Source organism: Heptranchias perlo, chromosome 7 (genome assembly GCF_035084215.1).
Source record: "Heptranchias perlo isolate sHepPer1 chromosome 7, sHepPer1.hap1, whole genome shotgun sequence".
Taxonomy (NCBI): domain Eukaryota; kingdom Metazoa; phylum Chordata; class Chondrichthyes; order Hexanchiformes; family Hexanchidae; genus Heptranchias; species Heptranchias perlo.
The window spans coordinates 59,793,200-59,865,288 of record NC_090331.1 but is presented as its reverse complement, the minus strand read 5'-3'; the positions used below and the strand labels follow the sequence as shown (position 1 = coordinate 59,865,288).

General features: G+C 41.3%; 1 protein-coding gene across 4 annotated transcripts; it reads right to left on the bottom strand.

The window, feature by feature from the left end:
• Positions 1-44,955: 44,955 nt before the first annotated feature.
• On the bottom strand, positions 44,956-64,187 carry nup35 (nucleoporin 35). Of its 4 annotated transcripts, XM_067987693.1 has the most exons (10): positions 63,804-63,927; positions 61,949-62,080; positions 60,690-60,857; positions 59,890-60,017; positions 58,368-58,428; positions 57,056-57,197; positions 54,862-54,931; positions 49,965-50,093; positions 48,954-49,115; positions 44,956-48,857 (listed from the first exon to the last, which is right to left on the bottom strand). In XM_067987693.1, the coding sequence occupies exons 3-10, from the start codon at positions 60,844-60,846 to the stop codon at positions 48,780-48,782; spliced, it is 927 nt and encodes a 308-aa protein (XP_067843794.1). In that variant the 5' UTR covers positions 60,847-60,857; positions 61,949-62,080; positions 63,804-63,927; the 3' UTR covers positions 44,956-48,779. The 4 variants fall into 4 exon arrangements, with proteins under 4 accessions (XP_067843794.1, XP_067843795.1, XP_067843791.1 ...); XM_067987694.1 differs by lacking the exons at positions 61,949-62,080; positions 63,804-63,927 and adding an exon at positions 63,973-64,187; XM_067987690.1 differs by lacking the exon at positions 61,949-62,080 and having other exon boundaries at positions 63,804-63,936.
• Between the last annotated feature and the right edge of the window lie 7,902 nt (positions 64,188-72,089).

The window sequence follows — 72,089 nt, the reverse complement described above, 5'->3', positions numbered from 1 at the left end:
GCGGATCCGTGTTGGCCTGTGGCCTGACCCTAATTTTGCTTTGGGCTTCTTTTAAATGCCACCAGCGAGCTGAGGGCACCAAACAGGCAACCCGCTGCAACTCGCCGGTTAGGGTGGGGTGGGGAGATCGGCCAGCTCCTACGCTGAGCTGGGCAGTAGGTTGGGCCTGGGTGGTGAGGGGGGAAAGGCCATCCCGGGGGGTATCCAATGCACTGACAGTGGGCTGGAGTTTTTTTTGTGGGCCCAGGAGGAGCACACCTGTTTCTCCTAGGCCTACAAAAGTAAAAATTGAAAATTTCCTGGTCCTTTTCCTGAGCGGCCTCCAGTGTTCTTTTTAATGGTCACTGGTAGAACTAGGCAGAAAATGCGTGGTGTAAGCTCCACCCATTTGTACCTGAATTTCGCATTTAGGGTCCTACAACCAGCATAAGACCCCGATATGCATATTCTGCCAATGCAGCATCCAGTGCACTTCCGGGACAGTCCGGGCACGGCAGATCATAACTCAAAATTTGGAGGTCTCGCAAATAGTTTCTGTCCCTTTCTCTCTGTATGACTATCTCTCTTTTTCTGTATGTCTCATTTCCTTTCACCTGTCATAGAGATCTGGGGAAAATTTGGAACCCTAAACCCATGATAGCTACAGAAACTGGACGATTTTTCACCAGAAAAATGGGCAGCCATGAGTTGAATTTCTCCCCAAAAGAAAGTGACGTGAATTATTTGCATTTCCAGTTTAATTCCTACAGGGGTTATGACTTTGATTGTTTCTTGTAGTTACCAGTGGCATTTGTTGAAATCTAACTACCTTGAGATCTGAAATCTGAGGAGGTCCTAATTTCTGATGATATAATCTGCTTTTGGCAAATTTGAAGTTAATGGAAAAATTGTGCAAATGGGGAACAGTGAAACTATAAAATAACAATTCTTTCACCCGTAAAAGATGGCTTGGCTTTAGAATTCAGTAACTGTATTTTATTCATCTCTTTATGTTTTTTTAAGCTTATCAAATATTGAAAATTGTGCTGCTACAATTTTAATTGTTGAGTTATATGCTTATTATAAAAATGCTATTATCTTTCTGTTATATTCAATACTGGTTTACTGCAGTAATTTATATAATCTACTTACCATGCATTTGCAATGTTGTGAATCATCGGAACTTACATAAAAATTTTAATAAGCCACAAAATATAATTACATTATAAATAAGTCAATACATTAGCAATGGAAGCTTCAGCCTATATAAACAGCTATGAATATATTAATTATCTATTTTTTTAACATGCATGGCTAAATCAGAAGAGGACTTCTCCTGACATAAGGAACACAGTCTGAAATAGAAAGAGCAGATGGTCAACTGCATGAAGAAAATGTGCATCAAATGCTGGCAGACCTGCTTCAGGATGGTTTTCCAACATAAATATGGGATCATCTGCCTCCAGCAACATCACCCTTCTGGCAAACACCAAGATGCCATCTGTATTCTGGTTTGCTCAAACAGTCAGCATTTCAGGATTATTTTTCTCCGAGGTAGACACCATTTTAGTACAATAATTTGGGAAAATTACATATCATACTAGCTGATTTCCAATGACATTGCTTAGTATGCCTCTCATATAGTTGCTGTCCCTTTCTCTCTGTATGTCTATCTCTCTTTTTCTGTATATCTCATTTCTTTTCACCTGTCACAGAGATCTGGAGGCAGATTTGGAAGCCCAAACCCAAGATAGCTGCAGAAACTGGGGGAGAACTTCCACGTGGTTCTCCTAATCTCCCACCATAACTTCGGCCGTTTTTAGCCATTAACGCTTTTTCTCTGGATGGGGGGTTGGGGAGAGGTTCTACCAATCTTCTGAAATTTCAGACAATCGTTTCTCTTTGGGAGGATGGACAGTTCAACATTTGTCATCATGTTGCCTTTGCGCAACAGAATTGGGGACCAGGGAATGAGATTGTTAGGGAGTAGGGAGCAAAAGGCTGAAGCTGATAGGGAGGGGGGAGGTTGGAGCCTGGAGTTCGGGAATGGAGAGAGGCTGGAGCTAGGTCCGAGAGAATGGAGATGGGAAAGTTTTGCTGCAGTGATAGGCTGGGAATTTCCTTAGAGCTGGTCTTGCTCAGCTGCCATATCTTCACCGGAAGTGCGGCAGAACCCCCACTTCCGGCAAAGTTACAGTGGTGAAGTGGGACCAGCACCGTGGAAATTCCTCGCCATAGTCAAGCTGGAAGAATGAGGTCTGGTCACTGGTAACCAAGTGCATTAAGAGTTACATGGCCAATAAGATCTGCGGAACACTATGGACAAAATCTTTTTGTTTATATTGATTCTATTAAATCTACCGTGGCATTGCTCACAGATGATCTGAAATATGGAATACAGTTTCTAATGCTTACCACAGTCTCAGAGCAGCCTAAATGCCACATTGCTGTAATATAGCAACTTTACTGAAGTAACATAATCGCATGATTGATTTAAGAAAAATATATTACACACATTAATGTTACAGGACCCCACCTAACACTGTACAGGTAATTTGGTTCTTCCATCTCCAAAACTATTATTCTCAGTTATTTACATTATGCAGCATCTTTTTTATTATTCTACTTCCCCAGGGTGGATTTTCAATATTTAAAATGAAAGTACTTCCCTCCTCCTTCTCCTTCATCATTTTTTGTCAGTTATTTACATGATTATAAACCAGATTATTTTCTCCTCTTTGCTTCACACAGTGGTTTTGAAGTTCTTGCTGGAGCTGTCACTGGTGTAGCACTGCACCAGGTTTTTCTCAATGACGAGTCTCGAGTGACCAAGAACTCGAACAGGTGGTCCCTTGCCATGTGTCCAGGCGTGGCTGATTGATTGCAATCTCCAAACTATAAGTCAGGGCTATCCCTTCCTGGACTTGTCAGCCCAAGAATGTCCACCCAGATACTTAATGGGTAAAAAATCACAGGCTGGCAAGCTTTGAAAATGCTGTGTTTCTCCAACATTTTCTGTTTTTATTTCAGAAATGGAAAATCCCAGCTGTAATGTCTGGACTCAGCATGAAACCACTCCAGCTCCAACTATGCCCAGTGTGGTACTGAGCTCTCTTCCCTTACCCCAATTCCTATTATTACACATGTTTTCAGAGAGCAAAATTGAGCGCAGGTAGTAATTCAGCTTATCAAAATGTGCCTGGCGTATTCTGCCCCTACATAGTAAGCCATTATGAGTGCACAGTGCAAACCCAATTACAAAACATTACATTGTTGTACCTGCGCACTGACTGAATCGCTAAGTTACACTTTTAAAAGTGTTTATTCTGGTTCAAATTTTCATTGAAACAGCTGTCAGTTTCCTGAAATTGGATATGTAATTTATCAAAAGGTTGGATCCCAACTTAAACATGTTTAGTGTAATTTAACTTGGCATCACTGTTTTCTGCACTTCATTAAATGTGCAGTCAGCATTATTCAATCAGGCAGTGCTTATTATAGTGGAATGGTGCCACAGAACAGAAGAACAGAAGACTTCAGTATAGCAGAGCTCCATTGCTAGTTATAGTTCCTAGAAATAAGAGCTACTAAGCAGAATTTTTAAAAATGTACCAAATTGGATTATTTTGAGTTAATTTGTAAATAACCAGTTAGATCCAATTTGGGTGTAATTTTTTTTTTGCTCAGTTTTGCCTGTGTCTTTACAAAGTGCCAGACTGGATGCACAGAGTGCTAAAATGCCCCCTATCTGCACGATCCTTGAGAGTGTCCCATCGTTAGTTTCCAGTCATCCTAGTGGATGGTAGTGAATTGCAGCTGTGAATGTTGCAGTTAATAGGAGCAACAACAATTAAAATATTTTAGTGATTATTGGGGAGAAATTGCTCCATGTCACGCTTGTTTTTTCAGGTGCAAATTCACAGCACGGGTGAACTGGAGCAGTTGCTATTCACACAAGTAAAAGACATTGCTGGCCGGAGAGTCAGGATGCATCACCTCTCAGGTGAAGAGCTTTAGAATCTGGATCTCAGAAACCTGCTTTGAAAAGAATGATCTCACAGATCATCAGTCATTGATGGCTTTATCAGATAACGTGCTGGAGATGACTGCTTATGTAAAGGGGTCCACTATCAGCATGCACAGTACATTGGAGGATGATTTTGCAGCCATGCAATCCACTATGGAGCACGTGACAGCTCTAAGGACATCTTCAGAGGAAGTCTCAATGACAGAGGCTCTAATCACAGCCTATACAGCCTATACTTCTTCCATAGATGTTCAAACTGCTACCATGGAGGCCTCAGTGCCTGGTTGAAGAAGGCTATCTCTTCCAGCTTTGAAAGCCTTGGTGATCCATTATGGACAACTATGAGACAAGGCTTTGCTGATCTTGCAGATCAGTGGCCAAAGCAAATCCATGCCCAGTACCAATGGCATGATAGGAATCGACACAGATGATGTTGCTGTCTCAAGAAAGCAGCATGAATGCCGTCCTGTCTCCTGTACTCTGAAGCAGGTTGATCTCAGGACATAGCTGTTATGTAAGGGGAGGCTATTTCTGTCCCAGAGGGCTCCCACTGAAACACATCAGCCAGCCACTTCATGCATTCTTCCTATTGAGTTAACACCTAGGATGAGCACAAGGCTGGGTTTCAGAGCACGTTCTTCATACAGTTGTCAGCCTTGGCTCGGTGGTAGAACTCTTACCCCTCCAGGGACACCAACACATAATATAGGTGGGCACTCCAGTGCAGTACTGAGGGAATGCTGCACTTTCAACGGTGTCAACCTTCAGATGGAACCTTAAACCAAGTCCCCATCAGGTGGACAGAAAAGAGCCCATGCCATTACTTGAAAAAGAGCAAGGGTGTTCTCTTGATGTCCTGACCAATATTTATCCTTCAACAAACACCAAAAACAGATAATCTGGTCATTTATTTCATTGCTGTTTGTGGGACCTTGCTGTGCGCAAATTGGCTGTCGCTTTTCCTACATTATAACAATGGTTACACTTCAAAAGTACTTCTTTGGCTGTAAAGTACTTTGGGATGTTCTGAGGTTGTGAAAGGTTCTATATAAATGCAAGTTCTTGTTTGCTTTGATGCTGGCACCAAAGAGTGGTGAGACTCACTAGGATGACACACAATATGGCTTCACATTAAAATTATGGTTGCACTAAAGTTGAGTATGCAGATATTGGGCCCGATGTTACCAGGGCTGCGGGTTCTCGGCAGGGGGGCTATCGGGCGCATGGGTAACGCGCCCGGCGAAATCAGTCAGCCACCCGCGCGATCGTAGCCCAATTGGATCCACTTACCTTCTCCACCGGGTTCCCCACTGCTGATCTGCGCGTCGGGTGGGCTGCGCATGCGCAGTAAGATCTGTCAGCTGGAGGAGCTATATTTAAAGGGGCAGTCCTCCACTGACAGATGCTGCAACAAACAGAAAAAATTACAGCATGGAGCAGCCCAGGGGGAAGGCTGCTCCCAGTTTAATGATGCCTCACTCCAGATATCAATACATGGGGTGAGGAGGAGGGGGAGGACAGAGATCTTCCCCCCGGTGGGCGGGAGGAAGCGGCCTGCCTCTGCCACCAGGAAGGCCTGGCTCGAGGTGGCAGAGGAGGTCGCCAGCACCACCAACATATCGCCCACCTGCATACAGTGCAGGAGGCGCTCCAATGACCTCAGTAGGTCAGCCAAAGTGAGTACACTTACTCTTTCCCCTACACTCCGTCTGCCACATCACCGCCCCCACCCCACATCTCCTTCTGCACTGCCAATACTACTCTATCACATCACCCCTCATACCCACTCAAACCTCATCCTCATCTTACCTGCACCTACTCACCTCGCCAGTACTCATCCCGCCACTACCACTCAACCCAATCCTCATACAATCTCATGGCTCTATCTCATACTCACCCTCTCGTGCATCTCTTTCACGGCCAGCCTCACTCAACCTGCCACTACCTGTGCTGCAGCCACAGGGCATGCTTCACATATGTGCAGTAGGCAGCGTAAGGCAAGGGTGTTTGAGGGTTTGTCATGGTTGTTATTTATATTGAATTTCTGACCAACTCACATTACATATTATATTGGCACCACTACTGCCATGTCTTTGCGAATCTTGTCTGGTTTGTGCAATAATGCCCTTTCCTGAGGATCACTATGAAGACCCACAACTGATGCCACCCATTGTGTCACTGCAGAGTGGGTGTAGGTGTATTTGCAGGGCTCTTTTGTGCAGACGGCTGAGAGACGTCGGCGATGTCCCCGGTTGCACCCTGGAAGGATGCGGAGGAGAAGTTGTTGAGGGCAGTGGTGACTTTGACAGCGACAGGTAAGAAGATGGTGCTCGGGCCAGCCAGGAGCAGCTTGGCATGAAGAAGGCTGCAGATGTCCACGACTACATGTAGAGTGACTCTAAGCCTCCGTGTGCACTGCTGCTCAGAGAGGTGCAGGAAGCTGAGTCTCGGTCTGTGGACCCTGTGGCGAGGGTAGTGCCCTCTGCGATGCATCTCTCTCTGCGGTAGCCCTCCCTCCTGCTGTACAGGTGGAAGTGTCACAGCACTCTGTTGTGGATCTCCACGTGTCAGAGGTGGACGGCGTGGATGGCGAGGCTGGTGAGGCTGGTGATGCTGTTCGCCCTCCGAGGAGGTCATGACTGCAGCTACGGCGGCCCCCATCCGGAAGATGTACATCTGAGGGGGTCCGCAAGGTAGGTACATGTGTCTGGACCCTGGGGTAAGTGTGCAAGTTGGTGACTTTGATTGTCAGGAGGAGGATGGTGGAGGCTAAACTTTGTCCCAAGTGACAGAGTGGCCTCCTGCAATGAGTGAGGGTCTCCCCCCACCCCCACCTGTCAAATGGACCTTTGCAGCTGCCACAGGCTGACAGCTGCAACAGGTCCATTTGAACTGGGAGTGTTTCCCCCAGTATGGGAAACAGTCCCAGTTTGCTCTAAAATCCCATCCCTCCTCACATAATCCCTTAATCAGGTCAGTTAATGACCTGAACAAGCAAAATAAATAGCTTCAAGTGGAACCCCGCTGGCTTTAATTGCCTGCGGGATTCCCACCAGCGGGGGCTACGCGCGCACACCGGCGCGTCAGTGGGGAACCCGGAAGTGGGCGGGTTGGAGTCGGGCTCCCGACCCACTCCGGGATTCTCCGATTTTCGGAGCCCCCCTGCCAGGAACGCACCCGATAGCGGGTGCTAAAATGACGCCCATTATTCCTGAAAAGGTGTCAAAGTTGCTTTGATATGTTGACATGAATGGGAGATTTGTGAGCTGTTGAGCGTAGAGATGAGTCTGTAGATGATAGAAAATTTGAGGAGGTAGGGAGAATGATGTAAACAGGACTAATAAGACTGTTGCCAGATAAGGTAGTCAAGAGAGGCCCCCTGTACAAGAGTGGCACTTATATCTCTTGTAACTGGCAATGTATTGTCCTCCACATCATCAGTGGCTGCTGCTCCTCTTTCTGTTCCCCTTGCTATCCATGGGAGTCTCTATGCTAAGAGTTCTTTGTAAGGCAAAGATGTTCAGCAGCAGCACACAGCTAGAATTCTTGAAGCCTAAACTGCACTCAATTACAGGAGTGGCCCAGATTGATCCAATCACCTAAAGTGCATCTTTAGCATGCCAATGGTTGCTCAATTATTATTCAGGTGCATGAATGAACCTCATTATAGCAGTGCTCAGCTTTTATCCTGGGAAACCGCAGAGGTGTCATGAGCCGTGGTATCAGACGACAGCCTGCATCAAAGAGTGCTGGCATGGTTAACTGCCTTAAAATGAAGGCAATGTGGCTTTTGCCCAGATGGCAAGCATTCACTTGCATGATGTAGTGCTGCTGGCCACTAATGAGCTGCACATTGAGAGAGTGGAACCCTTTTCTGTTAAGATAGGGTGTGACATTGGGAAGGAAAAGATGTAAGGCCACATGGTAGCAATCTATGACCTTTGGACCTTAGACACCTAGCAACCCATAACACACATTTTATATGGACAAGAAGTGCAATCAGTGCAAATAAGGTGGAAGTTACAGAAAATGGAGTGCCTGACGTCACAACATCAGTGTTGTCTCTTTTGTATGCAACCACCCAAAAAATAGGTGAGTGAAAAATTGGGCAGGGATCCAGTGTAATTGAACTCCACCCAATGCTCCAGAAGGAAGATCTAGGCTTTGGTGTCATATTTTATGCTGTTACATAATCACAATTTGTCTCACCTGTAAAAAAAAAGTGGAACAGAGCTGGAGAATGGAATATTAGGTCAAAATGTGTTTGCTTAACTTAACAAGTTTTTAAAAATAAAAGGAAAGTCTACTTTTAGTAAAGTAAGTGTATGTATTTACAATGTTTCTAAAACTACTATCCTGTTGGATGAATAGGGTAAAATAATCTGGGACAACAGAAACTCATCCCTGTACATTTACCATAGAAAAGCTTCAAACCTTTTGGGGAGCAGCGTTTTCTGTCCTGAGGTAGGCATTCAGAACGTTTGTTACTCACCAACATGTACCCTGAATACATATTTATATGGCCTTATGTATACTGGGGTTCCAGGTGTGACATTTACACCTGATTCTCAAATTAGTTCAGTGTGGCCTGCACTTTTGTAATAAAGTTGTTCTGCCCCTGAAAGAGCACAGTATCTACCATGGAGAAATGGCTCAGCAAATTGTCACCACTTCTGAGGAAAAAAACATATATAGAGAGAGAGCAGAGAAAGAGAAAGGGAGGAAAGGTGTCAGTTGACCTAATTAGAAATTGCTGGTGATGGCCTAACTGAAACAAACTGCTACATGGCTCCACAGAAAATCCTTCTATGGCGTGAATAAGGATTAGAAAGTTTTGCAATCATCTGGGTGAGGAAGCTTAATACCCTAGCCTGACTTACAAAAAATAAATATTACAAAAAATGGTTCAATTTGGCATTCAAAGTCAATTAATAAAAGATGCTCTCCACAGGTGATTCTTGCCCATCCACATCCTTAGATTTGCTCAGAGGCTCATCTTTATCTCAAGGAGAATTGCCGGGATTACAATGAGACAACTTGGGAGGACAAAGCAAAATTGTAAATTTTATAAATAAAAAGTATGTACATAATTGCAAAAAAAATGTTTCTGTGAAGACTTTACGTTGTTCAAACATCCATTGTATTTTTCTTAATTATGTACATATTTATTCTATGGGCACACAGAACTACTTCTTAAACCTTATGGCAGATCAAATGAGGTAACTTATTTCAGTAGTAATCACTACTCAGTTTAATGATAAAATAACTCATCGGACATTTGGAGCTTCTATGTAAAGTTAGAAAAAATCATAAGTTAGACATAGTCACTTTAAGCATGTGATCAGCTCAAACTTGGTATCTTGGTCACACTATTAAGGATCAGGGGGCAGAGAAGGTACTCAACCAAAAGCATCTCCGCCAATGATGCAATAAACGAAGCACAGAGGAGCTGGACAAGTATTGGCTCCTGATCAAAAGCAATACCTTAAACATTAATGCAGCCAGAGATCAATGAAACTTAGATAGGCGGAAAGTGTAAGAATTCTGGGAATTCCACCTTTTCCCGGAGTATGGAAAACTTTGGCCATTGGCTAAAATCCTAAGATGGAAGGATAGGTGAGAGGTCACCAGACGAATCAACAACACACACAGTGGAATGTGGGAGAATTACTGCTTCAGACATGTCTCTGTTTTAATGCAAAACCTACAGCAGGTGGTCGACGATCAGAAAGACTGTAGGCCATTGAAAGAGGCAACTGCTCCAGACATGGTAGAGCCATGTCTTTGTTTTAAAGCAAAACCGATCAACACCTAGGACGTTGGATACAAAAGGAGCCCCGTATACCAGGTGATCAACAATCGGAATGAATCGTAGAAGAACAATGGCCCATCGAGAAAAGCAATTGCAACATGATGAGAGAACATCAAAAGCCATCAAAGATTCTTAAGGACTTTGTAAGAACTGTTTAAACAGACATGAAGTGCCTCATTTAAGTGACGAAGACCATTGTAAGAGGAGGGGTATATAAGTGGAAACTCGAAACCCCTCTCTCTCTCTGGCTCTTGCTTGTTCTTGTGTTCTGCTCCTCTTGTTCTGCCTGTCTCTTGGAGGAGAGCAGCTTCCAGCGAAACCAACGAACCCTACGTGAGAGAACCGGTCAGCCAGACCTGCAAGGGCAACGGATTGGTGAGCCTCGACCATACGTGTGTGTGTGTGATAGGTGTCTCCAGGGTCCCCACCAACCTCTTAGTTTAGCGGGATAAAGTACTGTAGTGGCTGTGTGTAACTCAATGTACTGTGTAGGACCATTTTTATTGTTATTTTCTTCGTGTTGGCGGTTTAATAAAACCAACATTCCAATTCAATTCAAACTCCGAGTTTGTGTGTTCTCTGTGCTATTCGACTGCGTGATCCATCACCGGGTGCATTAGCGTAAGTCCCGTTTTCCTGAACCCCCGATCTGTGAGGTATAAGTGTTCCTTGGCTAGATCGGGGACCAGATATCGGCACCGTTCAGTGGGGTGAGAACAACCCCAAAACACCCTACAAAAGTAATACAATGTGAGGCAGAGGAAATATAGACGAAACAGTTAACTAAAAAATGAGGATGAGTGAAAGTAACTCAAAGAAAGGAATAAGAAAAAAGATTGAAATGATATGGGATAGGCCCCAAAGTTTCTGGGTCGGCAGAGGGTGTAAGTCTGGAGGGGGGTGGGGGGGTTTCAGAACAAGGGCCAGAACCTAACTCCACTTTGCTTATACTGGATCTTTAAAATCCATTTGGGAGGAGGGGCTGTGAATGGATCTTCCACCAGCCCACTACGTCAAGGGGGCGTGTCAGGGGAAGTTCCCAGCTTCCTCAAGAAATTACTCCCTTTATGCCCTTGCAAGACTTCAGTAAAACTCATGCAAGTTCAAACTTCTGAAGGCCTCAAAACCTGACTAACAGTCCATAAATGGTAGGAGACCAGTTCTTATATATGGTGCACAGCACAAGGTGGGCTGTCCACTGGATTGAGGAGTTGCCATGACAGCAAGACCTGGCCCAGCGCCACTGCTATCACAGCAAGACCTGGACCAGCCCCATTGCAATTACAGGAGACCAAATCCAGCCCAGTTCCACAACCAACTACAGGGAGGCCAACCCAGCCTAGTGCAGCACCATCTCACCAAATCCCAAAGCAGCCCCACTGCGTATGCATGTCAACCATCTGCATTTGACAAGGGCAGTTAGCACTTTGGAGGTCCAATCCATGTGCCCACATTTATGGATGAAAGACAGCATGGACCAGACCCTCCCCCCTTAGTGCCTCTCTGGGGCTCTGACCAGAGTCCTATTGAGAAGACTTCAAAGTGATCTAACTGAAGTTTTCAAGATGATGAAAGAATTGACAAAAACAATCTGAGCACTCTATGGTGAAAGGTTCAAATACTAGAGAACACAAATTACAATTAGAAAGTTAGGAATAAGATAAACCAGGTGGAATATTTTCATCCAAAACATAATAGAGTTTTTCAATAAGTTACCAAGAAAGATACATCATAAATGGATTCAAGAGATAATTGGATACATTTTTGGAGAGAGACATGATTGAAGAATATAGAGAGAAGGCAGGTACCTGGTAATCAATGCAAAGGGAAAAGTTTTGTTCAGCCTATTTGCCTTTTACTATTCCTAAAAATGCTAATGCCCTTTACCAATAAAGCATAGTTCAAAACTAAGTATACTTGAGAGCACATAAGCTTTAATTGACTTGAGGTATGCAAATTAAAAAAGACTGGTTTGCAAATGTTATATATTGTATAGATGTTATTAAGACTTTCATGAATTACAATGCTTTTGAAAAATTACAAACTCAACTACAGTAATTGTCTTTTAATGTGTATGTTCGTTATAAGGTGACATGAACATATCACTTTGTCTGTCATTTCCTTGAAAAGAGAGGCTGTTAGATTATGTAAGTAGCCATTAGTAATACTGTATTTTTTTATTGATTTCTTACCGGTTTTATCTATTTGGACATTTAATTAGGCACAATGCGATATGGCATCCTCATACATCATTCCATCTATCATGCAGAGATTTCTTCAGTTCATTACCCTGTCTCGAAAGAGTATTCCAATTTCTGTAAGTGCCTCTGAAGTTTTGTTTTATACTCAGGGCACCACATATAATAGTTTACATTTTCAGTATCCAAGAAGATTCCAATTAATTGTTTTTTCCCACTACGCTGAATTTTACAGAATAAACTATATGGGCTTCCAAACACTGTTCTACAGCAAATTCTTAGGTATCTAAAAGAAAATGGTGGAAATGCACAGTGGGTCAATCAGCACCTGTAAAGAAAAAAGACAAGTTAACATTTCAAGTGTATACCTTCATGAGAACCGTCTGTTTTTATTTCAGATTTTCTGCAGTTACAGTTTCTATTTTTGTTAGTTGTTTAGTTTACTTAACATGTATTTATTCTAAATAGCTAGCTTTTGAGCCATGAAAACATACTTCCACCATGTATATTAAAATATACATCAGTTCAAATGAATGTCAGATGTTATGTATATAAGAAAATAACTATGTAAGTGTACACTTTCTATCTGCCACAATTCGGACATCACACACTGTCTAATACAGATTTATGTGTCTCCCCAAAAAAAGAAACAAAGGCAGTTATTTTAATATGCAGAAAAGCTCTCCAGGATCACAAAAATACTAGAGCAACAATATCTGCAAGTTCTCAATTGACCTGCCCACAAATAAATAATTTTTTTGCAACTATTTGGCCCAAATTTCATATTGATAAAACAGCAACAAATCACAACTAAAGAGGCAAGGAATGTACAAATTAAACAAGGAAAACAGGTAGATGAAATTACAATAAAGAACTACTAAGGGAATATGAAAACAATTAATTAAGCATGAACAGTCAACAATAGGTCAAGTCACAGCCTTGCATCAAGGATTCCACAAAGGCCTGTTGGGAGTAAAGCCTTCACCTGCCCCAAACAGGCCATCATGCAAGAGGAGGCATCGCTGAGGTCGGGGACTCCCTACATCAAGAATGCCCATTTCCCAATTCTCTGAGTGACTAAAACTAGGATTGGTGGAGGTATGGATAGTGAGACCAAGGGGGTGATTTTAACCCCCAAGAACGGGTGGGTTGAGGGCAGGTGGGAGTTGAAAATAGTTGGTTTTTGTGTCACAACCGCAACCCGGCTTCACTTTCGGGTTTAATGTGGGTGTGTAAAAGTACAGGCTTCCCACTGGGAATCAAAGTCCGAAAATTTCGCGGTTGCAACCCAAAAAAACAACTATTTTCAACTCCCACCCACCATCAATTCACCCGTTCTTGGGGGTTAAAATTATCCCCAAGTGTATCGATCTGTCAAATGGTGAAAATGAGACCAACCTGAGGTCCAGGCTTGGATCATGGCCTGGAACCTGAAAAGGAAGTGCATTTTTTTTTATATATTGTCATTCGCTTCAGTCAAGTATGTTTGTGAGTTTTAGAGATTTTCGTTGCGAAGATGAAATTTCTCGAACCGACAGAGAGGAGAGGTTGGAGATGGAGAATTAGTTTGCAAGGACCGAGGGGTCGTGAGTCGGGTTTTTGAAAAGGGAGGCAATGACAGAAGTTTTGAAAGGGAGGGGGACAGTACCTGAGAAGAGGAAAGCATTTGCAATGTCAACTGTATGGGGGCCAGGAAAAGACGTTGGGTGGTTAGCAGTTTAGTTGAGCAGATGGAAAAGAAGCTATAGAGGGACGTAGGTTAAGGCCTAGAGTTGGGGGGAGGCTGGGGAGAGACTGGGCTTGGTGGGCAAGTGGAAAATGGGGAAGCAGCAGAGGCAGCTAAATAGATGGTCTCAATCTTGATGACAAATAAGTCCATGAGCTCCTTACACTTGTTTTTGGAGGTGAGAGTGGAGGGGACAGGGGAGAGAAAGACAGAAAGAAATTGCGTTTATATAGTATCTTTGAAGAGAAGAAGGGTTGCTTGTGGGGAAAAGAAGCCAGGGGTTATCTTTGCTTTCCAGGATTATCCTGGACTAGAGTGTGGTTTTGGCAGAGAAAAGTGAGCCCCAATAGTGCTTGATGTGGTCCAGCCTGATCTAGTGATGGCTAGCTAAGCCAGTTGTATACCAAATATGCTCAACTCAGGCGGAGAAGAATAAATGGCCTGTAAAAGATAAGAATGGGGTGCCATGGACTATATTTTTGGGGTTTTTAACATTAGATGTTTTCCTCAGGTTCAACATTACAATCTATTCCCATAAGCATGCCCTGACTCCCTACAACACAGGGTGTACCTTTATTTACCCAATATCTAGGTAAATGTTGGGAACCCAGGGATTGATGAGAGAACCCTTGTCCCTGTATTTCGCTGTAATGGATATATCACGTGCTGCCACTTGGCTTCCTCGACTATGGAAAAGTGGAAGAATAAACACTTTATCAAACCATGGCTCAGGCTATAAATTACTAGATAGATTTATTGGAACAGTAAGGAGACAAAAGAAGGATAGCAAAAACAAACAATAGATTTATAGTCATTATGACAATTAACTATACGTCCTTGGGATATAGAAAATAATTACATTGCTTCTGCGCTAACACTGAGTATAAAACTGAGCCCGGAAACACAGTCACTTACGTTAGGATTGATGCTGACCCATCACAGAGTCTTTGACTTAACCCTTTCTATGAATGTTTCAAAATGACTTCTGAGCTCAACAAAGGCTACCATATATAAACCCACACCGGGCTACAGAACTCTCTGTCAAACGGACTACAAAGAATATACCCGACTCCAGTCATTCATTGATTCCGAACAATAAAGGAATTTAAAATAGTGTTTGCCTAGAGAAAGACAATTGCAATCAAACATGCACTTCAAGAGATCCACTGGGTACTTGTCTTTGAAGTGAATGGCTCGACCCCCTACCTGGAAACAAATTATTCTGTCCCACCTGACTGCTGCTGTAACAGTACAATTGATGTGTACATCTAGCACCAAATGAAACTGTGTTTTTAAACCATGTTCTGCGTCAAAAGAAAAAGTAATAAAATAAAACAAGACACTAGGAGATGGCAAAATAGCAGCAGAAATAATCAAGAATGTGGAGATATAATGGAAAAGAGATAAAGCATCTATGTAATAAAGTTTGGGCACAAGAATAAGGTAGGAAGAAAGGTCTCATAAGCTACCAAAAAGGGGAGACATATCAGAGTACAGTAACTGGCATAAGGTGACTTTACAATCAGGAAACGTATTTCACATTGTGCTGTTGAATAAGATTAGTCAGAGAACAAGAGAATATATAAAGAGCAAACTGGGTTTAGAAACAGAAGCTCATGCAATGATCAAATCTTTGTGCTCCACAATACTGTAGGGAAAGATTTGAATAAACAAGATATCAGCTTCTTCATTGGCTTTGTCAGTTTTGAAATGGCTTTTGATAGCATAAGTGTGCTTATACTCGAGTAAATTTGACATCATTATGGATTTCCTCAGAAGTAAATGAGCAGTAAGAAACATGATGATCGAATGCAATATGTTAAAGTGGAGGATAGGGCAGCAGCTTGATTTCAATAAAGGCTGGTATTTGGCAAGGATTAGGCTCATCACCTAGCAAAGCAGTAGTGCTTTTAACAAACTGAATAAAAATCTAGAAAAATATTAAATTATTCCTCAAAAGATCAGACTACACAATAGCAATAAAAACAGAAAATGCTGGTAACACTCAGCAGGTCAGGCAATATCTGTGGAGAGAGAAACAGAGTTAATGCTGTTTTGAAACGTTAACTCTGTTTCTCTCTCCATTGATGCTGCCTGACCTGCTGAGTGTTTCCAGAATTTTCTGTTTTGATTTCAGATTTCCAGCATCCGCAGTGTTTTGCTTTTGTTTTAGTGCACAATAGCAATGTCTATCTGCCCTAACTATGTGGTAATGAAACCTGGCCAATGTTAAGGGCTTCACAGGAGAAACTTCTCAATGGCAATGGGAATGTTTCCCACTGTTTAATGGCAATGACTGCAGCAATAGGCATTAAAAGTGACAGAAAACTGGAGATAAATTGAAACTGTGAGTCTTTTTTCCTTTCTTGCACTACTCTGTTTTCTGCCCAGAAAAAAGTTTGTTCTTTGAAAAACAGCTGTTGCATGTTAATGCCTAGTTAATGTACCTTCAGTGAAAGATACAGCAATTTCTCACTAAGGGAAATTAAAATGACCAGGTAGGAATTAGTTCACCTGCTAAGCTGGAATTGGTTCAACAATGGAGCACCTATACTCTTTGACAGAGTGTATGTTCAGCAAGGATTTTGCTGCAATTATTATATTAACCAGTTCAGTTTGCCAATGGTGAAAGAAGGCTGCCAAGGATTGCAGGCTCCATCAGAAACTAGGCACTGACCCCTTCAAGAGCTATCAAGTTTTTAAAAATCTACTGCACTGTGTTCAGTGGCATTTAATCAGTTGAGTAGTGCTGGGTTCAGTAATATTTTCAACTGAAGAGCAGTAAACTGCTTATGAGTGTCTACGTGCTATTACGCTGTATATTTCAGTCTCCTTCTTGCGAAAAGGGAAATTGAAAATCTCATGGTTGGCTCCTAAATAAATCATTACAAGCATAAAAAGGAACAAAAACAACCAACAAATTAATACAAATCAGTACAAGCTACACAAGCAAACGTAATATAAACTGCGGTTTACTTTTTGATTCTGACTTCAAAACGTACTAAGTTAATTAAACACATAAAAGGACAAACTGGGCATCCATGAGGTGCTGTGAGCTATCAGCAGTAACAACATTGTATACCACCTTATGACCTGGCACATCCCCCACTCCTTGATCACCCTGGTCCCATGGGGAGTCTAAAAGGGTGTCAGGAGCAATACAAAGCATATTTTAGAATGAAGTGTCAACCTAGTGAAACTACAACAAAGGACTACCTACATTCTAACCACCAAAAGCAGTAGACCAGAGATAAGCAGTCTCACAACCAATGGATCAGAGAAAAGCTCTATAGTCCTACCACATCCAGTCCAAAATGGTGATGGGCATCCATGAGGAGGAGGTTCCATAAACTTTCCCATTGCAACCATGGTAGCACAAGAGCAGCAATGCCATAGGAACACCATCACCTCCATGTCCCTCTCCAAGTTACTCAACATTCTGACTTGGACTTCTATCGGCATTCTTTCATCATCGATGGGTTAATATTTTGCAATTCTCTACCTAACACCATTGTGGAAGCACCATCGTCAGCAGTTCAGGAAGAAGGCCCACCATCACCTTCTCAATTAGTGATGGGCAATAAATGTGGTCCTACCAGTGTTGCCCACATCCCGAGAACAAATAAAAAAAGCAAACAATTTGATTCTATTGCCATGGATGTATAAATCACTCATTCAAAATCTGGAAATGGCTGTTTCAGTAAAATGTGTTGTATAAATTTGGTACTAAATTTCCCACAATTTCTGCTGGATTAACATCTTTCGTTATTACTCGACTACTTAAATGGCTGTTAAACCACTTAAAGCACCAATTGAGCAGTATTGTAGGTGTCTTGATTGGCCATGCTTAAACCAGTAAACCAAACAAAACCCTATAGAGCAAATGGATCTAGCAGGAAACTGAAGTAATTAGCATTTCCATTGAGTGCCAATACAATAAACAAAAGGTAGTAAAAGAAACACTCTAATAGGCGATGGCATTCCCCAAATGTCTTCTCAAGGTACATAGGATTCGTTAGACAGATAAATTGATAACAAATAGTCAGAGAAAGATAAAAGCAACTGCCGATAAGTCAAAAACAAAAACAGAAAATGCTGAAAACACTCAGCAGGTCAGTCAGCATCTTTGGAAAGAACAGATGAGTTGATGTTTCAGGTGTGGACTCTTCATCAAGAACTGGAAGAAGTTGCGGAGGATCAGCATTTAAAAAGGAACAGAACAAAGGGGCAGGGGCACAGCAAAAACACACACAAGAAAAGGAATCGAATGACCTATAAAGTCGTTAAATAGAAAACTGGTTAACTGGCTGAAGTGATCTTAACACGAGATATAATGAGAGAAATTAAAGAAAATGGAGACATTTGCAAGACATAGAGATCGTGCAAAAAGCTGAGGCATAAGGCAGATAGAAATGGAAGTAAAATAAACTGGCAAAGCGAAGCAGGCTCCCAAGGCCCAAAAGGAGTCCCCACATGTCTTCAGTAAAGTTCATATTTAAGCAAAGATCTCAGCTCCTTGCAACTTGTATTGATTACTGAATTTATTAACATTTTTACTGCACCCTTAGTATTTATTTGCATAATTTTTATAACACTAAATACAATGATTATGACTGATATGGTCTATTCTCTCAATTCATATCCTCATAATTATCATCATGCCTCAGAGGAGTATGTTGATGTAGCAGTTGACTCATTTATTTTTACAAATTTTTCTCCTGATTACATAATTCCTCTGTATTATTGTGAGTAAAGAATCAGTACCAACTCTGGACTTAAGAAAATATTTGTGTAGCTATTTGTATCAGGAATCTAGTAATCCTAAATTTGCAGAGCTGTTATGTATTTCATTTTGCACATGCTTCTTTATGAATTTTCCAACAGTTAGTCTCCACTGTGAATTTCATTTTTGCATGTCTATTTTTTACTGCAGCAATTGTTAATGAGAAAAAGACAACAAAGGAAAGTGCTCACTTACATTAAACTCATAAGAGGAGTCTAGGGTTAATGTGTTTTTAGCTTGACTCAGCTTCCTTAGAATAATAACATGGGCTTTGGAGACTATAGTTTGTAATTTGGAACAGGGGATTGGCTGGGCAAGGGATCAGTGACATTAGCTTCTGGTGGCAGTTTCAGAGATCAAAAGCAATCATAAAAGGTGAAAAAATACTGAGTTACTGACTCAACAGTGCTGACTGATGTCTATCGTGGTTGTGCTGCTGATGAGGTGGGGTCAGAAGCAGACAAAAAGAGGAGAGGGAAGGCAGAAAGATGGAGATACAAAGTATGAGGATAACAGAGGGACAGACAGAGAGAAACAGAGGGAGAGTAAATGAAATGGAAAAAGATAAACTGAACAGTGAAGAACAAAACAGCCAGAATTTGCTGGAGTGGGGCATCTCGCAGCGTGCCCCGTTAGTTAGACTTTTTCCCTCACCCTTCAGCTCAAACATTTTTTACCCTGTAAGTTGCTGGGAGTGCGAGCTGATAACGGCATGGTTAGGGCACAGGGAGGGAGGCAGAAAATCAGTTTGCGAGAGTCAAATACCTAATGTAGCAGTGGGAAATAAAAGCTGCTTCTGCTTAAAGGGACGATGACAAACTGGAGGAAGGAGTACAACTCAGCAGCCATAGCAGAGATAGCAAAAAGGAGAGTTTTCAACTTCAGGGAATCAGAAGTCAATATTTTTCTGGTGGAAATTAGGAGAGACTGGCTTTTTGGTTTCATAGAATCTTAGAAAATTTACGGCACAGAAGGAGGCCGTTTGGCCCATCGTGTCCGTGCCGGCCAAAAATGAGCCACTCAGCCTAATCCCACTTTCCAGCACTTGGTCCGTAGCCTTGTAGGTCACGGCACTTCAGGTGCACATCCAGGTACTTTTTAAATGAGTTGAGGGTTTCTGCCTCTACCACTCTTTCAGACAATGAGTTCCAGACCCTCTGGGTGAAATTTCTTTTCCTCAGCTCCCCTCTAATCCTTCTACCAATCATTTTCAATCTATGCCTCCTGGTTGTTGACCTCTCTGCTAAGGGAAATAGGTCCTTCCTATCCATTCTATCTAGGCCTCTCATAATTTTGTACACCTCAGTTAAATCACTCCTCAGCCTACTCTGTTCCAAAGAGGGAGTGAATGTTTAGGGTGGTGGATGGGGCATCAATCAAGCGGGTTGCTTTGCCTGGATGGTGTTGAGCTTCTTGAGTGTTGTTGGAGCTGCACTCATTTCCGTTGGAATTTATGGTGTACTTTAGAAGGGTCGTATCTGAGTCGCAGCCCAAATCCCAAACATCCCCCACCCACCTGCCAGAAAAAGTTTGCAGAATTTCTAAGCGATTAAGTTCACTTCTGGAAAATAGTCACCTTAACTTGTGATTACTACAGGGCTGAAACTCCACTACTGGTACATTTGAGGTTTTTGTGTAGTCCCCAATCTATTGTGTGGGCTGCCGAGACATGAGACCCGATATTAACTTGGGGCAGAAATCAGGTGGGCTGGAGGCTGAGCTGAGCGGCAACCTGTCCTGACTTTGGCAGCATGAGTCCCGGGCATTTTTAACTCCCAGACTTCATCTGCATGCCCCCATTCAGTTGGCACCCCGAATCCAGCAGGAAGTGGAAGCTGGCCGGCGGGCAGGAGCGTAATGTCGGACAGCAGGAGGCCGCCACCGAGGAGTGAGGGAACGGTCCCTGGTGCTCAGATAAATCACGGGGAGAGGATTTTGAAAGATCCTCGTGATCGGCCGGGACAGGGAAGCCTAAACTTTCCACTCCTGCTCGTCCTGGCCCCACTAGGAAAGTAAAAAAAAAGTTAAAAATACTTCTCCTTGGGCCTTTACTGGCCCCGGCTCCTCGTCCCATTAGGTTGACCTGGTGGTAAAACCACAGCCAGTTCCCCGCTCAGGCCCACAGTTAAAATAGCAGATCAGGTATCGATGATGTCATTGTAGCCTGATCTGCATATTTAAAGAAGGCCTCCAGAGGATGTCCTTCCCAGCTCCTCAGAAGAGCAGGCTAAAATCGAAGACTGCAGGAAGAGAGCGAGACGTCAGCAGGTAAGTCCCCTGGGCAAATTTAATTACCCGCCCACCCAGTTTCCATCAGACAGGCACGATTAAAATCAACCCAAGGCGATGTCTGAATTTCAATCGCATATATGTTTCTGAATCTTTAGCATGAACAGTAGTAGTAAAATAGGCGCACAAACAAATATAATGGAACTGTTTGAGTTTGAAAGTCTCAATGTTAATGTGTGAACAAGTTACAGTTCTGTACTGAAAACCAACGCAAATTAGTAATTTATAAAGGATAGTGCAGGTGTGCCACCTCGTGGACAAAATATATACCACGGGTAAGTGAGTTGCTGGATTAAAATAACATCCAGGCTACAATACCAATGATCTGTTTAAACCTTGCTGAAATATGAGGGATAATTCTGCAATCCTGCTCTGCCAGGAAGCATAGGTCAGAGTTAGATGTGATAAAAATTAGGTTTCTTTTGTGAAATTTTGAATTAGTGGCTGTTCTTTTATATCTAGTCACAGTGCATAAACAGTATAAAGAAAACAGTCTGCAGTTCACTTTGCTGTAGCAAGCTTGTTTCGATGCAGTGCTGCAATTATTTTTTATTTGTTTTCAGATGTGGCCGACGCTAGCAAGGCCGCATTTATTACCCATCTCTAGTTGCCCTGAGAAGATGGGGGTGGGCCTTATCCTTGAACTGCTGCACTCCTTGTGGTAATGGTGCTTCCATAATGGTGTTAGGTGGTGAATTCCAGGATATGGATCCATCGACGATGAAGGGACAACAACATATGTCCAAGTCAGGGTAGTGGTTGACTTGGAGTGAAACTTGGAAATTATGACGTTCCCACAACATTGCTGCTCTTATCTTTCTTTGTGGTAGAGATCGCAGGGGAAGGAGGTGCTTTCAAAGTAACCTTAGTTTTGCTGCATTGCATCCTGTAGATCGTACATACTGCAGTCATGTTAGGCCAGTGATGGAGGGAATGGATATCAGGCCTGGTGACAGAGGCATCAATCAAGAAAACTGCTCTGTCCTGGATGGTGTTGAGCTTCATGAGTGTTGTTGCAGCTGCACTCACCCAGGCCAGTCGTCAGTATTCTAACACATTCCTGACTTGAGCCTTGTAGATGGTGGATAGGCTTTGAGACAGAGCCTCTGCCCTGTTCTTGTAGCCAAAGTGTTGATATGGCTGGCCCAGTTAAGTTTGGGTCAATGGTGACCCCTAAGATGTTGATGGTCGACGATGGTGGCACCAGTGGAGGCCAAGGGACACTGGCCTAGCTTTCTCTTGTTCGAGATGGTCATCACCTGCTACTTGTCAGCCCATGCCTGGATGTTATCCAGGTCCTGCTTCATCATTGAAGGAGTTGTGGTCAGTGCTGAACACTGTGGAATAATCAGTGACCAGCCCCACTCCTGACCTTACACCAGAGGGAGGATCATTGATGAAGCAGCTGAAGATGGTTGGGCCAACGATGCTTCCTGAGAAACTCCTGCAGTGATACCCTGGGGTTGCAATGACTGGCCACCAACAACCACAACCATCTTCCTTTGTATCAGGTATGACTGCAGCTACTGGAAAGTTTTCCCTATGACCCCATTTACCTGAGTTTTTCTAGGGCTCCGTGGTGCCATGCTCAGTCCAATGTTGCCTTGATGTTAAGGGCAGCTACTCTCACATTTCTTCTGGCATTCAGCTTTTGTATGCAAAGTCTAGATCAAAGTTGTGATAAGGTCTGGAGCTGAGTGGTTCTAGTGTAACCTGAACTAAACATTGGTAAGCAGGTTATTGTGATTAGGTGTTGTTTGATGGCACTGTTGATGACTCCTATCATTTTATTGATGATTGGAAGGAGACTGACAAGGCAGTAATTGGCCAGGTTAGATTTTGTGGATAGGATATAGCCAGGCAATCTTCCACATTGCCAGGTAGATGCCATTGTCATTGCTGTACTCGAACAGCTTGGCTAGGAGCATACACAGGTCTTCAGCACTACAACCGGGATGTTGTTAGGGTCTGTAGCGATTACTGTGTCCAGTGCACACAGCCATTTCTTAATATCGCTTGGAGTGAACTGAATTGGCTGAACAATGGCATCTGTGATTCTGGGGACCTCGAAAAGAGGCTGACTAGGATTGTCCACTCCATATTTTTGGCTGAAGATGCTTGTAAACACTTTAGCCTTGTCTCTTGAACTCACATTCATGTTTACAGCAGGATTACAGGAGCCATTGCAGCTTCACATCTACATTCTATATCAAAAAAGTCAGCATGAGATCCAATAGTAAAGCTTCACAAATTGTTTCTCCTTCTTGTTAAACTAGTAGTATTGTTGACTGTAGCTCTGTCCCTGATATGCAGAAGTGCAATTGCAAAAGTAATCATCACCTGCTGGTCTCGGAATGTCATATCATGCACTAAGCTATAACAAATCTGTAATTTACCAGGTCAAATTGGTGAGTGAAAGGCCTCATACAGTTGCCTCCAGTTTCACCCTATTACACCACATGATTTATATAAATTATTAAAAGTCTTGTGTATGTATGCACTTCCTGTCCAACTTCCTGTTGTCATGATACTTGGTAACACTTTTATGTCAACATTTATAATTGAAACTGCCTATGCAAACATTTCTAATGGGAATTTCCAATGTAAACACTTACCTGTCACTGTGTCATTGAGGGTCCTTGCACCCTGCTCATTTGCCTTTCACATGCTCTGCTTCCCCAGAACAACCTCTTCTGCTGCCAAACAAGAAGGATAACAATAGGTGGTTCAAAGGCAAACAAGAGCAGTGGAATGGCAGGGTGACAATGGCATAGGCATAAAAAAAACAAAAACAAAAGCACTGAATGACATAAAGAGAGAACCACAAGAGGATACAGTGACAACACCAAAAACACAAAGAGAAAACACGTAAGACAAAGAACTTATCCTGCAACTTACTGTGAGCAACACCACAGAAGATCCACTATTATACTTAAAAAAGAACTGCAAGATTACATAGTTAGAAATGAAATATAAAACTGTGCACATTTTGTTGCATGACCTCAGAAATTGTGACAAATTCAAGAGGAAAATGTGTCACTCAAAAAATGTAAGGCAAATGGCATTTTCAGCAAATGTAGAAGCAACAAATGAATTTGCAAAATAATAATTCCTGAAAAGTAGCCCCACAACTCTTAAAACCAAGATGATATATTTTCATTTACTCTGAACATCCTTGGCTGCTTTCCAGTGGGAATGACTGATGATTACATTGAAATAGATTTTTTTTAAAAACAGAATTGCAATAGAAATATTGAACATCTTCTCATAATTTCGTTTTTGTTGTCTCAACTAGGTATTTTGGCAATGATTATATTTTCGGTGGTAACTATGCAAACACATTCCTGCCGTGGAGATCTGTTTAAAAAATATCTAATATTTAAGCCAATCAATTTAGACACAGTGATTGAAGTAAATATGCTAAAATACATTAACAAATAGTTATGGATTTTTATGTCACCAGATAAAGAGGAGCACACAATAAAAGTCTATAGATTTTTATGTCAAGAAGACAAAGAATCAGAAACCTTCGTTACTATGGGAATTTTTTACAAACTCAATATATTAACTCACATTGCACATCAGCACGTTTGCTTTTTCATTATAGTCTGTGGCTTAATTAAAACTAGGTAAGCTGTTATATTTCAATTAGTAAATGGCTCTTTTTATATTTCTGGTACCATGATGTAAAAAAATGAAGAGATTATTCAAATTCTCTGATTTTAGACAACTAATCTAGTTGTCTAAAATCAACTAGATTATTAAAGCCTTATTCCTTTAATAGGGAATCTTTGTCCTACTCACTCTTCCTTTACATGAAGTCACTTCATTCCTCCTTGAATGCTGCCCTATTGGGAAAACAAAAACTAAAACATTAATGACAGTTCAAAGTGCTACTTCCTTGTTTATTGTCTTCAAAAGAAGCTCAAAGTCAACACATTAACCATTCCAAAAATGGCAAAATACAATAGGTATTAAGATTTTGCACCATGCACACCCCTGGTAACTTTTCCTGATGCCTATTCTAGCACTACGTCTCAGAAATATCATGGGCCTCTTGTGATAGAGATGGCCTGAGATAGACCAATGACATGCTGAGGTATACTCATTGGATCATTCAAAACACGTTCCTTCTACTGGCGAAGGCATCTAAAGTTGGCCTCGATCAGTGGGAAAGCACTAATTTCCCTCAAACCCTGATTGTTTACTAGTTTTCCTTGAAGCCCTCCCAGATGCTGTTCTGGATAATATGGAGACCAGAAGCTAACACTTTCTTCAAGGTCTCGCGGCCAGCAGTCAGTAATGATGCATCCACCAGTCTGGAGGCCTCATAATTAATGGGGGTGCATGCAATTGTTCTTGGAGATGCCACTCTCTCCAACAAGCATTATATTGAAGAAAATCCCTCTCGACTGTGTGGTAGTGGATGGCACTGGATTCCATGGGCACCTGTTGGGAGGCTGCACAATGGTTCCACATGTTAATGATACTCTGTGAGCATCCCTCGCTTCATGGCAGGACGCATAAGATCATCATTCACTTCTTGTGCAGGCAAGAAATTAGATTTCTGATGCCTTCATTCAGCAACATCATGCTGAATTTCCAAACATACATCCTCTGGCTTTTCTGTGCTCAGTGACTCACCAAGTGACAGTTCCTCATTTACACTACCTTGGTTATCCCCAGTGACTCTACCTGGGCTGATGAGTGCAAACAACAATGAAATTGGGGTTGGTGAAGTGGGGGGAGGGCTTATGTAAAACTCACACTGATGTGGAGCAATATATGTTCTCTGAAACCTCCTAGTGCAATTCCTAATCATTGAGGGCAGGGAGTGATAGCTGCTCTCTGAGGGTCTCACCAGGCAGCCCTGGTACTTAGTTGGCATGTCACTTACCTTTGCTGCCAGTGTCAGGTCATTAAATTTCTTCCAACATTTCTAAGGAGTTCTTGGGGTTATAGAAATCCCACTGATTGACACTTTCACCTCCTTCCACAATACACAGGCAGCTGCATTGGCAGGTTTCTTGCCTCCAGAACCAAGACTGTCATCTCTTCTCTGCCTTGTTTCACCCAGCAATACATCCACATCACACACGTGAAGTTTGAGGCCCTCTTCTTTGCCACTTTTGCAGGTGCATCTCTGCATCTTCTTCAATGGTCTGCTGTGCTTAATGTCTTGCTGCCCTTTAGAAATGGCCTTGCACCTTGAACTCTGCCCTTCCCCTCCCTCAGCGTTTTCCAGAACTCCCTAAACATTACTGCCCTGTTTGCTGGCAGGACTCTCGCCTATGTCCCGCCCAACAATATTCAAATGAACTCATCCCATCTCTAATCCATCACAGCAACAATTATTTAAGCAAAACCCAATTTCCCCAGTAAATTTGTTTCTCATTATTTAATCTTATTTAGCATTGTCCACAAAACAATAATGCACCATAAATACAATAAATCTTATTGTTTATTTCATCATGGCAACAGGCAAAGATAAAAGACCAAAGACAAGAGTGAGAAACCTAGAAGAAATTAACACTCAAGAGACTAATAAAACAAAAAAAAAGGTCTGCATGAAAAATTAGAGCTTCTGCAAAAATTGACAAAGATTGAGAATATGGTCTTGCAGTAGGGCTCACAAGTTAGCTGATCTCAGCCAGGCCAGAAATAAGGGTGCTAAAACTAGTCTCAGTGCAGAGGAGAAAACCAGCCATGGTTCCTGCTGCTATCCAGTGACCCTGCAAGGACGTACATGTGAGGCTATCACATGAAAACAGGATTGTGCTCAATTATAATGCCTTCCAGAATTGAGTAGCCTGCCATTATTCATTGTCAAGGCTCAGATGTGAATAATGGCCCTTGGACGAGATACTGGATGGCAACTGGTGCCACTAGAATTGTGTTCCAGCAAGAAGTCAACAACTTCAGGAGAGGAGATGGACGAAATTAGTGAGAAAAAATAGTCAGGCAGTAAATTTGAATTTCAATGGTTTGAATTCTAACCTTTTGTTGTAGGAATAAAAGATACATCTTCAGGACTTCAATTCACAGATTTAGAATTCTGATGAATAAATTATCAGTCTCCCCCTCTATCAATCATTTGCCAGAAATTCATGATCAATTTAGAATATAACCTTTTAAATGATGATACATCATGGGTTTCAATGTCTCATTGCAATTACAATTCCTGAAGTTTTAATTTTTAACTCATCCATTTCAAAATGAAAAGCAGACAAGTTGGCCAACACTGCTAGAATAAGAAATTGAGATACCTACTGAACTCTCATATATCCAGTCACTTTTATTAACAATTCAAACATAAAACAATACAATATACGTGGTGATTTTGAACTGGATCTTCTAGAGCGGAATCCCACAGAAATTCCAACTCAAGGAGAGAGATTATTCATTTAGTAAAGTGGAACATTTACCTAACCGAACAGAAGATATACAGCCTCAAGGTAACTAGGGCTACAGACACTGTGCAGACCTTTACCCCCACCCCCTCACCCATCTCCAGCATAGGTAAATAAAGCAAAACCTTACATCTAAAACATCCCTGCTCAGTTGTTACAATTCTGAGTAAAAGGTGGAAGTAGAAACTGATAAAATAACTTACATGCTTCCAAAAGTGTATATTGTTTAACTCCTATACTGTGTTAGTCAAAATAGAACATATAAAAACATTTCATTTATTTAAACTGTATTTGCACTCTACACACCATCAGCTCTAGACATTCTTCCATAAATACCCATCTATAAAAATGAAATAGAAAAAGAAATAGTGTCAGAGGACGACCATACAGCAAATGTAATTCCTATCTTTAAAAAGGGAGAAAGAACTGATCCAGGGAACGATAGACTAGTTACCTTAATGTGAGTGGTAGGTAAGATATTAGAACCTTTGCTAAAAGATCAGATAACAAAACATCCAGAGATGGTGAATATAATAAAAATTAGTCAGCATGAATTTCAAAAAGTGAAGGTCATGTTTAACTAACCTTACTGAAATCTTTGAAGAAATAACAGAAAGAGTAGCAAGGGCAATGCAGTGGATGTGATATACATGGACTTTCAGAAGGCCTTCGATAAGGTGCCATATAAGAGTCTCATGACAAAGGTCAGAGCATGTGGAGTCAGGGGCCAAGTAGCAAAATGGATTGAAAGATGGCTACAAAACATAAAACAGAGGTTAAGAGTTAAAGGTAGAAAGTGAGAAGTGGTGTCCCGCAGGGATCTGTGCTGGAACTATTGTTGTTCACCATGTACATAAATGACATGGGCTTAAAAATTGGAGGTAGAGGGCTTGATTTTCCCAGGAAATTGCAGGTGCATTGAGGCTCCAAAAATCGGGGAAATCCCGTTGGGTTCTGAAGCCAGCTCCAACCCGCTGATTTCCAAGTTCCCCACGGACGCACTTGTGTGCACGCTTGCGTCCTGAATCCGGAAGTCCCGCCAGCAATTAAAGCAGGTGGGATGATAGTTAAAGAGCCAAATGTACCTCATTGAGGTACTTAAGGCACTTTATTTGTGATATATTAGGTAGTTGGAATGATTTTAAACTTACCTGGGTGGCTTTTCCACGGCTTCTGATTCATGCCTGGTGAAACCAGGTGTGAATGGCCAGATCAGGCAAAAAGGAACAAATTAAATAAAAAACCATTACGTTTAACCAAAGTTAAAACACAAAATCAACCTACCTTTCCACCCTGCTCCGATGCCCGATGTCTCCCTCTCCAATCTCCCCCTCTTCACCACCCCCCCCATGTCCCCCCGATGTCCTCCTTTACACCCTGATCGCCCCCTCTCCCCCCCAGATCTTCTCTCGGATCTTCCCCACTACCCCCCCCCGATCTTCCCCCGATCTTTCCCTCTCCCCCCCCGGATCTTCCCCTTCCCTCCGATCTTCCCCTCTCCCCCCCACCCGATCCTTTTATTTATTCATTCATGGGATGTGGGTGTCGCTGGTGAGGCCAGCATTTATTGCCCGTCCCTAATTGCCCTTGAGAAGGTGGTGGTGAGCCGCCTTCTTGAACCGCTGCAGTCCGTGTGGTGAAGGTTCTCCCACAGTGCTGTTAGGAAGGGAGTTCCAGGATTTTGACCCAGCGAAAATGAAGGAACGGCGATATATTTCCAAGTCTAGATGGTGTGTGACTTGAAGGGGAACGTGCAGTGGTGGTGTTCCCATGTGCCTGCTGCTCTTGTCCTTCGAGGTGGTAGAGGTCGCGGGTTTGGGAGGTGCTGCCGAAGAAGCCTTGGCGAGTTGCTGCAGTGCATCCTGTGGATGGTACACACTGCAGCCACAGTGCGCCGGTGGAGAAGGGAGTGAATGTTTAGGGTGGTGGATGGAGTGCCAATCAAGCGGGCTGCTTTGTCCTGGATGGTGTCGAGCTTCTTGAGTGTTGTTGGAGCTGCACTCATCCAGGCAAGTGGAGAGTATTCCATCACACTCCTGAATTGTGCCTTGTAGATGGTGGAAAGGCTTTGGGGAGTCATGAGGTGAGTCACTCGCCGCAGAATACCTAGCCTCTGACCTGCTCTTGTAGCCACAGTATTTATGTGGCTGATCCAGTTAAGATTCTGGTCAACGGTGACCCCCAGGATGTTGATTGTGGGGGATTCGATGATGCTAATGCCGTTGAATGTCAAGGGGAGATGGTTAGACTCTCTCTTATTGGAGATGGTCATTGCCTGGCACTTGTCTGGCGCGAATGTTACTTGCCACTTATCAGCCCAAGCCTGGATGTTGTCCAGGTCTTGCTGCATGCGGGCTCGGACTGCTTCATTATCTGAGGGGTTGCGAATGGAACTGAACACTGTGCAACCATCAGCGAACATCCCCATTTCTAACCTTATGATGGAGGGAAGGTCATTGATGAAGCAGCTGAAGATGGTTGGGCCAAACACACTGCCTTGAGGAACTCCTGCAGCAATGTCCTGGGGCTGAGATGATTGGTATCCAACAACCATTACCATCTTCCTTTGTGCTAGGTATGACTCCAGCCACTGGAGAGTTTTTCCCCTGATTCCCATTGACTTCAATTTTACTTGGGCTCCTTGGTGCCATGCTCGGTCAAATGCTGCCTTGATGTCAAGGGCAGTCACTCTCACCAAACCTCTGGAATTCAGCTGTTTTGTCCATGTTTGGACCAAGGCTGTAACGAGGTCAGGAGCCGAGTAGTCCTGGCGAAACCCAAACTGAGCATGGGTGAGAAGGTTATTATGAGTAAATGCCGCTTGATAGCACTGTCAACGACACCTTCCATCACTTTGCTGATGATTGAGTGTAGGCTGATGGGGCGGTAATTGGCCGGATTGGATTGGTCCTGCTTTTTGTGGATAGGACATACCTGGGCAATTTTCCACATTGTCGGGTACATGCCAGTGTTGTAGCTGTACTGGAACAGCTTGGCTAGAGGCGCAGCTAGTTCTGGAGCACAAGTCTTCAGCACTACAGCCGGGATGTTGTCAGGGCCCATAGCCTTTGCTGTATCCAGTGCACTCAGCCGTTTCTTAATATCACGTGGAGTGAATCAAATTGGCTGAAGACTGGCTTCTGTGATGGTGGGGATATCGGGAGAAGGCCAAGATGGATCATCCACTTGGCACTTCTGGCTGAAGACAGTTGCAAACGCTTCAGGCTTGTCTTTTGCACTCACGTGCTGGACTCCTCCATCGTTGAGGATGGGTGTGTTTACAGAGCCTCCTCCTCCCGTTAGTTGTTTAATTGTCCACCACCATTCACAATTGGATGTGGCAGGACTTTGATCAGCTTTGATCTGATCCGTTGGTTGTGGAATCTATTAGCTCTGTCTATAGCATGTTGCTTCCGCTGTTTAGCATGCATGTAGTCCTGAGTTGTAGCTTCACCAGATTGGCACCTCATTTTTAGGTACACCTGTTGCTGCTCCTGGCATGCTCTTCTATACTCCTCATTGAACCAGGGTTGATCCCCTGGCTTGTTGGTAATGGTGAGGAATATGCCGGGCCATGAGGTTACCGATTGTGCTGGAATACAATTCTGCTGCTGCTGATGGCTCACAGCACCTTATGGATGCCCAGTTTTGAGCTGCTGGATCTGTTCTGAATCTATCCCATTTAGCATGGTGATAGTGCCACACAACACATTAGATGGTGTCCTCAGTGTGAAAACGGGACTTCGTCTCCACAAAGACTGTGCGGTGGTCACTTCTACCAATACTGTCATGGACAGATGCATCTGTGACAGGTAGATTGGTGAGGACGAGGTCAAGTAGGTTTTTCCCTCGTGTTGGTTCACTCACCACCTGCTGCAGGCCCATTGTGGCAGCTATGTCCTTCAGGACTCGGACAGCTCGGTCGGTAGAGGTGCTACCGAGCCTCTCTTGGTGATGGACATTGAATTCCCCCACCCAGAGTACATTCTGTGCCTTTGCTACTCTCAGTGCTTCCTCCAAGTGATGCTCAACATGGAGGAGAACTGATTCATCAGCTGAGGGAGGACGGTAGGTGGTAATCAGCAGGAGGTTTCCTAGCCCATGTTTGACCTGATGCCGTGAGATTTCATGGGGTCCGGAGTCAATGTTGAGGACCCCCAGGGCCACTCCCTCCTGACTGTATATCACTGTACCACCACCTCTGGTCGGTCTGTCCTGTCGGTGGGACAGGACATACGCAGGGATCGTGATGGAAGAGTCTGGGACGTTGGCTGAAAGGTATGATTCTGTGAGTATGGCTATGTCAGGCTGTTGCTTGACTAGTCTGTGGGACAGCTCTCCCAATTTTGGCACAAGTCCCCAGATGTTAGTGAGGAGGACTTTGCAGGGTCGACTGGGCTTGGTTTGCCTTTGTTGTGTCATGGTGCCTAGTGGTCCAATGCCGGGTGGTCCGTCCCGTTTTATTTTTATTATGACTTTTTTTAAGCGAGATTTTACAACTGAGTGGCTTGCTAGACCATTTCAGAGGGTAATTAAGAATCAACCACATTGTTGTGGGTCTGGAGTCACATGTAGGCCAGACCGGGTAAGGACGGCAGGTTTCCTCCCCTAAAGGACATTAGTGAACCAGATGGGTTTTTAGGACAATCCGGTAGTTTCATGGCCGCTATTACTTATGCTAGCTTTTTTTAATTCCAGATTTTATTTAATTAATTGAATTTAAATTCCCCAGCTGCCGTGGCAGGATTTGAACTCATGACTACTCGTCCAGTAACATAACCACTATGCTACATGGAATACTTTGTTTCGTTCTGGAGTCCATAACTACAAAAAGGATATTGAAGCATTGGGGAAAGTGCAGAAAAGATTTACAAGACTGTTTCCAGAATTGAGAGGATGCACTTATCAGGAAAGATTGAGCAGGCTGGGACTATTTTCTCTGGAAAAGAGAAGACTGGGGGTGCCAATAGAGGTCTTTAAAATTCTGAAGGGGTTCGATAGGGTGAATGTGGAGAAATTGTTTCCACTTTGTGAGCCTAGAACAAGAGGACATAAATATGAGTTAACCACTAACAGTTCAAATAAAACATTTAGGAGGAATTTCTTTACACAGAGAGTGGTGAGAATGTGGAACTCACTGCCACATGGAGCGATTGAAGCAAATAGCATTCAAGGGATGGCTTGATGCATAAGTGAGTGAGGAGGGAATAGAGGGACATGGGGGCAGGATGAGAAGAGGTAACTAGAGTGGGAGGGGCTCATAGGGAATATAAACACTGACATAGACCAGTTGGGCTGAATGGCTTGTTTCTGCACTGTAGATTCTGTGTACCGTGATTTTATGTAAAATTTAACAGTGATTTAGTGTGAGCACTTCCAGTTGAAAATATCAATGAAATATTGCCTCATCTCTAATAACTAGGATCACCCTTCCCTTTCAATATACTGTCAGTGGCTAGTAACATTGAGGTGTTGCTAAGAATGGTTCAGGGTTTGTTAAAACTTTTCAAATCCTTTTTATATCAGATACTCTGCAATTTGTAACAGCCTATTCTGATGAGTGTGTGGATTTCAGTGCGATTGGCTCAGCTTTGCGACTGAGTCCTATCCTACTGCAGACCCACAGACAGGGCAGTTCTGCAAATGAACGAGGATGGGTCCTTGCCTTCTAATAGCAGTGACAATGACGGAGTAGTCCTTGCCTTGTGCAGGTAGGTCTGCCAGAGCCTCAGTCCTTTCTTCCATTTTTGAGTCCACAGATATTGTACAGCTAGGTTGAGCAAAGTGGGCTGAGAACCATAGCTAGTGCAAGCAATACTTTTATATATTTCTGTGCAATCGGTATCAGGAATAGAGGAATTGGAGGGAGAGGATGAAATATCCATAAAAACCTTTACAAAATCCTCATTTTGAAGAGAGGCCCTTTATCTATAGAGACCTGAGAAGGAGGATCTGCAATAAAATGTAGGGAACATTGTTTTGGCTGATGCTGCATTTCTGCTCCAAGGCATCGAACTCAGTACTTTCCTGTGAATAAACAAATCACGTCAGACTATCTTATGGCATTTTATTTCCCAGTAGGTGTCTGGATTCAGTCATAATACTTCTGCACAGGGCACAATGAAAGATCTGGAGAGAGAGTCTGCAAAATAGAAAGTAACCCATTCTTTCCCAATTGTTTGAATGAACCATTATTGCAGTGTTTTCTAGTCACACAAGTACAAATTTCCTTAACAGTCAAAGTATAATGTTTAAAGTGAAGGTTCAAACATCTATGGTACTGAAAGCAATCAGAAACTTGAAATAATTTATGTGATAATGCTGGTCTTGCTGTTGTTACTGAGTTTAAATTACATAGTGATTTAGCCATGATTCCAAACCCTTCAGGTCAGTATTTATCATCGACAATTAATATGTACAATAATGTGAGCCTATACTGCTACCAAGCGTTTTTTCTAAGGATTCCTAAAACCAGTAGAAATAAAGTAACTAAACGTAATACACTGGCCCCATTTAAAGTACACTCCATAAAGGGATGAGTTATGAGGAAAATAAAATGTTCTAATGTTCCTCTTTAAGGTAAAATCTAGATTGTAGAGCTTAAGTTTCACTAATCTTTCTTCACAGCTCATCCCTTTTACACTTGTTACCTCTTCTATGTGCCCTGTTCAAAGCATAAATCTTTCTTTTGAAATTTGCTGACCAAAATTGTACTAGTACTCCAAGAATTATCTGACCAGAGTATTATAACACTTCAGCAGTACCTCTGCAGACTTAAATGGGTATACAAAGTTCTTCTCCAGCACAGAGCCTCGCTGCAGGGGGTGGAGGAGGGCAGAAAGTCAGACCTCCAGATCTATGCACCAATGGCAAAGTCATGAATCATTGTGCAGCAAAGACCTTTTTGGGTCTGCAGGGAGGGATGTTGCACTGTGGGCCATGCAAAATCTCATTAGAGGCTGGAAAATGATGTCAGAAGCAGAGAAGTAGGCCTGGGTTTATACTCTGAGCAGTGGAGACGGGTGGGGGTAGGATTTACGGATGGGAAACCTGGAAGTATGGGTTTCCTGGATGTCCTGGCGATTTTGACGTTAGGACCTCTTAAATGTTTTCAGCAGGTTTCCCACTGGCAGGCTGTCTGTCTGTCTGTCTGTCGGACGGGATAGCAGCCGGGGAGCAGATGCCAGATAAATCGGACATCGGGAGGGTTGGGGTCAGAGATCTTAGGGGGCTGGGGTTGGGAGAAATCGGTCATTGTTGGGGGAGGGGGTCGAAGAGATCGGGCGGGACTGTGGATGGAACAGGTGAGTCGGACATTGGTGGGGGGGTGGGGTCAGAGTCATCAGGAGGATTGGACATCGTGGGGTGGGGGGGGGGTTGGAGACACGGTGGGAGGGTGTTGGCCAATCGCGGGCACGGATTGCGGCAGGTGAGATTGTTGGGCCTGGAGGAAACACGCCTGCTCCTCCTGGCCCACAAACTCTGCAATAAAAGCACTTACCTGTTGATCTGGCCCTTCTCGCCTCCTCTTGTGTGGCGAGAATCAGAAGGCTCAGGAATCCCGGCCCCCAGAGGTTAAAAAATAAGAAAGTTATTAAAATGGAGGCACACAGCCTTCTTAAAATATTTTACTGACTGATCCGCATCCTGAGAGTGGATTGGTCGCCCGCCCCAACCTGCCTCTGTAAAAACCAGAAGTGGGCATGTTGGAGGCGAGTCGGGGTCGTGTTTGACATTTTACAATTTTTACCTTCCTACCCGTACCCAACTCAACTGTCCTTGGGAGTTAAAATTACCCCCGTAGAGTTGGTTGGAGCATAAAAGTTTCTCTGCAATACAGGCGGAGGAGCTGTGAGATACAAAACTGAGGCGCTGTAGCACCACCACTGATAGGAGGGTATAATTGTAATGACAAGTATACATAGGCAATTTCCATTATAAATGTGGAATTTATAATGGCAGAAATTGACAGAAGTGTGACAAAAATGTGGTAACAGGAAATAAGATTTTGTAGATAGGAAGTGTGCACGGACATAACATTTTTAATATATTTTAGATTTTGCCTCGATTGAAAAACATTTTAACCTTCTTTGGGCTGCATTATTAACTGTTCCTGTAAAATCTACATATTTATATCTTATTTTAACAGGACCAAATGTGTTCCCTATGACTATCTTTTAGAGAATGTGAGACATATACTTGTAATCTCAGGAGATTTATCGTTGTAACCATGATCCAGATTTTCAAACTATGAACTCTGCAACCTTCTGGAAAGAGAATATTATTAAGCAAAAAAAAAAAATCCACATACTGACATTTGTAAATTAGTGACTCACACTGAAGCCACACACCAGCAAATTCTTACTCCGTGAATCTCCTACTTTGTTCGCAATCAGCACAGATAAATGAGTCATGGCTACTGCCAGGGAAATTGGTGCACGTGTCCATGATAATATTCCTGGAATTACACACTAAAAGGAATCAGGAAAATTGAAGGCGATAGTACATGGTTGGGTACAGTCAATCATACCCGCCACTGAGGAATGCAACAATAGCGAAGAATGGCTCTTTGCATCTCTGTTCTGCTGCAGGGACATTAGGAAGGTAATATAACAAAATGTTCTCTTGACCAAAACATCACTGATTAAAGGCTTTATAAGGATTAAACTTACTATATGTTAAAATAATTAATTTGAGTGAACTAAGAATGACTAGCAATCTTATGTGAGCTAAAATCAGTCCCAACTGCTTCAATCATGTCTAACCCAACAAAGATATAGCTGAGATTAGTTATCTGCCTGTAAATTTCAGATTACCTCAGTTATGTTAAGTTCTAATGCATTATTTGTTGAACGGTTGACTAGGAATTGGTAAGAGCACATGAAACATTGACAAAGTTATCTAATCCAGTTATCATCATAAGCCATGAGCAGCATGGCTCCAGGACTACAACACAATGTTGATTTAATAAACACTGCTTTTTGTCCATTAACCATTTAATGTACCCAACTGGTGGAACAGGATTTTTTTTCCAGACAGAATATCCAACTTACGTTAGCAAAGGCACTGTGGGAGATATGCCATTATTTATAGCCTAAAAGGCTTACACCTCACAGTTATCAGGAAAAGTGAATGCTTTCCAATTACTGCATTCCAATATCAGCAAACATGAGAAATCAGAGAAAGCACTTGGTTGCAGTATTGTATGTAGACATTAGACGTCTGACATCCTCGGGACTGCAGAAATGGGCAAATGTAGATCTTCAAAATCTCTCTTATACATTGATACAATTTAATCTCACTTTATGTCCTCCATATATTTATTAAAAGTTAATTTAAAGTTGACCGATTTTGAAGAGAAAATCAGTCGGGCCAATTTTAAGTCCCTCTGCCTGGTGTGAATGGGACGGTAGCGGCATTAAAGTCACAGTGCGGAACTTACTTCCCCCTTTGATAAGAATGGTAGAAGAGGGATGTGTGGCCGTGAGAGAGGAGGGGCTTGGTGAGGGTATCTTGTGCTTAGTAACTCTTTCATTTGTCTCTTTTACTCTGCATAGTCATGGATGGTATGGAGGCAAGTCATGCTTCTAGCATTATTTCAGCATTTGCATGGGAACTTGTGCCTTCACTGACTGTCCAATCTGGGGAAGTCATCAAAACATTTAAGGCACTGAGTTGCCATTCGTAGGGTGGTTGAGGTGCTCTGGCCATCTAAGCCACCTCCCTTCAAACTGCCTCAACCTCCTTTTTCTGGGGCTTCCTTTCTCTTCCACCTTACCTCTGCCAACATGATCTCCACTGCAGCTTCACAAAATTTTAGGGTTTCATCCAGCAGTGGAGAATCAATCAGGAGCAGGATTCCCACCCTATGTAAAAAATGAGGCCCCCCGGGGCATGTAATCAGATACCAGCGGAATCATGTGGGCAGAAATCCCTATCATTTTTCTGATAGGCCCAGGAATATCTGAACCTAGAATTTTCAGTTACAGAGAGAAAAAAAATTCTGATGAACGTTGACAAATCAGCTCTATACCACCGAGTGGTGGCTAAAGCCTTGCACCTACATGCAGACTCAATCAAGTATTTTTAATAAGGGAATTGCACGGGGGTTGTGCAACAAGGAAAAGTGCACTCAATGAGAAAACCCTATAATGGCAGCACTTGCAGGCAATTACAAATGTAAGAGTGGTGTGGACACAATTAAACATTGAAAAGTCCATAGAAAATGTTTACAGAGAACAGGACATACCGACTAGCCTATCTTCCATGTCATGAAGATTCCAGACAAACTTTAGTGCTCAGCTGAAGCAGGCATAGAGGAGAGGAGGGACTCCTTCAGCAAGGTGGGGGGACCTGGTCTAGGCTACATGAGACTCCAGCCCCACACCATGTGATTGACTCAAAACCCTCAGGGTACCTAGAGATGTGCAATAAATACTGCCTTGCCAGTGCTACCCATGTCCGTAGAATTATTTTACTTTTTAAAAACATTCCGAAGTAGGGAAACCATCCTCTGCCACAAAGGAATGGGAGATATCCAAGGTCTGGCGAAAGGCACATTTTAAGTGTAATATATTACCTACATGCAAACTGAAAGCTATTCTTAAAGTACATGAGTCTCACATATTATCACATTAATTAGAAAATCCAATAAAAAACTTGACTGGGCAAGCACCATCAGATGTAACATAGGTATGGACACAACTAGCATTGAGATGTTCATAATGTTGACAGATGACAGGACATATCAATATTAATATACTAGTTGATCTCCCATGGCATGGTACACGGGGAGTCACATTCAAGTGCAATATTCCGGTTATGCAGTGTTAGAGGACAAGGGGATGATTGAACCGGGGAGGGGGAGGGAAAGAAGAGAAAGGAGAGAGAAGGCAAGGCAGAGAAGGGAAGGGGAGGAGCAGAAATCACTCGTGGTGCCTCATCCTAGTCAATCCTAGTCAGTATAGGAATAGTCAGATAGGAAATTAAATGTGTGGCTGAAAAGATGGTGTAGGAGGGAAAGGTTCAGATTCCTGGGATATTCTGGGCAGGAATGGCCTGTAAAGGATGGATGGGTTTACCAGAGCAAGGTTGGACTAAAGTCCTCACTGGGAGAGTAATTAGTGCTGTGTGAGGATTTAAACTATAATGACAAGGTTGGGCTGATCAGAAATGAAAAAGGAAATCATAGGATGAAGGAATGGCAGAGATGCTAAATGAGTGCTTCGCCTCAGTTTTCCACAAAGAGTGTGATAATGGAGATGAAAGGGTAAAAGAGGATGAGGTGGAGCAATTAGATAGGATAACCATAACAGTACTGAAAAAATTGGTGGAACTCAAAGTGGGAAATGTATTAGGCCCTGATTGCATGCCTCCGAGAATGCTGAGGGGAGTCAGGGAGGAACTAGCAATGACTGACTGCAATCTTTCAAACATTCTTAAATATGGAAGTTATAGAGGACAGGAGGGTTGCCAATGTAACCTTCTGTTCAAAAAAGTAGAACGGTATAAACCGATTAACATTAGTAGTGGGTAAGCCTCCAGAGGCCATAGCACAGGATAAAATAATCACCTAGAAAGGCATGGGTTAATTAAGGACAGTCAGCATATATTTGTAAAAGATTAGGATATAATCAGTGGTGTCCCCCAGGATTCAGTGTTAAGGCAAATTGTATAAAGCACAATATCAAAATTTGTAAACAACACAAAAATAGGGGGCATGATTAACTATGAAGAGGACTGTAACCAATTTAAGAGGTCATAGATAAGCTAGATTGGGCAAATAGAAGAAATTTAACAGAGAAATATGAGGTAATGTATTATGGGAATAAAAATAATGAGGGGACATGCACACTAAATGGTAACATTTTGAAAGTAGAGGAGCAGAGAGATAGATGGGGTTCAGATTCAAAAATCTTTAAAAGCTGTAAAAAGCATATGGGATTCTAGGTTTTATGGAGTACAAAAACAGAGGCAATGCAAAACCTATATAAATCATCGGCTTGGATGCAATTAAAAATATGGCGTCCAGTTTTGGGAACCTTATTTTAGGAAGGATGTCAAGGCCATGGAGAAGATGCAGAAGAGAGTCACCAAAATAATACCAAGGAGGAGAGGCCAGAGTTCTATTCATTACAACAAAGGTTAGGAGAGGATCTAATAAAAGTGTTCAAAACTCAGAGGTTTTGATAAAGTAAATCAGGAAAAAATATTTTCACTGGTTGGTGAGTTGATAACTGGAGGCATAAATGTATAATTAAAAGAACGCAGGGAGAGATTATGAGAATTATATTGTGCAGATGGTTGTTAGGCCATGAATGCCCTACCAGCAACAGGGTGGTGGAAGTAGAATCCATAATCGCTTTTAAAAGGGAAGTGGACAAATATTTGAAAAAATAAAAAGGGAATGGAAAAGGACAGAACAACAGGACTAAATGGATAGTTCTTTCAAAGAGGCAGAGTGGGCCAAACCGCCTCCTTCTACGATTCCACATACATCCTGGTTGTCTGCTATTTTGAAATCAGTCTTAGAAATCATTCATAGCAAAGTTGTGCTTTGCCAAAAATCTAGTTCAAAAACCGACAATTTCAATAGCAATTCTGACCTCTTTTAATTGCTCCCAATTGGCGGCCGTGCCTTGAGCTGACTAGACCCTAAACTCTGGAATTCCCTCCCTAAATCTCTCCGCCTCTCTAGCTCCTTTAAGACACTCCTTAAAACCTACCTCTTTGACCAGGCTTTTGGGCACCTGTCCCAAATTCTCATCCAGTTCGGTGTCAAATTTTGTTTGATAATGCTCCTGTGAAGAGCCTTGGGACGTTTTATTACATTAAAGGGGCTATTTAAATGCAAATTGTTGTGGTAGTAGTTCATTTTTCTCATGTTTTGTGAACAAAAGAATGTTTGGCCCTTAATGACTACAATGTGTAGTTTATATTTTACACTTGTATTTTTTCTAAAGTTTAGCACAATCTTTAATTTTGACACAATCTACATGCATGTCAGGTAGAGAAATTCACTTCATTCTGTTCTCTACTCAAAAGCTGATACAAGATTTTCTGTAGATATCAACTAGTCACTAGATGGTGCTAATGCCACACAGTACAGTATCAGCAAGTTATATTGCAAATTTTAAAGTGGCAAACATTTTAAAGCAAATAACTAAAAAGTTTTTTAAAAATCAGAATGGCAAAGCTTTGATATCTTATCAAAAAAATTGATATTAGTGCTGCAATGGTGCAGCTGACAGTGAATATAAAACAAGGCTTCACATTCTAGGTACTTTCAGTTGGATCACAAGTTGTAGTCTATGCATTATTTCACAAATATCTATTCACTTTGAATATCTTTAACAGTCTTACAAATAAACTGTTTTAAATTCCTAAATGTCATAAATGAAACACCAATTTCCCTGTATATTAACAGGTTAAGTTATCCTGATAGGCTCCTTTATGCAGCAGCATCATTTGGAAGGAAATTACTTTGGGGAAAAAAGCGGTTATGAAATAGTAATTGAAATAGACTATCAGTCCACTGATGTGCAGCGTACCATTGTGTTATGAAAATCTCAAACTCTAGGTAAGCTGAAATAGGCCCTGCTGTATAACACAAGGATAAAGGTTTGGCTGAAGTTAAGTCCTCATATACAATATTGCTCATCTATCCATACACAACACTTTTTTTTTTAAAAGAACGGTTATGGATCATCCTCCTGACTAAACAGCTCCTTGAGGTACTGAGCCAGGTGAAAATGAACAAAGGCTTCTTTCACCTCTGATCTGGAGAACCATTTTTTTTTCATTTTTGGTGACTTTCTGCTCAAATACTAAAGGAATGGGCCACTTTTGTCACCCAATGCAGCATCAAGCATTCCATGTGTCTGGTAAATCATAACTAGGTGAATGGCCCACCAATGCGGTTTAATTCAAGTTTTAGATGGTCCCCTTAGACTAGCCTGCTATGGTCTTACATTGTGGCCTGTGGCTCCTCATTCCAAACAAATTACCCTGCCCTTCCCCATTCAGCTGCTGGCAAGAAAACCACCTGAGGCAACAGGTTAAATGGGACAGGCATTGTAGAAGCAGAATTGCATAATTTGAAAATTCTTGATTGTTCTTGCTGCTCTCCTGCGGATACAAGATTTTCCTCTTGGTCTCATGTTGGGAGTTAAGTAGATTGATCTTTTGAATGATCCAAGTCATCATATAAACACTAACCAGCATATCTGAAAGCCTGAATTACTTACAGTTTAACTTTTGGTTAGTTTTTGAGGTACAGGAATGTGATTTCTTTCCACATGTTGTATATGAGTGGGCGACAATGTGCCAGTAGGACGCAGTTGGATGGCACTCGGAGCACCACCATAAAATAAATAGATGAGGAAAGCCCTTCAGCCCATTTTAGTTCATCCATTCAGAAAGACCGCACTATCTCCTCCTTCCTCTCCCACCATTTTAGCATACAATTATTTAATTTCAGTGTTATCCTATCCACAACTCGTCTACTGCACATGTTGATCACACTATTTGAACTTACTAGTCCTAAATTTGCCTGTTACTAGGTTGAACCCATTTTCCCTTGTCCTATTCTTGAAACTAAAGTGCAAATAATTTTCCAAACCTACCTTTTCCATCTTGCACATTTCAATAAAGTCACCTTCTTTCAAGACTGCAGAGCCCACATTTCTCCACTCTTTCCTCATATCTCACTCCTCTGAATCTAGGAATAAGTCTTGTGGCTTAAATGGGGATGACATCAAGGCAGCGTTTGACCGAGTGTGGCACCAAGGAGCCCTAGGAAAATTGAAGTCAATGGGAATCAGGGGGAAAACTCTCCAGTGGCTGGAGCCATACCTATCACAAAGGAAGATGGTAGTGGTTGTTGGAGACCAATCATCTCAGCCCCAGGACATTGCTGCAGGAGTTCCTCAAGGTAGTGTCCTCAAGGTAGGGCCCAACCGTCTTCAGCTGCTTCATCAATGACCTTCCCTCCATCATAAGGTCAGAAATGGGGATGTTCGCAGATGATTGCATAGTGTTCAGTTTCATTCGCAACCCCTCAGATAATGAAGCAGTCCGAGCCCGCATGCAGCAAGACCTGGACAACTGATAAGTGGCAAGTAACATTTGCGCCAGACAAGTGCCAGGCAATGACCATCTCCAACAAGAGAGAGTCTAACCACCTCCCCTTGACATTCAACGGCATTACCATCGCCAAATCCCCCACCATCAGCATCCCGGGGGTCATCATTGACCAGAAACTTAACTGGACCAGCCATATAAATACTGTGGCTACAAGAGCAGATCAGAGGCTGGGTATTCTGCAGCGAGTGACTCACCTCCTGACTCCCCAAAGCCTTTCCACCATCTACAAGGCACAAGTCAGGAGTGTGATGGAATACTCTCCACTTGCTTGGATGAGTGCAGCTCCAATAACACTCAAGAAGCTTGACACCATCCAGGACAAAGCAGCCCACTTGATTAGCACCCCATCCACCACCCTAAACATTCACTCCCTTCACCACCGGCGCACAGTGGCTGCAGTATGTACCATCCACAGGATGCACTGCAGCAACTTGCCAAGGCTTCTTCGACAGCACCTCCCAAACCCGCGACCTCTACCACCTAGGACAAGAGCAGCAGGCACATGGGAACAACACCGCCTGCACTTTCCCCTACAAGTCACACACCATCCCGACTTGGAAATATATCGCCATTCCTTCATCATCGCTGGGTCAAAATCCTGGAACTCCCTTCCTAACACCACTCGGACTGCAGCGGTTCAAGACGGCGGCTCACCACAACCTTCTCAAGGGCAATTAGGGATGGGCAATAAATGCCGGCCTTGCCAACGATGCCCACATCCCATGAACAAATTTTTAAAAAAGGGTCTTCCCGAGTCTCATGGTAAGCGCCTTGGGACATTTTACTACGTTAAAGGCGCTATATAAATTCAAGTTGTTGTGACTCTCCTCTAAACTGCCTCCACTGCTTGAATGTCGTTTCAATGGACACAAATTTAAAGATGTACTCATTCATAGTTTGAGCTGAGGTCCCAACTTTTACTTTGCTGGTATGGCCATTCACCATTCTAGTTGCTTTGTTGATTGCTGTTCTGCAGTGGTTGGGATATGTTCAGTCTGCTACTGGATTTCTTCCAACTTCCATCTTTAGTTATTTTGACACCATTCATTATGTATATTTCCCATATTTTTTCATGTGTAGTACATTACACTTGGCCATATGAAATTTCATCTGCCATTCATCTACTCATCTACGTACATATTTTGTCCAAGTCTGCTTCCCAAGCAGCCTCCTCGGAATTCACTACTCCGCTTAAACTGGTTTCACCTGCAACTTTAACTAATTTGCATCAAGTTTCTAAATTAAAGTCATTAAGTAAACTGGAAACACCAATGGTCCTACGACTGATCCGTGAGCTGCACCACTCAGTACTCCACTCCCCACCCTGACACAACTCTTCCAACTAGTACCCACTTTTTTCTATGATTCAGCTAATTCCATATACATTCCCGAGATTTATCCCTAATCTCTACCAAATTAATCTTAAATTAATAACCTTTTGTACAGAACTTTATTAAAATGCCTTTTGGAAGGCTAGATATACTATGCCACAGGACTTTCTACAGTCCATTTGGGATAACATTTCTACAAAGTCAAGGTTAGGAAGGCAGGATCTGCCTCTTCCAAATCCTTGTTAAGTTTTTTTTTAATTGTAAGGAATCTTACAACACCAGGTTATAGTCCAACTGTTATATTTGAAAATCACAAGCTTTCGGAGACTTTCTCCTTCGTCACTTCACCTGACGAAGGAGAAAGTCTCCGAAAGCTTGTGATTTTCAAATATAACAGTTGGACTATAACCTGGTGTTGTAAGATTCCTTACATTTGTCAACCCCAGTCCATCACCGGCATCTCCACATCATGGCTACTATCGACACCACAAACTTTTTTTAAAGCAGGTTATTGTACAGCTAATCCTTACATTTACTCTGGATAATCAATTCCATTATTTTAGATGGTACTGAAGTATGACTATTGGGTCTGTGGTTGGCTGCATCTACCTTTTTTCAAAATGGGCACATTAGGCCATTTCCAAACTACTAGTATAATCCCCACCGCTTATAACCATGTGAATAGCCATGAAATCAAAACACTGATATATTTATAACAAAATGAGAAAATGAAAAATATTAAAACATTCTAGTCTCAAGCTAGATTCTCAGCATCAAACTGCCCTATATGAAATTCTTTCCTCCCTCCCCCATTAATTTGTTTGGAATTTATGCACAGCATACATTTCTACATGCTTTGTAATTTAGAAAACAAGATGTTCAATTAGTTACTGGATATGCACGTATGAATGGCGCACTGTTGCTTCCTGGATACAAGGAGCTTGGCTGCAACATATTGGTTTCAGATGTAAACAAGTGCAATTGATGCCATAGCTGGGTGATTACAAGCGTTTCATCACATCTGCCTTCGCAAGTATCAAACCCATTTTAATACCAGAATTAAATAGAGCAACAATTTTTTTTAAATCTTTACACATCAAATACAAATATGATTTGGCTTAGTCTTGGAAGTCCAGGCACACTTTAATAACCAATTTCAGAATTCCTGAAGCAAAAATATTTTACATTGTTCTGCAAAATACTGTTCCTATGGTATATTCCTATGGCAAACTTATAACTAAATCAAGCACAAGATATTGACTTTGCAGAATTAATTTAATTTGTCACAATACACTTTTACACCCTAAAAATGTCCTGACCAATTGCAGTGGGTACTCTTACTGTTCATAATTAAAGTCCCATTTTAATCTAATAATTTCCATTTTTATTGCACAATTCTTGTCAATTACAATTTGAAACCAATGAAAGATACAGTAGGTGGTTTAATGGTTTCATCCTAGAATACAACTGAAGAAACATTTCTTATGGAATTCTGCAATAAACATAGTATACAGTGTAACTTCAATACTGGGTCAATAAGAATTTTCAAAACTGAGATAGATAGATTTTTGTTAGGTAAGGATATCAAGGGATATGGAGAAATGGTGGGCATATGGAGTTGAAGTACAGATCAGCCATGATCTAATGGACTGGCGGAACAGGTTTGAGGGGCTGAATGGCCAATAACTGTTCCTATGTTCCATTTTATATACTAGATTTTCATGTTCTTGCAAATCCTGTGAATGGTGCTTCTTTTAAAATAAAATCATGGAAACCCTTTGCACTTTTACAGGGGCTCAAAGACATAATAAATGGCAACAGATCCTCAGGTAGGAGCAGACAATACCTGGAAAAACTTGAATAAATGTGCATTAAATATTTAAAATACGATTGGAGCAGAAATTAAATTTGCCTGTCTGAATAAGCATACAAGAAACATCTCAGGTGGTCATGCTATAGTCTTAGGATGCAGGCTTCATCCAACTTCTCATCCACAGCCCCAAAGGGTTCTTGAAGCACCCGTGTCATAAAGTTAGAAGCAAATGGCAGGTATATGCTTCCCACGTGGAGGGAGGAAAAAACTAGATGGTTTTGTGATCAAGTGATCTTGAGACACTCTTACTCCCTTCTCAGGAACTGACTTAAGAACAGCCTTCACAGGAGGCTTCACTGCCTTTCATCTAATGACTGGGTGTCTCAAAGTATTTCCTAAAGAAGTGCTTTTTCAAGAAAAAAAATTAAATAAAAAGTGGGGTGGGGAGGCAAAAGGTATCTAACTCTAAACAAAATGGCAATATAGAAATTGCTTTTAATATAAATTCACATTTTTGAAACATTACAAAGGCAACTAAAGAATGGTTCCAGTGGAAGCAGAAGCCGCAATCTTCAGCCACACATTCCGGCCTCTTTAGCAGACGGATGCCCCCGATGCAAGCCTTGCAGCTCGAGTGCCTGCCATGTAAAACAGGAGACATCCCCCTAGCCTGGAAAATCCACTGGGGTTAGTGGCAGAACGTCTGGCCAATCACGAAAGAACTGGGCAGGTGCATCCTGCCATCTTACCCTGGAATGTGTCCACTTCCACTCACCGTGGATTTTCTGGGCTGCTATCATTACAGAACAGTTGTTTCTGAAAGTTGTTCATACATTTAAACATTAATTCCTGTATTCCACTGATACTATTATAGTATTTATATAAAAAAAAACTTCCGTTTTAAAAAAAACTGTATATACATTTGGACTCGGGTAGTTTACTAATCCAAACATATCAAATTAGTTTGGTTAAATATATGTTTTTCCCCTCCATTGTTGGTTTATAGTAGACAAAAGGTATTTAAATGCTAGGATAACTATAATGCAGATTAAAGCTCCCACCACTTGAATAGAGTACTCTGCATGTGACAAAAAGCAGTACGATGCCACCTTGATAACTAATCATTTTTTTTTAAATGCACTCAAGTTGAAATTTGTTGTCAGTGTCATGTCTAGCTCCCCAGTTTTGGGGGGTAGGTAGAGGTTAACTTTCGCAAAGGAGTTTTTCACTTTTAATAAAGATTTGCTGTTCCAAAAATAAATCGCCCAAAATCATGTGTCAATTCTTTGCCTCCTCTACAGTCCTGTTGGGAAAGTTCCACATGTGCTGCCAGTCTTCCAGTACTTCAAAATGGCCATCCTTCATATGTGCTCTTAGACAGCAATGATTTGAAAACTATGTGGCCATGGAAGGCCTCAGTTGAGCCCCATCTTGTCCTCACCAATCTCACAAACATACATGTTCCAGCAGGGTTCACCAGAAAGTGAATGCATGAACATTCTCTTCCCCCCCACTAATTACCCAAGAGACACTAAGGGCAACTGTTCTACTTCCACTGCCCCAGCAAAGATCACCTAACCACACAGACTAGGACTCAACCTGGAAGCATACTGACTGGGTGAGGAACATACCTCACTGCAATTACTCATGATGTGTCAAATTTATAAAACGCACTGGATACTAAGGATCACTATAAAGTCATAAATGTATGTGAAACTTTTTTTTAAAATATAAAAAATTACAGTATTTTTATACTTGCCCTTTTTACAAAGGCATTTTCCGTTTTTAGTCTTAAGTACTATAGGGTACATTTTGACATTCCACAAATCATTTGCAAAAAAAAAAACTCAAGTTTACACAGTCTCCCTTACCCCTTCCAATTATACTGATTATTGAAATATATATCGCTCACATACCTACTGAACATATTAAGTTACAGCAATATAGAAAGATACCCCAATACATAACGCAAACATTCAAATATATAAATGGTACACCAAAGAAGCATTTATAAAGCAACATAGCAGTTTTTTTTTTAAAAACAGTGCTTCCATTACCATGCGTGGTATAAATTGTGTAACTGACATAGTACTGGAAATCTGTACCCAAGTAATTCATCTCATGTACTGGGTTTCCACGTGGTCTGTCACTCGTTCTCCACAATAGATTTGACACCATGCAAACTTCTGGGGGGTTTTTTTGTTTTGATTCTCTGAATAAATTTTTTGGTCAGATTGGATAAGTGAAGTGACATAATTTCATGTTACTGACCACTTAATGCATCCAACTTTTATTTTCAAACGTGGTAACATTTACATGACACTATTTTATTTGCGCTAGAGTGTTATTTTAAGTTGTGACTGCTGCTAGACAATGTTTTCTAAAACAGATTTTGGAATATAAAGAATGAACCATTCAATAAATACACACAATTCTGTAAAATCTAGCTAAATTAGTAAAGTTTCATACACATACTTCATTTCCTATCTGCAAATCCTTATGAGCTTTGCTTTTTAAAAAATCTGATATTAATCTTTTAAAAACTTTTTTGGCAAAACAGTGAACACCAAAAATTACTCTCAACGCTTAAGAGTCTGCAGTAATAGGGTTCAAAATTCGGAACTTTTTGGCATTCAGAAGCAAAAAAAAAAATCAGATTACCCACCAGTCATTTTAGTGTAAGTCACCATTCAAAGCAACATTGTCAGCTCAGTGTAAAAAAAAACAAATTCTAGGACAGCATATCATTTATACTACACATGGTCATGGACTTTTCCTACATGTACAAAGATCATTTATTTTTACTTGATAATGTAGATTAAAATTACAATTGGAGACCTCAAGAACAGATTTCAGTTCAGAGAAATAAAGAACATGATCAGAAAAGCATTTCCCCCTCCAAAAAAACATTTTCATACTAGAGGAATGCATGCACCAAAAATTTAAAAAGGCAACAATTTGACATTTTAACCCTTGTTACCAATTTTATGTGGCAAGCCACCCTTGCAATCACATTTCCTGTAAACTTATGCATGAAGTCAAACTTTAAAGTGCAAACTATTTACAGGTTACCTGGTGAGAAAGTAGGCCTCGATAAATGCACACCCTTGTCCCAATAACATGGTTATACAACTAACCAAACTGTAGAGTTTTTTTCTGTTAATTACCAGAGAAGTGTGCATAATTGCACATTAAGAAGTGTTTGTCTGCAAATGTGATTTGTCTTAAAAAAAAATCCATATTCCACAAGGTTCTTTAATAGGAGCGCTACCAACCAAACATGTACTCCATGGCTTTGGAAACAAGACTCTCATCTTTTCTAGGGGTCTGCCTGTCCGAAACCACCTAAAATGAAGAAAAAGGAAGCATTAATATTTGATTTAGCTCAAATCACTCATCAAATTAAATATCAGCACCAACCTCCAGTTTTTCCTCATGTACCTGATAGTCACTGCTAGAAGCTTTGTATGCTGCAGCCAGAGGTCTCATTGCAGTTGTTCTTGGTGTGCTTGGCGACTGTATAGGTGTACCCAGAGTGTTGATAGGAGGATTGAAGACTGAGAAGGGAGATCCAAAACTTCTATCAAATGTCTCCATAACACTCTGGATAACAAAAAAAAAGTATGTGTCACCATTTTCTAGCCTCTTTCTTGCATCTTCAAAATTTCACCATTAAAATGCAATTAAGCTACTAGAAGCATTTTTCCTAGGTAACCCCTACCAGTAGGATATGGCAAGGTGGTTTATTTACTGAAGGTGACTATTTTCCTGCCAGGTGGGGAAGGGGCTGGGATGAGAAGAGGGAGCACTAAAGTATTTTTCTGCCAAAAAACTCTAAACATTCAAATGTATCATGGGGTGGTATTTGATTTTTCTTTCTTTTCTCCTCATTCCCCTGAACATTTTTCTTATTTTATCCAAACGGTGAACAATGATGATATCAGGGAAACTGGGAAAAGCTCCTGAATCCAGAGGAAGCTGAAATGTTACAATGCTCTCTGGGCTATTGACTACTACTGTTACATCAGCTCATTCATGACAGCAAGTTCTATAGTACTCAGCAGTCCATTTTAGACAAATGTGTAATCAAGATAACCAGAATTAACAGTTCATTTTTTTTAAATGAATGTAAAAAAAGAGCACGGATAATATGACGACTTGTTTAAAGACAACTTACATTTATATAGCACCTTTAACGAAGTAAATCGTCCCAAGGCACTTCACAGAAGCGTTATCAGACAAAATTTGACACCGAGCCTCAGAGATATTAGGACAGGTGACCAAAAGTTGGGTCAAAGAGGTACATTCATTACATCAGCAGCATTTTCCCCAATGTCCCTTCACCTTAGTTTTCATCAATAAATTGTCCAAAAGCAATTTAACTTCAGTTTAAATTTTCAGAGAGTTGAAAGTTTTATAGCACTATGAGGATCACAGATTTCAGCAACCCACCTTCTCGATGCATGGCTTTACTCCAACCATGATAGCTTCTCCAAAAATCTTTCCATCCTTACTTAAAGCTTTCCTGGCCTGAAGTTTCGACTGATACCGAATATGCATCCAGTTCCCATTGTTTGACATCTGTGTAACATTCAACAACCAAAAAATCAGATTTAGATGTAAAATTGTTTTCTAATGAAACCACATCAGATTTAGATAAAACATTGTTTTTTTTAATGAAACAGAAGATAGCAATAAAACGGTGTTTTTCCCACAGCTTAAACAAAGATTGCATCAGACAGGGAAACACCCAATTTAAGTTGGAAGCATAATCAGCAAAATTAAAAAGTTTTGTAAAGCAAATGTTCACACCACTGGACTCCACAGTATAAAAGATGCAAAAATACCATGTCAAATTGTATAGTTGCAGGGTAATATTCATTTTCTTTGTTCCATTATGCACACAGTACTAGAGAAAAGTCAAGTGGGACAGTTCATTTGTCATATTCAAATAAAAATCAACCTCCAGTTACAGAAATCTTTCATTTTCAATATTTGATGCCTATTTCCTACATTACAACAGTGACTACAGCCAATAAAGTACTTTTGAGGTGTAAAGCACTTTGGGATATCCTGAAGTCGTGAAAGGTGCTATATAAATGCAAGTCTTTCTTTCATTACTTTGCTGAAGTAGGTAGATTGAATGGATTCAGCAGGAAATCATCAATGACTATAACTGAAAGCTTGAGATTTTTTTTGTTTCTATTATGGAATCAAAACTGTTTAATCTTCATTTATAATGCTGTTGCTTTAACCCAGAAATTATTCAGTTAAATGAGAGTACAGCATTTGTGTGAATGGTTGTATTTGAAGTGGGGGGGGGGGGGACAAATACAAAAAGAATGATGGTGGCCTGTTACATGGCACCTTAGCAATGAAGCTAATGCTTTGATCCAGAAATTCAGTTGGGATTGTGATACAGAATTTGGATGAATGTTTGGGGTTTTTTGGAGGGAGGAGAAGGCAGCACAGGAGGGTACAATGCACTTTTAGTCATGATGCGTGAAAGATAACTAAAGCAGCAGTGGAGAGAAAGCACAAATGTAATCCTAGCTGATTTGCTACTGCCAGTCAATTTTTTTTTTTAAATTGAATTTTGACAGCCTCACACGATATTAAAAATGGCCTTTTTCCCCCCCAAAGTATGGAAAATATTAAACACAAATCTACCAGGCAGCAGAAAATACTACTGAAAATCAGCAACAAAGATTAATATTTAACATTTTAGTGCTTTATGTAACTAATATCCAATGACTGCAATATATTACGTTAAATATACATATTTTGGCTTCATTCATTTATTTTGCCAGTAGAATCAGCATTGTTATGCACAGTGAAACAGCATCAGCATTTGATTGACACTCAAGAATTAAAGGAAATGATTTTGTTTTTTGCTGACACCAGAAGCTCTATTGGCTTTCTGTTGTTGTCAGGAAAAAAACATTGTTTTCCATTGTAGGACACTGTGCAACACATTCAGCTTTCACAGCAAAGCTCTTTAAACTGACTCTGGAAAATACAGAAACATTTGCTGCATTTTTCAACAGTTAAAATGTCAATAGCTTCAGCTTGGATCATGTGAATAGAAACAGTGTAGCAGTCCATTGCAATTAAGCTCACATTATATTCAGTTCATTTCATTGAATAAGAGCACCAGTTTATTAACTGAATGCACAAGGAAAGTTTTTCTTACATGAATCCAATTTCTAAATAAGAACTATCAATAGTACTAAAAGCATAAACGCACTTTCAGCAATCAATTGCTCCATGTTAGTTTGCTCATTTACTCAAAGTTAAAGAGCATTTTCATTTAATAGAGAGCTACTAGAAATTAAGTTATAGGTATCCTAATCTTTAAAAAGGTAGAAACTTTTCCAAAGTTAAGTCAGCATATCCTCAAAAGGGTAGGTTGCCACCACTGTAACAATAATAATCTTTTTCAATATTACTGCCACTGATGTCCAAAACCATATCAAATACAATTACCCCTACTCAAGATTAAATGCTGAAAAGAAAGACACATACTGAAACTGGAGAGTAATAGTCAATTCCGTAAACACCAAAAATAGTACAAATCAAAATATAGGTACATCTTGCCTAATTGAAACAAATTAACAAGATCTCCCTTTTAGCATAAGCTGGTAGATATTATGTAGAACGTACAGCACAGAAACAGGCCATTCGGCCCTACAGGCCCATGCCAGTGTTTATGCTCCACACGAGGTTCCTCCCTCCCTACTTCAGCTGACCTTATCAGCATATCCTTCTGTTCCTTTCTCCCTCATGTGTTTATCTAGCGTCCTCTTAAATGCATGTATGCTAGTTGCCTCAACTACTCTTTATGGTAGCAAGTTCCACATTCTAACCACTCTCTAGGTAAAGTAGTTTCTCCAGAATTCCCTATTCGATTTATTAGTGACTATCTTATATTTATGGCCACTAGTTCTGGTCAACCCCACAAGTGAAAACATCTTCTCTACGTTTACATCAAACCCTTTCATAATCTTAAAGACCTCCATCAGGTCCCCACTCAGTCTTCTCTTTTCTAGAGAAAAGAGCCCCAGCCTGTTCAATCTTTCCTGATAGGTATAACCTCTCAGTTCTGGTATTATCCTAGTAAATCTTTTTTGCACCTTCTCCAGTGCCTCTATATCCTTTTTATAATATGGAGATCAGAACTGTTCGAAGTACTCAAAGTGTAGTCCAACAAAGATTCTATACAAGTTTGACACAACTTCTCTGCTTTTCAATGCTATCCCTCTAGAAATGAACACCAGTGCTTGGTTTGCTTTTTTTTTTAAATGGCCTTATTAACCTGCGTCGCTACTTTTAGTGATTTGTGTATCTGTACCCCCAGATCCCTCTGCTCCTCTACCCCATTTAGACTCTCATTTTCCAAGCAGTATGTGGCCTCCTTATTCTTCCTACCAAAATGTACATCTATACTAAAGTTAATTTGCCAATTACACGCCCATTCTGCAAGTTTATTAATATCTTCCTGTATTTTGTCGCAGTCCTACTCGGTATTTGGTGTCGCCTGCAAATTTTGAAGTTGTACTTCCGATTCCTGAGTCCAAATTGTTCATGGTGAACAACAGTGATCCCAGCACCGATCCTTGTGGAACACCACTTCCCACTTTTGCCTGTCTGAACAGCTCCCTTAACCCCTACTCTGTTTTCTGCTTTGTAGCCAGCTTGCAATCCATTCTGCTACTTGCTCCACATGCTCTGACCTTATCGAAGGCATTTTGAAAATCCAAATATATTACATCTACTGCATTAACCATATCAACCCTTTCTGTTACTTCTTCTAAGAATTCAATAAGGTTGTTCAAGCTTGACCTTCACTTTTGAAATATGTGCTGACTATTCTTTATTATATTTTTGGTTTCTAGATGTTTTTCTATTATATTTTTGAGTAAGGATTCCATTATCTTTCCTACCACCAACATTAAGCTAATTGGTCTATAGCTCCCTGGACTTGTTCAATCAACCTTTTTAAATATAGGAATCACATTAGCTGTCCGCCAGTCCTCTGGGACTATTTCCTTTTCTAATGAATTTTTTAAAAATTTATATATACAAAAAAAAAAGTGCCTCGACGATCTCTCCCCTAACCACTTTGAATATTCGTGGATGCAATCCATCTGGACCAGGGGTTTTATCCTCTCGATTAGTTTATTAATCATCTCCCCCCTTTCTACTTTAAATGTCTTTACATTTTTTTTGATCTCTTCTGCTAATGTCATGCCCACCATGTTTGCCTGGAGTCTAAGTAATATTTCTACCATTTCACTGTCAATACCTGTGAGTTTATCATGTGTATCCCTTAGTGGCCCTATCTGTATCCTGATTTTTCTTTCGTTATTTATGTGTCTATAGAATATTTTACTATTTCTTTTTATATTCCTTGATAATTTAATTTTGTAGTTTCTCTTTGCCTTCCTAATTGTTTTTTTTGAATTCTTGCCTAACCTTTTCAAAATCCCTTTTATCATTCTCTTTTGTCGTCTGTGTACTTAGCGTATGCCTTTTTAATTAGTTTCAATTTTGCCCTTATTTCTTTATTCATCCATGGTGTGTCATTACTGGCTAGTTTGTTCTTGATTTTTAGTGGAAAATATTTCTCTTGGACAACTTGATCATCATTTTAAATGTTTCCCACAGCTATTATATTTATTTGTCAGTAAATGTTTCCAGTTTATTTTCCCTATAAAAATTCACTCTCACCCCCTTAAAATCAGTTTTTTTCCAATTTATTATTTTGGTCTTTGTCTTACTTATGTCCTTCTCAATCTATCTTAAACCTTATTATATTGTGATCGCTACAGCCTATGCTTACTTCTCTTATCTGTTCTGGTTCATTTCCCATTACTAGATCCAGCACTGCTTCCTCTCTTGTTGGGCTTTTTACATATTGGATAAGAAAGGATTCCTGCACATTGTAAAATCTCCATTCCCTGTATCCCTTTACCTATATCTTTTTGCCAGTTTATTTGGGAGTAGTTAAAATCTCCCATGATTATTCTATTTCACATATTTGCTTACATATTTCTTCCTCCACATCCTTTCTACTATTAGGTGGTCTGTAGTATACCCCTATATACTGGTTAAATTACAGGGTAGCTTTTATTTGCATATGAAAACCAAGAATAATAAGAACAAGTTTATATATTATACACACTAAGTTTCAGAAACGAGAGTGACTAGAGTTAATGAGTATGTTTACTTAATTTTACACTAAGCAACAAATTAGCCCATGATATTAAACAATATGTAGGAAAAATACACTAGAACAAACATTAAACTTATAGCAACTGTAAAGTTTAATCAGTTTTCAAAACCTTACCACATGCTTTAAAATATTTCCATATTGTGCAAACTGTAGGAGGATATACGAAGCAGATGCTGGAGGAAACCTGTAAAGAGATTTTTCTCAGTATGATTAATCTTATTCCTAATAATGCCAGTGTAGAACAGGTTATACTGGCAGTTAAAACCACTAGTAAAGGCACTAACAATTACTATGTTTTTGCGAGAGCAGAAAACCACTTCTAGCCACTAGAATGTGTGTTTTATTTTAATATAGATAAATGGTCTCAAGTTTTCCTCTTGCAGTCAGAAACATACTGCAGCCAGGCAAGTGGCCTGCTTCCAAACTTATACCATTACCACATCAAACCAGCTGCTCAGTCTCCAACTGACACACAACAGCAATGTAGCAAAGATTGGAAACTAGTCAGTAAAAGGAAAATCATAGCCTACTCCTGTTATACCACCACACATGCTACGCCTTGGAGGGAGTGCAGCGTAGGTTTACTAGAATGATACCCGGACTTCAAGGGTTAAGTTACGAGGAGAGATTACACAAATTGGGGTTGTATTCTCTGGAGTTTCGAAGGTTAAGGGGTGATCTGATCGAAGTTTATAAGATATTAAGGGGAACGGATAGGGTGGATAGAGAGAAACTATTTCCACTGGTTGGGGATTCTAGGAGTAGGGGGCACAGTCTAAAAATTAGAGCCAGACCTTTCAGGAGTGAGATTAGAAAACATTTCTACACACAAAGGGTGGTAGAAGTTTGGAACTCTGGAACTCTCTTCCGCAAACGGCAATTGATACTAGCTCAATTGCTAAATTTAAATGTGAGATAGATAGCTTTTTGGCAACCAAAGGTATTAAGGGATATGGGCCAAAGGCGGGTATATGGAGCTAGATCACAGATCAGCCATCTTATCAAATGGCGGAGCAGGATCGAGGGGCTGAATGGCCTACTCCTGTTCCTATGTTCCTACCACAGATCTTCTGCTGGGTTCTAGTTAGCACTTTATGAAATTGCTGAAAGGACCAGATTTCTCAGTTACCAATCTGCAATTTAAAAATCTCAAGCCATTCCTCGATAAGAATGTATCTACAGCCCAAAATCTTGAATGTACTAATATAATGTCCCAGAGTTAAAACACTGCCGAAATTACAAGTCTCAAATTTAAACTAGATAAATCCTTGGTCAAATAGATGGGTCAGAATGATCCTCACATAAAATAGTTAGGAGACAGGTTAACAAATCTTACTGAAATCTTCTTCACTTTAGTTCCAGAGACCTGATCAATAAGCAGCAACTTAAGGCACACAGTTGAAGCTGTGATTTTATTTTATTACAGTAACTTAAATAAGCACTCTAGAAAAATCTTACATTTCTTCCACTCATCTTCCAAAGTACTCTTCAGTCAGGAGGGTAAGAGGTTAAGGCTAGTCAATTCTGTTCTACAATTTGAAATTGTTGGCGAATCACGTAATCCACCCACATCCATAGACAGAATGGTTGGCTCATCTCCTAATGTTCAACCAGTAAACTAGCAGAGGTCTGAAAATGCTTAATGAAGTCAATGCAATTGGGATTGATCAGTGGCCTAGGGATCCTACCTCAACAATCTTCCAGTTGGAAGTCAAGTACTCCTACCATCTAAGCCAGTGGAGTACCTAACATGGATTTTTAAGAGTCAGTGCAGCCCTTGTACTAGGTGGCATTAACTGACAAAAAAAATACTTTGCTTGAAAAATCAAGATGACAGCAGAAGGATGCTGCACAAGTTTAAATACGTCACTGCAGAGTTTGTAATCTTAGAAAACGTGCTACAGATATCTGAAAAAATAAAAGGATACTACATAAATCGAAATTACGTGTGAATCAGATTAATTGCTGCATATACTATGTAAGCATTGCAACTTACCCATCAGCAAGCCAGACAATAGACTTTAAGCTATATAAATTTTTCCTCAACAACTGTGTTACATGAGAGTTGCAAACCTAACTACTTCAAGTTTTAAACATCCTGAGCAAATAATAAACTAGTTCCAGATTCAGAGCTATTTTATGCCGCATACCACCTGGAATTTGCTTGGCTTTACATGTTATGAAAGATGAGAAGTCATTTAAAATACAATCTGAACACATACATGGTAAATCACACTCATCAGGAACTAAAATGCAGATCCCTGAAAACATTTCTATAATTCTAGGAGAGAATACAGATGGTACAAACCCAAAAACCGTAATCCAGGTGTCGTCTAAATGATCATCCGAAGTGAGGGATTCTCCTTGAGTGTAGAAAGGATCCACCTGTGCAGGAGAAAGAGTGGCCTTTCTGTGTTGGCCAATAGTGGCTGGACTAAACACATTAGGACCTAAGATAGAAAGGAAATATTTGCCATTCGATTGCACTCTACAGAACAATCCTTTCATCTTTCTCCCAATCACATTGTGTATTATTTATGAACACAGAAATTTAAGATGAATACATTTCTCAATTTGATTCAGCAACACATAGAATTGAGCTTTATTGAATCAACCATCACACCAGTCATCTGAAAGAGTAAAGACAATAGAGAAATTTGAAGAAAGGGATCTTAGGCTTCAACTGAGTGTAAGAAAATCCCACCAATTTAATCAGCATTTGACCTCCATAGGCAAAATTTCAAGTCCTACATTCTTATACATTATGTGCACATCAAGTGTATCTCAATTTAGAAATGGCTGTAACAAACTTTCCTTATGTTTATGATGGGAGATTTTGCAGACAAATAATACTCAGCAGCAGTATATCTTTATAAACTTAGTCATTAGATTGATCATTTTTATATTTCACAACCAGTAATCAGCAACAGTATGGAAGATCAGGAGGGCAATTTATTGAGTGGAACATATTATCCATCACTGGTAGCAATGATTTGAAACATTAGGCAGTCAGTCATCCTACGGGAGGATATTATTTATAATCTCAAACACCTTTTGGTATTGAGAGGGGTATCTATTTGCGGCACCCGATTATCCAATGTATCGTTTCTATCCCATTCACATAGCAACCTTTTGGAAGCCTCCTGATCCCACAAGGTGTAATCCTCATCCCAGGGTATTATTAGCAGCTATTTTGAGTCCCTTGAAGAAAGAGGCAAGTCCTGGATTTGCTGGAGTCCTTTACGACTGACAGCTCCATGGGCAAAGACTTCATCTCATAGATTTAAGGGGCCAATTTGCAGAGTAGCAAAAGGCTGTCGGTGCATTAAAACCTGAGCCAGCTGAGCCTCGAAGGGTTAAACTAGTGTATAGGTCTTGTGTCTTGGGACCCATAGGTACAGAGAAGGAAAGTTGCACCTTTATCATTTTCCCTTTATCATGTAGGGAATTATATATATTCTCACTGCGAAAGTTGTGCAACGTTTGTTCATATATTTTAAGTAAATAAACCACTTACAGATTTGTTGCTGAAGACTGCAAACCAGTAATAGTTATATTCCTTACCAAGAAAATGCAAATGCCTCAGTGCACCAAAAGAATTATGCTGACAGTAAACATACCTGACCCAGGCGTCAATGGATTATTTCCAGAAAGAGGAGTTTGAACTTTTGAAACATTAACCTGCAATAAGAAACAAAAACAGTCCCATAAGAAGTTAGCTTAAAGTAATCATATACTTGATTCACAGCCAATCAAGATTCGCACTTCTGGCAATCTCTTATCTAGATGCACACAGTGCAGAGACAGGTAAAAGCATTGGAAAATAGCATTGCCAGAGATTTGGAAGTATGTTGTCCATCCACATTCAGTATATGGCATGACAAGTCCAGTGCAAAGGGAGGAAGGAACCAAGTTTTAAGAGTAAATACACATGCCCTTAAAAAAAATTTCAAATGCACAGCAAAAGGGCATTTAAAACATTTACAGAAAAGTACATACCTTTCAGACATTACAGCCGTATTATCAAATTGCAGTGCTGCAGTGCAATTCCATGTTCAATATGCATTAGCCACAAGCTAAATATTGCCATTTATGCAAGAAAGAAACGATTAACGAAAATACAATGATTAACTATTTTACACAAGATAATTTTTTCCCTAAATGCACATTAAAAATTTAAACGGAACACTTATTTATAGCTTGACATAGTCATTAGAACAAAAAGTTTAACTGGCCAACATTTAGTTTATGTCAGGCAGAATGTCAAATAGTACTACAACAAAATGACTATTCCTTCTCCAATCAACTCCTTCTTGTTAATGAATCTCAGTGCTTCCTATCACATGGGCATTTAAAATCATGCAACCCTCTTACCCAGTCATAACCACACCTCAGGAGGTATGATCCTGCTCTAGGCTCCCCTTTTTGACCCCGAGATGAGCTTCTGACTATATATCCGTTCCATCACCAAGACCGCCAACTTCCACCTCCGTAACATTTTTTTTTTTTATTCGCCCTGCCTCAGCTCATCTGCTGCTGAAACCCTCATCCATGCCTTGGTTACCTCTAGACTTGACTATTCCAATGCTCTCCTGGCCAGTCGCTGGTCTCTAGTCTTCCACCTTCCATAAACTTGAGCTCATACAAAACTCTGCTGCCCGTATCCTAACTCGCACCAAGTCCGGTTCAGCCATCACCCCTGTGCTCGTTGACCTGAATTGGTTCCCAGTCCGGCAACGCCTCAATTTAAAAATTCTCAACCATGTTTTCAAATCCCTCCACGGCCTCGCCCCTCCCTATCTCTGCAACCTCCTCCAGCCCTCCGAGATCTCTGCGCTCCTCCAATTCTTGCCTCTTGTGCATCCCCAAATTTAAGCACTCCACAGTTGACAGCTGCTCTGGAATTCCCTCCCTCAAACCTCTCCGCCTCTGTCTCCTCCTTTAAGGCGCTCCTTAAAACCTCCTTATGTGGCCCAGTGTCAAATTTTGTTTGATAACACTCCTGTGAAGTTTTACTACATTAAAGGCGCTATCTAAATGCAATTTGTTGTTGTTGTAGGGATATCACGTTAAATACAATTCTGAGGTACAGAAATATTTTGCCCATTAAAACCACCCGTATGCTTGTATAAAGCTCCTTACCAGTTGTCGTGAGCTTAAGGGTGTGAGTCCAGCTCTTGAGCCTCCCAAATCATCATATAAACTACGAACTGGTGGTGCACCACACTTATCTTTAGGGGTATGTAGAACTGGTTGAGGAGGTGTGCCTCCTGGATTTGAGAGAAAAAAATGCAAGACAATATTTTTCAATTACAAGAAATCTTTACAATTGCAGAGCTTACAAGTTTTTTTTTTAATTTTAGCAGTTTTAGTAAAAATATAAAAACTGAACAACTTAAGCATTCTTTTCATGTTTGTAGATGCAGAAGAATAAACCCCAATGCAAAATAAAATCCAATAGATCAGACTTAAAATTGCATTACCATACCCAATACCACTTCCCCAAACCAATACCAACTTCATCTGGTTTAGGATGCAGAGGTAACCAAAGTTCTAAAGTATTAATGGAACATGTATATAATTTCAAAACCTAGATCCAATCATTACTACTTCACCATTCTCACTTAATACCAGATTGAAAATTTTGCAGATTACACCTTGATCTAAGCAGCATATTTTAATCGAACCTAGGAATGTATGCAACTATAAGTATTGCTTCTGTTTAACAGAGTAACATACAATGTTAACTGCAATTATAAATTTCTTCTTGTAAATACATTCTTAATTTACTAAAAACCCGATAAACATCCAAAAAAGACATTGCCACCACCTAGTATATTAAATAAAAACTGAAAAATTACTTTCCAAATACGACTGAAAAGCTAGACTAAGACATTTCAGCAGTATCATTCCTGTCTGCTATGTTGTTTAATACCACTTACCTCCAAAGGGAGATCGTACATCCATTATACCTGCCGAAGTGCCACCAAAGTTCCGTGGTTGAGGAGTTACCGGGGCTGGTAAATCTCCCATTAGGAAACCAGGTAAAAACTGGGCACCAGCACCAGGTTTAGGAGATGTGGGAGATCCCAGTGCCATTGGTTCAGATCCTATCATATATAAAAAAAATCAGTAACTGTTCCAAGCATGTATGTAAAAAAATTACTTGAATGAATTTTTCTTTCAAAAATCTGTTCTTAAAAGTGAAGAATTCTCACTTTTCATGTATTAATTAAACTTAAGATACTATTGCTGAATTAGAAACACACTGTATGGCTTTAGCAATTCCCAGATGAAATCAAAGTTGAGGGTAATACTTCAAGTCACTAAGGAGCTGTATTTTGCTCCTCTAGCTCCTTGCCCCCAAACCACTAAGTTCAATATCTCCTCTGAATTCCCTGGAGATTGATTCTGCCACCAAATGACAACATTATACCTGCAAGCCTAATTCTGTTGCTGTGTATCGGGAGCCCAAGGTTTTTGTCTTTGTGGGCCCGATAGGTGTGTACCATGGAGCTTAGGGAGCCACATATGAAGGTTAAAACCATATTCTCATTAATTTGCATGTATCTCAAGTCAGACCCAATCATTGGTCAAAAATTAGATGCAGGGAGGATGTTCCCGATGGCTGGGGAGTCCAGAACCAGGGGTCACAGTCTCAGGATACGGGGTATGCCATTTAGAACAGAGATGAGGAGAAATTTCTTCACTCAGAGGATGGTGAACCTGTGGAATTCTCTACCACAGAAGGCAGTGGAGGCCAAGTCATTAGATGTGTTCAAGAAGGAGTTAGATATATTTCTTAATGCTGAAGGGATATGGGGAAAAAGCAGGAACGGGGTACTGAGTTAGACAATCAGCATGATCATTCTGAATGGCGGAGCAGGCCCGAAGGGCCAAATGGCCTACTCTTGCTCCTATTTTCTATGTTTAAACCCAATCTGGAAAGTATTATTGCCTTTGATTTAAAGTTACAAGATAAAGCAACTAAGTTGATTCTGTGCATCAGGATTTCAAGTTACAAGGAAAGCTGCACTTGCTTTATTTTGAAGTTGGAGATGAAGGGATTTACAAAGCTGATCCAAGCAATTATCCATTATGGTGAAAGATTCAACTACCAAAGAACACACATTAAAAATAATCATAAGCAATGCCATGGAGGAACAGCTAGTATCTTTAAAATAAACAAAGAAATACAAACCTCCTGAATGTACAAAGTCTAGAAAGCAGGTGGAGGGAAAGGAAGTCTTCAAAAAAGCTTTGTTTTCAGTTTGTTTCTTCTGTCAACTTTTTTTCCTCTCTCAGAATTCACCTCATAGTAGCCAGATCATGACTGATAGGAAATTGATTGATAAACTTGAAAACAGGAGTCTAAGATGTTCCAAAGTATGAATTCATTTTGATCAAATTTGAAAACAGGGGTCTAAGATGTTGCTTCAAAGTATGAATTAATTTTCAGTAACTGATCCCAAGAAACTAACAGACTCAGCAATTATAACTCCTTTCCCCACACTTCCGCGCAAGCATCAATCTTCCTTATTCCATTGCATTCTCAACACCCACAAGCCACAATGATCACTACAGATATAGGCATGGAGTGGTGAATTCCACTGTTAATCACAATTCAGTTTGCAACATTCAAAGAAATCCACTGTGTATTACAAGAGTGATTTAAACTGTTCCAGCATACCAATCAACATGTGGTGTAGCTTAAAGCCTGAATATACTTATTAACCCTACTGATAACTCTGGTGCAAAGTTTCTGTGTTTCAACCACATGTCCTACTTGCATGAACACCAGTGATATTTCTCTCCCCCTACACTCCCTGCCGATATTCCACACTAGATGTGTGTTGTGGACCTGTAACCACTAGCAGTTTGGTTTCGATGACCTAAGCTATTTCCATGTAGGATCTTAATGCAGAAGTCATAGCTTGATTCCAATTCAATTTTAAGCCAACAAGCTGAGCAGGCAGTGTGTTTGGTCCAGTACAGCACCCCAAGAATTACTTTTTCTTAAGATGTATATTTTTAAAAACTGACAGCTGCCCTATGTTTACATACAGGTGACTCGAATACCAAATTGCAGTATCAGCTCACTTGCTTGACCAAAAGGCATCACGTGGTCTTGGATTTCCCTGACCTTAATTTTTTTGTTACTTGTTTTTGTTTCAGGAACAGTTTCGGTGGGCCACCCATGCCTGAAATTTTAGCAGTGTCTCCCTAAGGCAGTCACCTGATGTGTCCCCATGTGGCTGGGCTTTGCCCATGGGAACCAACCTTTTGCAAAATAGGGTCCTTTCTTATTCAGCAGCCTAGTACAAAATAGGGCCTTAAAAGCTGAATGGCCTTTATAGCCAGTTCGAATCATTAAGTAGCCGTAATGTTAAATATTAGAAAACCACAAAGTCCAGACCACAATGGGTCATAATTCACAGGCTACGAACAAAAAAAGTTACAATCTGGTTAAACGTTGATTGAGAAATCCAAACTTTCCTAAAAGGGACAGGCACTATCTCGATTCAGTGTCGAAATTCTAAGTAAAAAGACTACTGGTGAACTAGGCCCAGAAGAATAAACTGCAATCATCACACCCTTTGGCTGTGTGCAATGCAAAAACAAAATGAGACAGCCGCATAAACAAATGAAGAGAGAGTATATTAATTCGCACTGTATGCCCTACGCCTACCTCAAAGGTTCTTGCAACAAAAACCCGTTTAATAGATAGGACCAAGCATCTATGTTTATCCACTCGAGAATTTTGTAACTTCCCCCGCATTCATGCATCTGTTAGCGAGACATAAGATGCAGCCTCATGCGGCATCCACGCCTCTGAGCGTGCGCCGACCCTATCAATTACTTTCTTCGCCTTTATTAACGCTCCTGTTTGTCCGCAGGGCTTTTCTCCCTCCCTCCCTCCCTCTCTATACTCACCACACATTCACAGTCACAGAGTGAGAGAGCGCGCCCGGCCCTCTGCTCGAGCTCCCGGGCCACGTTCGGCAGGAGGGAGGGAGGGAGGCGCGTGCCTCGCGTGTCCCGAACCCGAACCTTACCTTGGAACTCCATGTCAGCGGGCTCTCGAGTGCCGGGGACACGTGGACCCGGAGCGCGCGCCGCTCCTCCCCACCCCGGAGCCCGCGGAGAATCCGCTCCAAGTTCAAAAATGGCGGAAAAACGCAAATTGCAACCGCGGAGCTGCACGATGGGAAAAGCGTCACTCACTTTGCTCCGTTGTATTTCCTTCCAAGGGCCGGCCGTCGAAAGCTCGGAGTCACTGCCCACTTACTTTCAGTCTCAACTTAGTCGAGTCGAGTCGCGCTCTTACAGCGACACTTCCTCAATCAGTAAATCGTCTCGCTTGTAAAACACTTGAGGTCATGTTTGTTCGAAAGAGTTTTCTTTCTCGACAATGGTCAAGTTTCCCCTACAGGAACTAGCATTAGTGATGGGGGGGTGGGAGCGAGCCACAAATAACGGCTGTTAACACCGCGGAAATATATGTCGTGGTATTTATAACCAAGAGGGACAGAATACAAAAACTGATCTCCCATGGTGTTGCTCAGATGATTCAGAAGATATGCTAAAGTGTGACATGCTGTGATACATAGTGTCTGCTGTACCCAAGACTTTTAATGTGGGCCCAGAATTTGCTGCAAAAATAGAGGCGTGTTTATGGTGCACGCCGTTATTAATGCGTAAGAAACCCAGCAATTTGTGGCGAGGAAGAGACAGGCCATGAGAAGTGAATCGCCACAAATTGCTGGATGATTTGCACCGCTCCGCCGTTAGCCATGCAAAAACCAGAGCTCACCGTGAGTGTCAAGAAATTGCTGCATTTGTGCGATAAAAACAAATCAAACTTGCCACAGAAAGTTACACTGCTATTTAACGGCGTAAGGACCCTGTTAATGGGGTAATTTATGTTCCCAATGGCCTTCCACTTTGAAACTAGTTAGCAATTAATGATAATTGTCCTGGCTGGCCTCCCATCTTCCACCCTTCATAAACTTGTGCTCATCCAAAACTCTGCTGCCCCTATCCTAACTCGCACCAAGTCCCATTCTCCCATCACCCCTGTACTCGCTGACCTACATTGGCTCCCTGTCTGGGAACGACTCGATTTTAAAATTCTCATCCTTGTGTTCAAGTCCCTCCATGGCCTCGCTCCTCCCTATCTCTGTAACCTCCTACAACCCTCCGCGATCTCTGCACTCCTCCAATTCTTGACTGTTGCGCATCCCCAATTTTAATTGCTCTACAATTGGCAACCGTGCCTTCAGCTGTCTAGGCCCTAAGCTCTGGAATTCCCTCCCCAAACCTCTCCGCCTCTCTACCCCTCTCTCCTCCTTTAAGACGCTCCTTAAAACCTACCTCTTTGACCAAGCTTTTGGTCACCTGTCCTAAAACCTCCTTATATGGCTCGGTGTCAAATTTTGTTTGATAATCGCTCCTGTGAAGCGCCTTGAGAAGTTTTACTATGTTAAAGGCGCTATATAAATGCAAGTTGTTGTTGTTCAACATGGCACATAAAGCATGCAACCAAGATGAGAGTTTTTATTTAGTTATACCCCTTAAAAAGGAGACGGAGGTGTCATGTGTAAACTTGTTTCTCTATTGATGACTCTGGGGCAACCCATGTCATCTTTATGGATCAATTACAAAGGCCAATTTAGCAAATTAAGACATAATATTATTATCAGTGTACTATGCGCTTCAGTCCCTGCGCTGCCCACCAGTCACGGAACGCCTCAAACGCACCGGCAGACATCATGTGCTTCTTCTCCAGGGCCAGCCGGATGCGGAGGAAGCCGCAGAAGATAAGCAGGCAGCTATCCATGATGCAAGTTAAATCGGGGAAATTATAAAAGAAAGTAAATCCTTCACAGAGGGGAAAAAATGCATTAGGGAATACGACTAAATGATAGAGCTGAAAGGAAACAAGAGAGCACAAATTGGAAAGTGCTTTACTGAACGCGAATATCGCTGATTGAGAATACGCGGGCTAGTAACTGGCTGGCAAAGCAATAAGTGATTCTGATCAGCAGAGAGGAAGATTATCAAATTTGATTTGTTGTGAATTGCTATAAAATATATTGCTTTAGTGTGTAGGCAGCAGCTGCCTTCGATTCCTGAATTTCATGAATTAAAAAAACAATTTGAACCCTGGGCAGGATGCTATCTTATTCATATGTTTATGTGTCATGTTCCATAGACAAAAAAAAACTTAGAACTACTGATTTTCCTGCATGTAATTCGGTGATATTTTAATAAACTTAATTTAAATAATCAGATGTTTGAGCTGCCACTTCAGAGCTTTGCTAACCATTGAAATCATTAAATTTCATTGGTTAAGGAGATAGACTGTTGGTCCCGTCGTTCACCAAGGTCCCAGATTCCTCATTGCCCTCATTGCACCATTATCAATTTGCACTTCCAGCAATTTGCGGTGCAAACTTAGTTGGAGCAGAAGGGCAGGGAAAAAAATTCAACACACAGTGCTCACTGCGAGATGCCCTGCTCCAGCAAATTCTGAGTCATGATAGTGAATCTCCCTGATGGTGCTTATGGTGAGTCAGAGGAGTGTTTCTGATGCCTTTCTTTTTCTCTTTCTCTCTTCCCCTCTCCTGCTTCTGTGCCCCTTTGTCCAATCCTAGATGATATAATTTCCATCAGATCAACATTGGGAAGATCAAAACCATCGTCTTCTGCCCCCACCACAAACTCTACTCCTTTGCAGAGATGGGGGTAAGACCATGGAGTGATTTAAAGTTGAGGACAAGGATTTTAAATTTAATGTGTTGGGGGACAGAGAGTACAGGTTAGGAAAGATAGGTGAGCAAGACATAGTGCAGGACAGGATACATACAGCAGAATTCCCTCCCTAAACTTCTCTGTCCCTCCAACTCTCCATTAAAAATCTTCTGAGAACTGGTGTCAGCTATGGCTCAGTGGTAGCACTCTTGCTTCTAAGGCAGAAGGTCATTGGATCAAGTCCCACTCCAGAGACTTAAACATATAATTAAAATGATACCAGTGCAGTACTGAGGGGGTGCTGCACTGTTGAAGGTGCTGTCTTTCAGATGAGATGTTAAACCAAGTCCCTATATATATTAAAAACACTAAATAAAGGCAAGTTCTCTCTCTTTATCTGTTCGTGGTTGTCTCTGTGATCTATTTCTGTCTTTTGCTTATCTTACTTTGGGCGGAACGTGGTCGGTCATTGGTGGTGGGTTGTCAGGAGAGAGAGGTAAAGTGCTTAAATGCTTAGAATGAATTTAGAGTTTGCTGATTCCTTGCTCTCATCCCACAATCACTGTTATACTGTGTATCTGTTATTTGCAACCATGTCCACGTTTAAACCAGTCTCCTCGCACTTACTCCTTTGCCTTGATTCGGCACCATGATTAGCTGTATTGAATGGTGTCATTAATGGTAGCTTATTACCCCTTGTATCTGAATGCTGATTCTTCAGACCTCCTCCTATTACTCCTATTGCATCTTGTTTGCCCTTCTGCATCTCAATCCTTGCTTCACAGCATGATACTCATATGCTCCCCCATATTACTCCCACAGCTGTCTCCCCTTCCTCCCTGTGCCATTCCTCTTGTCTCGACATAGGAACAGGAGTAGGTCATTCAGCCCCTCAAGCCTGTGCCACCATTCAATGAGATCACAGTTGATCTGTACCTCAGCTCCATTTACCCACCTTTACCTAACAAAAATCTATCGTTCTCAGTCTTGAAAGTTTCAATTGAACCAGCATCCACAGCCTTTTGGGGGAGAGAAGTGTTTCCTGATTTCACTCTTAAATGGCCTAACACTAATTTTAAGATTATGTCTCCTTGTTCTGGATTCTTTTACCAAGGAAATAGTTTTTCTGTGTCTACCCTATCGAATCCCTTTATCATTTTAAACACCTCTATTAGATCACCCCGCAATGTTCTATACTCAAGGGAATATAAACCAAGTTTATGCAACCTGTGCTCATAATTTAACCCTTTAAACTCTGATATCATTCTGGTGAATCTGCGCTGTACCTTCTTCAAAGCTAATATATCCTTCCTGAGGTTTGGTGCCCAGAACTGAACGCTTAGGCATTATTTAAAGGAGGGAGGGAGAAACCAGGTATCTACAGTCCTGTCAGTTTAACAGCAGTTGTGGGTAAGTTACTGAAATCTATCATTAGAGACTGAGCACTTGGACAAGTATGAGCTGATCAAAGAGAATCAGAATAGACTTGTGAAGGGTAGATCATGCCTGACTAATCTAGTTAAATTTTTTGAGGTTACTAGCATGGTGGATGATATCTACATGGACTTCCAGAAGGCATTTGATAAGGTACCGCACAAAAGATTTTTATCAAAAATGAAAGCACACGGAATTGGAGGTAGCCTCACTGCTGCCTCTCTCCCTATTCTTCCCATGCCAAAAGCTCTCTCACCCTTGCCCCTCTCCCTTTGGTCCTCAACCTCTGTCTCCATTCCCCTTCCCTGAAACTTTAAACTAAAAGATTGTATTTTAGCACTGATCTAGGAAACAGTGTTTGTTCTTTTAAAGTATTTAATGAGCTTATGTGCTGCATTTCTCCAATATATAAGCACTTTTAAAGTGAAATGGATGAAACACAGCCAGGATAGAGCAGGTGCGGGTGGCTGGCTGGAGGCAGTTGCCTGAGGCCCACGATGGAAGTGGTAAAGGAGAGGGTATTGGTGAGTGACCCGAGGCAAGATGCTGAAAGGGGATGTGGGCCATGGAGCAAACTTGGGGGCTGGAAGGATCAGTTACCCTGGACAAAAGTTGGTGAGTGAGAGTGACCCAATGGAGATGCCTGAGCACAAAGATAAAGGAGGCAGCTTGAGCATAGAAGTGATGCGGGCGGTGTGTGGTTAGGCTGGTTGATAGCATGGAAGAGTGAGCTTAGCGAATAGCCAGACATGGTCAGGTAGTGCTATGGGGAATAGGAGGTAATGAGACAGAAAATACAGCTGGCAGTGCTGTGGAGCATAGTGCCACATCACCGCCCAGCTTCTGAAGAACTGGAAGATAAGTAATGTAATATAAGAAAGAACGAACCTGCATTTATCAGTGTCAGCTGTGGCTCATTCTTGCCTACTAAGTCAGAAGGTTGTGGGTTCATAGTCCTACTTCAGTACATAATCCAGGCTGATACTTGAAGTATAGTACTGAGGGAGTGCTGCACTGTCAGAGATGCCATTCTTTCAGATGAGACGTTAAACTGAGGCCTTATCTGCCCTCTCAGGTGGATGTAAAAGATCCCATGACAGTATTTGCAGGAGAGTTTTCCCCAGTGTCCTGGCCAATATTTATCCCTCAATGAACATCACTAAAACAGATGATCTGGTCATTTAACTTACTGCCTTTTGTGAGAGCTTGCTGTACGCAAATTGACTGCCGTGTTTCCTACATTACAACTGACTCTACTTCAAAATACTTAATTGGTTATAAAGCACTTTTGGAAATCCTGAGGTTAGGGAAGGTGCTATATAAATGCAAGTCTTTCTTTTCCTTCTTTTATATAACGCCTTTCACATCTTCAAGATATCCCAATGAAGTACTTTTGAAGTGTAATGTAGGCAAACATGGCAGCCAATTTGCACACAGCAAGGTCCCACAAACAGCAATGAAATAAATGATGTTGTTGGTTAAGGGATAAATGTTAGCCAGGAAAATTCCTCAGCTCTTTTTTGAATTGTGGCATGGAATATTTTACATCCACCTGAAAGGGCAGAGGGGGGCTCTGTTCCAGTACATGGGAAACCTGGGAACATTGGCCAGCTAAAGTAACAATGCCCAGAATTTACAAAATTGTGACACCAAACATGCCAAAATCATGGCACAAAGGAAAATGTGACAAACAGTACACGCTATAGACAAAACTTTAGTGTATTACTAGAGGCTGTCTCATGGCACTGGTCACATTAAGTCATAGAACACATTCAGTGTTGTACCTGTTTGTGTTGTTTTTGTGATACTGGGTGTTTCTCTCGTCCTCTCATTCGTTCTGTCTATATCTGTTTTCTCATTGTATGATCTGGAGGTCTTTTGCATCTGTGTATCTGTCTTCTATTGTGCTTGCACCTCTGTTGTGTCCCTCACCCAGGTTTTCCGCTTCTACTGCTTGTTCCTTGGTGCATATCTTACTGTTAGCATTCCTCTGCCTTGTCTTCCTCCCCTCCATCTCTTGCAATCTCTTCCCCTTCTCCTCTTGCAGTGTAAACAGGTGTCCAGGCTCAAGGAGCCAGGCTGCAGCGTGGAGAGCGGGAGCCCAGGCTGAGAAGGCAAGCTAAGCCAGGGAGAGACAATTTAAAAAGTAAACAACTGGTAAATCGGCAAAGAGCAGCAAGCAGACCTGAGAATGACTGCAGAGGCAGGCCACATTAGTGATGATGGGAAGCCTTGGGATGGCAGGCAGGGAAAAGGAAGTAGTAGGCCCAGGGCAGAAGGAAAGAGAGGTAGCTGCCACAAGGAGCAAACAGTAGGAAAAAATAGAATAGATAAAATAAAAGTAAAAAAGACAGTCGGGAAAAGAAGAACAGAAAAATTTACTTAATGGACCTGAGAAACAGCAGTGTCACCTATAGATGTGAGGAATGGACCTGCGAAATGTTATTTCGAGGTGCTTTTGGGAAGACTCAAAGATGAGTGTAATAGCAAATATACGTACCTTACAGTTAAAAATAATACCTAGGCGTTATATCCAGGCATAACAAAATTGTGGCAAGGGAAGTAAGTGTGGCAAACAGGAAGCATGCACCTGACAGAAGACTTTTAATATATTACAGATAGGCAGGTAGATGGGGAGACAGGTAAAAAAAATAATCATAGTATCATAGTATGGTACAGCACAGAAGGAGGCCATTCAGCCCATCGTGTCTGTGCAGGCTCTTTGAAAGAGCTATCCAATTAGTCCCACTCCCCTGCTCTTAACCCATAGCCCTGTAAATTTGTCCATGTGTCTTATGGTTACTGACCCTTCTGCCACTGGTAATAGTTTTTCCTTATTTACACTATCAAAACCATTCATGATTTTGAACACCTCTATCAAATCTCCTCTTAACCTTCTCTCCTCTAAGGAGAACAACCCCAGCTTCTCCAGTCTCTCCACATAACTAAAGTCTCTCATCCCTGGTACCATTCTGGTAAATCTCTTCTGCATTCTCTCCAAGGCCTTGACATCCTTCCTAAAATGTGGTGCCCGGAATTGAACACAATACTCCAGCTGAGGCCTAACCAGTGTTTTTTAAAGCTTTACCATAACTTCCTTTCTTTTGTACTCTATGCCTCTATTTATAAAGCCAAGTATCCCTTATGCTTTTTTAATGGCCTTCTCAACTTGTCCTGCCACCTTTAAGGATTTGTGTACATACACCGCAAGGTCTCTCGGTCCCTGCATGCCCATTAAAATCGTACCACTTAGTTTATATTGCCTCTCCTCGTTCTTCCTACCAAATTGTATCACTTCACACCTCTCTGCATTAAATTCAGTCTGCCACGTGTCTGCTCATTTCACCAGTCTGTCTATGTCCGCCTGAAGTCTATTACTATCCTCCACATTGTTTATTACATTTCTGAGTTTCGTGTCATCTGCAAACTTTGAAATTATACCCTCTATACCCAAGTCCAGGTCATTAATCTATATCAAAAAGAGCAGCGCTCCTAATACCAGCCCCTGGGGAACACCACTGTATAATTCCCTCCAGTCTGAAAAACAACCATTCACCATTACTCTCTGCTTTCTGTCCCTTCGTCAATTTTACTAACAAGTCTATTATGTGGCACTTTATCAAATGCCTTTTGAAAGTTCATATACACAACATCAACAGCAGTGCCCTCATCAACCCTCTCTGTTATTTAATCAAAGAACTCAATCAGGTTAGTCAAACACGATTTTCCTTTAACAAACCCGTGCTGTCTTTCCTTTATTAGCCCATACTTTTCTAAGTGCCAATTCATTTTGCCCCAGATAATTGTTTCTAAAAGTTTCTCCACCACCAACATTATGCTGACTGGCCTGTAATTGCTGGGTTTACCCCTCTCCCTTTTTTTGACAGGGGTGTAACATTTGCAATCCTCCAGTCGTCTGTCACCATTCCCATATCTAAAGATGATTGGAAGATTGTGGCCAATTATCCACAATTTCCACCGTTACTTCCCTCAGTAACCTAGGGTGAACCACATCTGGACCGGGTGACTTTTCTACTTTGAGTACTGCCAACCTTTTAAGTACCTCCTCTTCATCTATTTTTATCCTCTCCAATATCGCTACTACCTCCTCCTTTACGGCTACATTGGCAGCATCCTCTTCTCTAGTGAAGACT

Coding starts and splice junctions, on each gene's coding strand:
- nup35 (XM_067987690.1), bottom strand. Junction 58,429..59,889: donor CCTTAAGCTCACGACAACTG/GTAAGGAGCTTT, acceptor TTCTTATTGCAG/GTTAATGTTTCAAAAGTTCA. Junction 49,116..49,964: donor TAAAGCCATGCATCGAGAAG/GTGGGTTGCTGA, acceptor TTTGTTATCCAG/AGTGTTATGGAGACATTTGA.